General features: G+C 48.1%; 1 protein-coding gene across 2 annotated transcripts; it reads left to right on the top strand.

Annotated features, from left to right (window-relative positions):
• The first annotated feature begins 5,106 nt into the window (after positions 1-5,106).
• VANGL1 (VANGL planar cell polarity protein 1) lies at positions 5,107-51,776 on the top strand. 2 transcript variants are annotated; one of them, XM_076348720.1, is made up of 9 exons: positions 5,107-5,172; positions 13,266-13,552; positions 15,350-15,476; positions 18,298-18,905; positions 38,156-38,289; positions 41,650-41,782; positions 43,827-44,061; positions 45,349-45,621; positions 49,140-51,776. In XM_076348720.1, the coding sequence occupies exons 2-8, from the start codon at positions 13,470-13,472 to the stop codon at positions 45,607-45,609; spliced, it is 1,581 nt and encodes a 526-aa protein (XP_076204835.1). In that variant the 5' UTR covers positions 5,107-5,172; positions 13,266-13,469; the 3' UTR covers positions 45,610-45,621; positions 49,140-51,776. The 2 variants fall into 2 exon arrangements, with proteins under 2 accessions (XP_076204835.1, XP_076204828.1); XM_076348713.1 differs by having other exon boundaries at positions 45,349-51,776.
• The last annotated feature ends 6,851 nt before the right edge of the window (positions 51,777-58,627 follow it).

Here is a 58,627-nt window from a genome sequence, read left to right as displayed (position 1 = left end):
TAAATGTGTCATGCTGTTTCTTCAGCTGTGCAGTACTACGCATTTTCCCTTTCTAAATAGCAACCACCCCAAAAGGGAAGGAAGGTGTTCTTTTGTAGTCATGTCCCTCTGGCCTCTCTCTTCCTCTAAACAAGATTTTCTGCAGCAAAAGAGCTGAAATGTGGCTCCTTGTGCATATCTGTCATTGCATGTTTACTTAAACTTTAGATGTATGCTGCTAGATTGAGGTCAGCGGCACAGAGCAAGATCATGCACAGTTCAGACTGGCTATACAAGCAGTTTCATCAGGTGGGACCTATGAAGCGGCATCCAGTCTCAGTGAAGAACTTTCCTCTCCACCCCATGCTGGAGGCTCCAGCTGATGCCATGTAAGAATGGGCAGTAATTCAGAATGACATTTATACTTGTGCTGGCTCAGCTCGTGCTTATGTGTCTTACTTGACAAGGCACTGCCTCTGATTCTCAGAGCATTGTGCAGACTAATTCTGTCTTTGGTGAGGAATCTCTGTGGCCTGTAACTTAAGAATGACCTTTTCATTCTACTCAGGAAATAGTAAAAAAAAAAAAAAGGCGAAACCAATCAGGTTTTATGGACACGTGTAGATAGGCGATTTTGTCACTGAATTTTGTCACAAACAAAAATTATCTGGTTGTGTCACTGTGTGTTGGGGAAGGTGGAGTCTGGATTTTGGGGAAAGAAAGAGGAAGACTGGTTTCTAAGGTGATGGAGAAAATCTACAGCAAATTCAACCTCAGTATCTTAAAAATATTGTATGTATGTGTCTCCAATAAGGCAGAATCTGGCCCACAAAAATGATCAGTAGAAAAATACAAGGATGAGTAGATGGATTTATTTAAAAATAAGTGAATCTAATGGTCCTGGAGGAAAAAAGAAAGCAAACTTTTGAACAAAGAGATGACTTAAAAGTGTAACCTACATGTCAAGTTGTATGAAAACTCCCACAACTTAACAGTAGATGATCCTAGAAGAGAGAACATAGACGTTTATTTAGCTAATTTGACTGGATAGCAGGCTGATCATGCACTGTGATCAGCAAATCAAAATGTAAGACAATGATTCAAAACCCTAAGGGATTTGCTATGAGAAGGGATAAAGTCCACATTCAGGAAAGTGCCTCTTCTAGTAGATCCAAGATAACTTGTGTTCCACACAACTGTGACCGAAAATCCATGTTTCCCTGGTTTTCTGTCCAACTCATGCTTTTCAGAGTGAAAAATACAAACCTGAGGAATGCAGTAGCAGGATTAGTAGAATTACATATGAGTATTCCCTCTAAAAAGCAGATCTCTGTATCATTTTGAATTCCCTGCATGAGCGAGTCAGTGTATATTTTCCATGCTGGACTCTACCATCCACCCATCTTGGCCCTGGTCAGATGGTATTGCATTTGTGGGAAGACACCTAGAACCTTCTGAAAATGCGATGAGGATAAAAATTTTCTGGATCCTCATGTTTCAACCAGGAAGAGAATGTTCCTGCTTGCACTTTCTAGCATTTTACTGAGCATTTCTTCAAAGTTAAGGATAGAAACAATCCCCTCAAGGAGCTACATGAAATGAGAATGTTAGTCATGTTTCTGTTGAAAAAAACCAAGCCAAAGGAGAGTTAAGGGAAGCCAGAAGTTACTTGTAAGATCTGAAAATGTCTCAGTTTTTGCTAGCTTGAGCAGAAAAGAATTATTTTATTAACATATTTGTTGAAGTTAAGTGCAGGGCGTCTACTAGCCTTCCTCTGCTACTTCCAGTGAACTTGAGGTTGTAGCATCAGCATTCACATGATAAGGATTTTTTTTTTTTAATAGGAGAGAGACAAATTAGGAGCAAATCAAAGGTGTTTATGATCTCATGGAAGTCCGCTGCAGAAAGGGATGAAGAATCTGAGATCACATCCCTTTTCTGTGTGCCACATCATGAAACAGGCCAAGTTTGGGCCTGGCTTCGTGTGAGTCTCCTACCTCTTCATCTGCCTGCCTATTTGTGCATCAAAGAGCATGCCATGAAGCAGTGCTGGTCCATGTACTTGACCACTTACAGATCCTTCCTAAAACATCTCCTGGCCACTATGCCAGCAGGAATGGGAAAAGATCAAAACAGAAGGGAACTGCAGTGAAGGTGTTTCGCATTACATGCGGACAGAACGGATCTCAGATTCACAGGAGAATCGTTTAAGTTGGAATGGACTTCTGGAGGTCCAGTCCGGACCAGAGACCATCTTTGTTTGACATGGACATACTGGAGTGAGTCCAGCATAGGTCCACTAAAATGATTCAGGGATCTGACGTACTAGGAGGTGGGGAGAGCTGGGATTTTTTAGCCTTGAGAAGAGAGGTTTCAGAGTGGAATCAATGTGTACAAATGTGTGTCAACATGAATAAATAAATGGTGGAAGGGAGTAAAAAAATGGAGCCAGACTCTTCTCGGTGGTATCCAGTGAGAGGAAAAGAGGGAACAGGTACAAACTGAAATACATGAAATTCCGTTTAAACGTGAGAAAAAAACATTTTTACTATGCAGGTGCTAAACACTGGAACAGGTTGCCTAGGAAGGTTGTGGACTCTCTGTCTTTGGAGATGCTCAAAACCCGACTTGGCACAGCCCTGAGCAACCTGCTGTAGTTGACCCTGTTCTGAGTGGGGAGACTGAACATCCAGAAGTCCATTCCAACTTAAACGATTCTCCTGTGAATCTGAGATCCGTTCTGGGTACTTTAAAAAAAAATCCCAAACCAACTCTAATCTTACCTATTCAGTGGTGCACAGGAGCATAGGACTTCACAAATTTCTGAACTATGACCCTACCACACAAGTAGCTTGATTCATGCAAAATGTTTCCTCGTGTCTCAGTGGTTTAAACAGATGATGAGAGATAAGCACGTAACAGCGTCTCAGCATCTGTCCCTGAGCCCATCTTCACCGTATTCCTCCTTTGCCGGTATTCTGTGTAACAGCTTGACCTAGTTGGGTGCAAGTGGGCCTCACTGCCGGGTCTAACAGGTATCTACACCAGCTGGGTCTGGACAGGGCGTAGGTGCTGGTCCTCTCCAAGGTTTGTATACATCCCCAGCTCAGCTCTCTTAGCAATCTCCTTTCCGTGGAGTACTGCAACAAGTCCTGCTGCTCTAGACCATGAAAACAGTATTTAGAAATCCTCTAAATCTTCTTGAGCAGCTGCTGGGGCAGCATAGTAGGAGAAGAAATACGGACTTAGCAGAGTTTCTTGGTTGCTTTCAAAGAAGTCCGGTTAAAGACCTTTGAAAAAGGCCCCTTTCCCTCGTTGAAGTTTTCCCCTGAGTTTCCGTAGCCTTTCAGGCAGGGCAGCATCTCCCCTTGTCCTCTCCCCCCCTCGGCACAGGTAAAACCTTACTCCTTGCACCGAGTCTCTCCCCTGTGCCAGATGCATGGCCTGCATGAACTCTAGCCAGTTGCCTTTTGTCACATTTCCCCCACCTCTGAGCGGGGAGGAAGCAAGCCCTGTTGAGATAGTCGAGCCGTGGGGAGCCATTAGCAGCCAGCGAGGCTGAGAGGCAGGCTTTCAGCAGGGTGTTGGATGCTTTCCAGGGCAGGGCCATTGCCTGGAATGCAACAGAATCGGGCCGTGGGCAAGTTTAGACACATGTTGATGCATAATACAAGATGGAGCCTATCACTCGATATTGGCCTCTTCCAGTCAGTCACGGGGTTGGGTAAGCATGTACACCATGCAAAACAGGAGGTAACGTAGCTGCCAAATCAGAGTGATACGGAAACGTTTCTTTTAATTCGCAGTTGACTGTTCCATTGTGAAGCCATTCCATGTTGTACAGGTGTTGAGTAGGGGGCAAGCACCACAAATAAAACCGTGGCATTATTTTGGAAAAAGGGAGTGAGGGAAAATTGGAGTGGAAAAATGAAAGATGCAATCTACAGCAGCCGCAATAACACAATACAGAAACTAGCTGATAGGAATAACTTCAGTGTCTTCTGCATCTGATCCCTTTGTAGACTGGATTGTTCTTGAGTAGTTCAAAGCAGAGGACTGGAATCTAGGAGGTCTAGATTTTCTTCATGCGTTCCCAGCTGCAGGTTCATTGTACAGCTTGAAAACTTAACTATTTTTAAAGGGTAAGACAACCCAGAGGTGAAATGAAAAAGGAGCAACATTTGAATACAGAAAAGGTGACTTGCACGGCACGCAGAACTCTGCCTGTTTTCCTCCCCAGCTGCCCAGAGCAAGCGGTGTAAGGAATTTGGTGCCCAAGGCAGGCTTTCATGCAGCCTGTTAGCGGCTTCAGGCAAACCAGGCCCTTCTCCCTGGGTGGCAGGAGGTCCTTCCTCATTGCAGACCTCTTGTGACCAGGGGCAAAGTGTGCCGCAGCTGCAGGCTATGCGTGGAGGAACAGACCAAGCAGTCCTGAAGGCTAGGCATTACAGTGCCTAGGAATACATTTGGCCTTGGAGAAAACCCAAGAACATGGTTGTCCTGGATGGGAGAGCTCAAAGGGACTGGTCTTTCTGCTGGAGGAGAGTGTGACGGCGTAAGGACAGGTGAGGGGCAAGGCTGGGTGGAGGAGAGCTGTAGAGCAGGAAGAGCTCAGCCTTGGAGGGGCTGTGGGGCTCAGGAGGTAGGCACCTGGGAGCAGGAAGGGGGGCAATGGGTAGGTCTCAGAAAGAGGGGCAGCAGCAGGAGGTGTGAGAGCGTGTACGAGCTGAGATGCAGAGGAGGCAGAGCTACAGGGAGAGGTTCAAAGAGTGAAATCAGGCCTCGAAAGGGTGAGTAGCGGGTCCTGGCCGCGGAACCCCACCAGGTATGGTTGCAGCAAGGGCCGGCTGGGAGATGCCAGGGCCCGGATCTGGCGGGCGGGCAGCGTCGGGCTGCCGGCGGAGGCAGGTTGGGGAGCAGGGGGCTGGGGTGCCGGTGGGAGCCAGGGCGGCCGCTTCCCGGGGAGGGAAGACTCGCCCGAGGGGGGTGGGGGGGTGGCTCCGGCGGGGCGGGGGCGGGGCGGCTGCTGGCGGGGGAGGGACGGGGGTGCGGGGCGGGGCGGTGCCGGGCACAGGAAGCGGAAAGCGGCGGCAGTAGCGACGGCGGCCGCCGCCGGGGGAAGGCGGCGGGGCACGGCACGGCACGGCGGCGGGTCGGTGCCGGGAGCGGGCATGGGGCGACCGCGGGAGGGAGGTGAGTGCGTGAGTCCGTCCGTCCGTCCGTCCGTCCGTCCGTCCGTCCGTCCGTGTACGTGGGTGCGGTGTCGGGGGCGGCGGCGCTGTCCTCCACCGCGCCCTCCCGCCGCCGGGACCCCGCCGCCGTTCTGCACCGGGGTGCCCGGGCCGGGGCGGCGGGAGCAGCGGTGGGGCAGCCTCCTCGGCTCCCGCGCCTGGCGGCAGGGGTCCGTCTCCGGCCGGGGCGGGTGGGGGGGGCTAAGAGCTTGGGTGGGCTCCGGTGTTGCCGGCTGCGGGGGGGGCCCCGCTGTGTCCCCGCGCCCCCTGCCCGGCGCTTTCTGGGCGGGTGGGGGCGACCGCCGGGCCTCCCTCCTGCCGGCCGGGTCTCTGCCGGGCGGCCTCGGCGCTGCCCTCGCCCGCGGTGAGGCTGCTGGGGCGGCGGGTCCCGGCTCCGATGTCGCGGGCGGGGGAGATCTCAACTTCCCGGGGTAAAACCCTTGAATGCCGGCGAGCGCCGTAGGTGTAGCCCCTCACGGCGGGCAGCAGTTTCTCTGCCAAGCCTTGCCTTTGAAGGAAACCGTGTGCTGTTAAAGCACCGGCACGAGTGAATTCACGCCGGTGTGAAGGCTCTGCTAATGCCTCGTGTGCCCAGGCCGTGTAAAACAAGCTGCTTTATGTCTGGGCTCGCCCCGCTGGGTGGCACGGGGGTCGCTACCAGGGGCAGGGAGGACACAGTCGCGCTTCTCTGCTCGGAAGCTGGTTTGGTCGCTGAAGTGATGCCCGAAGTCACGGGCTCGCAGGACTGAACGGTTGTTTCCGTTCAGCAAGTTACGGCGTGGAGAAGCTCACATGGCTGGAGAGAAATCTGCTCCAATGACAGCCGCCGAGAGGAGAGTCTCCTTCTGCGCCTTGGCAGTGCTGGCCTGGGAGGCATACCTGAACGCTTCTGAGTGCGCCCAACAGAGGGCAAAGCTATTGCGTTAGCTGTTCAGTTTCAGCAATGGCACGCTTTGGAGAGCCGCTGTGAAACAACATTGTTTTCTTATTTAGAAGACTGTCAAGGTTATAAACTCTCTTATGCTAAGGGCCGAACTCTTTGACTGCAGGGTCTGTGGAAGCATAAATGACCTGATGGCAGGGTTTTTGGTCTGGGGAGGCACACTTAGCAATTCTGTGACTGTTTGAAGCAGTGGGGTTTTTTGGCCCTGGGTTTGTCAATAATGACTTGCCCACAAGATCTCTGCAGCTCTAAAGAGTTAAGCGATTAAGTCACACTGGCTGGAAGAGCAAATTAGGATGTTGCGGAGTATATTCTGTGGTAGTATTGCCTGTGAGCCCATCACCGGGGCATCCTGACTTTGAGGAGAAGAGAGCTTCAACAATGCTTTGCCATCTTTGAAGATCTTAATTTTGACCATGCTTGGCTCTTTTCCCCCTACTGGGGTTTGGCTATATAGCTGGCTGCAACTATGGGACCAGTGTTGGCTCTGTGATCATTTCACTTGTTAATTTTGAAAAATAAATGGTGAATAGAGTCTTACAGAAAGCCTCCCTTAAGAATGCTCCCTATGAACTGAAACTTTGGAAGGACTCCAGCCTGTGTCAGAACCACCCGACAAGTATGTAACTGCCCACGGTCATTGGCCAGCAGCAGCCACAGGGAGGCAAAACTTTTGGTTTTGGTTAGTAGTGGCAGTGTTCTTGGTGGCCCTTATCTTACGGATATGTGCACCTAGGGGAGGGCTTGCTGTCACTGGGAGACTGGGATACTGCACTAGGAAAATGCTACCAAGATGACTGCAGTTGTCCTAGCAAAACTGCATGTCGTACTGTCGTGGTAGCCTGCCTTCCTTCCACCCCCACCTCTGACAACCAAAGTGAAGAATGGTATCAGAAATGTGGCTTTGCTGCTATAAGGCGTGTTGTGCTGCGTAGGGAGCTGAGAGGCAGACCCGAGTGGAGAACTGTGATGTTCAGTTCTGCTGGTGGGAAACAGTAAAAGGCACAAGCAATGTCATGCTCTTCCGTATCTGGTACCATCACTGGGGAATTTGGCAGAAGGAGAAAACGAACCCTTGTGAAAACTATCTTATGACTTCTTTTAATTTCTCATTAGCCTTTACTTTGGAATTATCTGATTTGGGTCAAATTAAAAAACAGTGGTTATTTCCTCAGGAGTGGACACCCTTGCCCTTTCTCCTTGCAAGGTCGGAATGGCATTGGCTTTGTACAGGGTTGAGCAGGAGGAGGGAGACAGAGACTCCATACTCTGGGGTCCTGCTGTGTTGTGTACTGGTGATTTGATCAGGGTCTGTAGGCTGCTTTTTCTTTTTAAATTCAAATAGAAAGTGCAGAAAGACATGCAGCATCCTAAAGGAGAGGGTGCATTTTCAGTAGAGAAACCTTTTGTCATTTATAGCCTTTAATGCTATCTCAGTATCTAAGTGCTGTGGCTAAAAGTAAACTTTGAAAATAAGGTACAGGTATTGCCTGCTTGGATAGGCAGAGTCTGAAGAGTCTTGCAAGAGTCTTTCCCCTGTTTGTTTCAGTAAGGCTGTAGGGCTTTAAATGTCAGTATGGAAAACTCTGTTCCTATGCACGGTCCCAGGTGTTCTACTATCATGAGGGTGAGGCCACAGTACCTTCTACCATGTTGCATGACTCTGAGGTTAAGAGGAGCACTTGAAGGTCTAGCAACATGGGAGGCGTATGGGCGAGGAAGCGCAAGCTTTCACCAGTCTGACAGGATGGCAGCGAAGGTCTAATTTGCATGATAGACTCGAATGCTGGTTGTGCTTCGCAAACTTGGGCAGTGCAGATGTGGTTCCTGGAGTGGGCAAAGGACATCCCCCAGGGAGGTACTTCACCGATGGGTCCCATGCAGAGAACTTCCCAGCTTCCGGCTGTGTAACAGGGAGGCAAGAGGCTGGGGCTTACCACTTGGAAACACCGCTTGCTTGGGTGGTGGTTTTGGCCAGGCATTGCTGTTGTCAATTGAAATAGCCTCGCTATGTTTTCAGACCTGTGTTGTTGCATGTTCTGATTAAACATGCAGGTGGATTGCTTCAATAAACCAAGTGACTTTTCTTTTTGAAATATCCATGTCATGGACTAATGGTTTTCAGCCTAGGGGCTAGAAATTCGTGGGGGTCTATGAAATCTTTCTAAGAAGCCTCTGAGAAGCAAAAGAAAAGAGAACGTGTTGCTAGAGGGCTTGAATTTGCTGACTACTAAACACTTTTTTTTTTAGGATGAGGGGCTTGCAAATCAAGAGCCACCGCTGTAGAGTAAAAGCCCTGGTTTTTATATATATACACCTAAGGCCAAAATTAACCTTATTTAATGACATGCAAAAATAAATAAAGCTTTTGGAAAAAACCTTGTTTCCCAAAGCTCGTTGGCCATTAAAACTGACAGCCTTGGCTCTGTGAGTGTATCAGCATGGGTAAACTTCTGTGCTTACAGATCAAATGGCTGGATTGGGGCCTCCTCAGGAAATTAAAAAGCAAAAGGTTCCTGTGGCATTGCTCATAGGTCTTAACTATATATGCAGTTGAACACAGCAAGTTACGTAACTTCTCATTTTTCTGAAGTGAATAATAGGAGTATGCTGCAGCCATACCGTGCAGCCAAGTTAATGCCAGGGTTGGAAGGCTTCCTCACTGCCTAGCCATCTTTTAATTATTTTTACTCTTGAACCCTAACGCTATCCTATAGCTTAGCTCTTGGGGTTCTGTGAGTTTAATTTGTAAAGCTCTTCGTTTCACTAAACAAAGAAAAAAGATTTCTCAACGTGATAGCTCGTGGGCATCCATTACCCTATAGACAGCTGGTGCTGTTTAACAAGTGAGGCCAACAGTGTACGGAGCTGAATGTGTGCACATCCTTGCGGACACTTGTGGCTGCTTGTGCTCCAGATGGCACTTCCAAATATATGTAACTTCATGAACCAACTGGTAAATCAACTCTAATTGATGGCAAGCTTTAAACAGGGTAAGATTGAAACTATACAGACAAGGATTTCAAAGCTGAGCAGCTTTGGAGTTATTTGCCTCGACTTCACAGGGGAAAATCCATCGGGAAAGCATGGGATGTAAAAGAGCACTCTTGTTTGCGTTTGCCCTCTTTGATTTAAAGATGTAACTTGCTCTTTTAAATTTCCCTTGGGCTGGGAGCCAAATTGTGCTCCCTTGAAGACGATCACAAAGTGAACTTCATTGGAAATGGGATTGGGCTCCCAGCATGGAAAATAGCAATTCAAAAGACCTCTTTTTGGAGATTTATGAGCGTATGAAAAGAGGGAATTACAATGAATAGTGTAACTGCGTAGAAACTGTAATTACAGTGATCTCTGCAGTATTCAGGGGTAACTACATTTCTTCACTGTCATGCAGGATGCGGCCATCCTTCTTGCCAGAATAGAGCCCCAAAATTTCCTTTGGGGCGTCCTTAGCATTGTTTTCCATCTAGTACTTGGTATCCTTCTGTCATTGGAGAATAAGGGAAAGGCAAAGTGAGAGTGCCGGCCCTACTGGGAGCAAAGTGCTGGATGTGCAGCTACACAACCGTTGTGGTTGGAGCGGAGGAGGCATTCCCATCTCCCCTCTAGCTGTTGGCTTGCGCTGCTGTTCACCCTGGTGTTGGTTTTGCTGTTTGGGGCTGTGCTGTGAACTAGGTCACGGAAAGGATCCAAGACAAAAGCATGGCGAGGGGGAGAAAAGGGATTTTTTTGTTGTTGTTTTGTTGCCAGTGGTGCTGTTTGCTCGCTGAGAATTGTGTTGACACAACTGAGAGTGGTGAACCGTGGTGTGGAGGTGGAAGCTACTTACACCGGCTTTCTTGTCAATGCTGAAATACAGTGCAACTGTACCCTCAGGCTGAAGGAGCTTTCTTTCACGCAGGGCCAGAAGCTCTGCAAACAGCCATGCCTTCAGTGGCATCCTGCAAGATGTAATGATCTTTTGTGAAGCTGTTTCAATTGGCTAAATTGGGCTCTCGATTCACACTTGTTTGTGGAGGGATGAGGCCCCAATGATGGGGCTGCTTCTTTACCATCGCTTTTCTGAGGTAAGGCTGGTCCCCTTCCTGCTGTAAAATAGACCAGGAGGTAGGTAGCTTGCTTGGTTTGGCTATGAGGAGTGTGTGTTTGGACTGTGCTCCTCCCTCCTTGGTTTCTTCATATTATCCTGCTCAGATCGGGAGTGGTGACTAGCTAGCAGCTCAGGCTAGCCTTTGTTGGCCAAATCTAGGAAGCCTTGTTGAAGATCAGCCATAGTTGGGCACCAGACAAAGCCAGTGGTCTTCTGCTTTTTCCAGCTGAAGTTGGGCAGATATATTTTATTCCCGGCAGCCCTGTAACTGCCTTGGCAGGAAGATCTATTTAGCCACCAGTGTGTCCTGCAGCTGGGGCCCAGAGGTGGTGCAGAGTCGCCAGGTTCATTGTATTGCTTTTGACAACAGTCCAGGAGGCCTAACATTTTTGAGGGCCTTCTTGTTGACTTTTCACAGGGCTGTGTCAAAACTGTTGCTCTTGTTTACACAGAAAACGAAAGTTGGCATGATCCAGCCTGCCCCGATGTTCCTGTGTTGGTCTTTCCATGAGTCTGCTTTCTGTGCCTGGTGCCCAGCACTGCCTTGCTTCACCCACCGTCAAATGGGCACCGCTCGCTCATGGTTCCTGTCTAGGCAGCCTGTGCATTTCCACAGCAGCCTCTACCTGCTGAAATGTTCTCCGACGTCTCTAGGGAAGCGGGACCCTGTGCTGCTGAGGCTGAGAGGGGGCAGAAGAGGGGCTCTGCTCCCAGTCCCGGTCTCAGCTCTGATTCTTCAGTTTGGGAGTTGGGGGGAAAAAATTATGTTGTGTGGTTAGAGGAAAAGGCTGGGAGTTGTTACTTTCCCAGAGGCCAAGGAAAAATGTGTAACCCTTACTGATGTATGCCGGCAGCTCTCCTTGCTTTCCCTATTCCTGTAATGTGGTGGTATGTATTTGTGAAGACAGTGGTTGTTCTCAAAGGGACTCCAGTAACGTCACAAATAGTCAGTGGTTTAAGCCCATACTACTTGTTACCACCTTTTGTACAACTGAGGGTGTTCCTGGTTTGTAATGCCTAATGTTTCCAAGGTCCTGTGTAGCCATCTCCTCTGCGGGTATCATAGCGCTTTTTGAAGGCAGGGGGGTGGTGGCCTCACCCCCATTTATTGAAGGACAGACACAGAGGAAGGGTTTGTCCAAGGTTGCGTAGCAGGACAGAGGTAAAAATCAGGTTTAATGTGTCCCAGCCTATTGCTGGATCCTTAAGCTACAGGCTGTGTGCAAGTCTAGGGAGTTAATGAGTGTTACATCATGTGTCCCAGGCTGGGGAATTTTTATTCCTGTTACAGTAATGATGCCATATTCCAAACTGTGCCGTGCCTTGGCTTTATGTCTTGCTGTGTTTAAATTCATCCTCATTCCTCCCCTCCCAAAACCAGGCCTTGCGTTCCGATCCTTATTTATCCTTGCTAGATTCTGTGCTGCCTTTAAGGAGCTTTCTTGAGGCACGATATGCCCTTAGAGCTTGGGAATTCCTGTACACAAAAGGTCCTCCCCCCGCCTTCTCCTTTCCAAGAGCCCTGGCAAGCCCAAGTGTTGTGCAAATACCTGCAGCTCCCAATGCAGCGGGAATGCTTCTTTACTTCGTTGCAGATTGCACTGCCAGCCAAGGAACCCTGTGGGCAAGAGGCTTCGTTCTTTGGCATGGCTTGCATGTGGTAGAGCTCTCTGCTCGCTTACAAGCTTTTCTGGAGGTGTTAGTGGAGGAATCTTATGGCTGGAAAGAATAGTTGGCCAAGTATAAAGCCCGGTTTCTGTTGTTGTCCCTCGGTGTTTGGGGAGAGAGGGCAGTGGTTGACTGTTTTATTGCTAACAGCTTTGAAAACTGCTGTGAGCAGAAAATAACGGAGGGATCTAATTTAATTTTAAAGTGGTCTTTTGCCCGCTCTGAACGTACAGCATGGCTGTAGCCCTGTGTTGGCTGGAGGCAGCAGTCATCTGGGCAGGAGGCATGTGAGAGTGCTCCTTTGGGCCAAATGCTGGGCTGTGCCAAGGTACCTCCGTCCGTAGCTGCAACCCATCCATCTGCACCTCTTCACCATTTGCATGCGTTTCCCCAGACTGGTGACTAACTCCCCTCCTTTCCATTTCTCTTCTCACCTAATGCAGGATGTGGGTTTGGGAAGCGGGTTGGTGTCTACCCTTCTTCCCCACAGGGTTCAGGGTTTTTGACATGTTGCTGTTGGGAATTGTTCTGGTGTTGCCCTGCTCCTGTTCTGAAAACCATGACCCTCTTCTGCCCTTTACGGATGAGACTTAAGCTTCTGTTCCAAATGGAAGTACGTTGTAAGAAGTGTTGGCCTGTATAAGCTAGATGTGATCTCTAATCAATTCTCCCCAGTGTTATTAGTACATGTATATATAGATATGATTTTTAATAAAATTCAATTCTTCAAGGCCCAAATTAGGTTCTGGAGGCAAAGGTTGCAAAGAAAGGGAGGTGCTCATAGAGCCGTGGATTGTATAGTAACTAATGCTTGTAAAATGGGCGCACCTTGCAGTTGTGAAAACAAAGCAGGTTCGGACATGGTGGTCTGATCCTCTCCTGCATTTCTCCTACGAAAGTCAACCTCACACACACACACCCCCTCCCCGCTATATATAGGTTATAAAGCTGCTGTTCTGAATCTGGGGGTATTTGGGCTGTGCATTACACAGGTGAAGAGATGGGGGTGTGGAAGTCGAGCCCAGTACTTCTTCTGGGGGTGAATTTCTGTATCTAGGCTGCTCAGCCTTCTCCAAGTCACTATCTTTTCCAGGTGACTTATGCTGTTTCTTCCAGATTTTTAGATGAATGAGCTAGACTTTGCAAAACAGAGATACGTTATCAGTTTGTTTAAAGCTCTACAAATGCATATCTTTCATTAGGCCGAAAAGAGAGTTATCAGCCAGGACGAGCTTGCAAATTGGGCACAGTGTGATGAGTGGTGACATATGGCCAGAGTGAGGGAACTGCTGCAGTAGGAATGATGTCGTGATTTGCTTAGAGTGTCCTTCCATGACCATTTCTCTTTCCTTAGGTCGATCGTAAGAAGCTGAGCACCCTCCCTCCCCTCTGATCAGATTCCTTGTAAGTGAAGCTCGCCTGCTGTCTGAGGACCAGACCTTACTGATGACTGGGAAGCAAAGAGTACCCAGGAAAGCACTTTTACCACGGACTCCACCTCAGGAGCACCAGGAACTCGTCTTCTAAGTAAAATCTGTGCCCCTTCTGTGCAGACCCGATGTCTGCTGCAATGGATACAGAATCGACATATTCGGGATACTCCCACTACTCAGGTCACTCCAAAAAAGCCCACAGACAAGGGTAAGGAAATGCTTATTTTTAATTACTTACTGCTCTAAGCTAGGACATGTCCCATGGAAAAAAATTGTAAGCCAGGATGAAGTCAGTGGGGCCACAGCTCTGGAAGAGAACCATGTGGAGAGTCCTCATGAGGAACCCAGTGAGGAGACTGGAAGCAATAATGCTGCTAATTTAGTGATATTCAACCTGTTGGATGCACGCTGGGGTCATGTGTGGCCAGAAAGATTGGGATAGTGCCAGCACAAGGAAAAGATCACTTAACTCTGCTCTTAAAGTACAAGGGATGAGTAGAGTCTCTGGGGAGAAGACGTGTCAGACTTCCTAAACTGATAATTGCCAGTTGTCTTCTCTTCTGATGCCATTTCTTTATAGTGTAATAATAAGGTTTCCTATCTCTTCCCCACCATCCTCCTGGCTACTCCGTTGCTGGTGTGTTGGGTTTTTTTTAATAGAATATGAGTGGTACTTGAGTCCACAACAAGTCCTTTATCAGCATTGATTGGATTAGAAGTCAGGCTTTTCTGAACTTGAATAGCAAGTCCTCTCTGTGGTAGTTCAGCAGCCTCAAAAACCATCTTGCTCTGAAACTTCTGATTACTTGGAAACATTATCCTTTTTTTTCCTGCATCATCATTAGTTTTACATGCAAAACGTGTGCCACTTACAGTCTTTGTGACTTAGAACTGAGCTGGTCCAAAATAACTTTGCGTTTCAGAAGCAATTATCCTGTGTGGTTGGAAAAAAGAATTCTTCCATGAAATGAAGTCTCTTTGCTCGCAGTCCAGTTATTGAGTAAAACATCTCATTTGCCTTTTCTCCCTTCTTTAAGATCCCCACCCCCAATAAGGATTGCCCTTTGAAGCTTAGAATGTCATGTGGAAAGATTCAGAGTTCCCAGAACAACATAAAAATCCTAGATCATCTCACTGTGAACAGGAAAAAGTCTCATCCCATGAAACCTTTTGGGCTTTGGGTAATTCCAAGAGACATGCAATGGAGAGAGCATAGCTGGGACCCTGGTTGTTCCTGAGCTTTAAGCCAGTCCCTGAGCACAGTGAGGGTCTCCTGGTGCAAAGGCTGCTTTCCTGTCCGGGTAGCAAGCGGGAGGAAAATATTGGTGAGCGGATTGTCTCAAGATGAGTTAAGCCCCACCATTCTCAGATGAGAAGCTGTGAGGTCTACAGGGCTACTCTGGAAGTAAGCACTAGCCTGGTATGTTTGATGTTCTTGCTCTCTTTTGTAAGAGTTTAACTGGGGGTTATTAACCAGTGGAAATAAACTTCACCAATTGTTCTACAGTGTTAAGGTCCTAGTTGACAAGACTCTACATTGCAGGAACTAAAGCTGTCTTGATTAATTCCTTGTGTTAACTGTACACGTCCCTGTGAGACACTTTATTGCAGGTGGAGACCTGTGTAGACCAGTTAATCCCAAATGGAGTTGCCACTTGTTTGGAGAATGCAAGCTTCGCTTTCAAGCGCAGCACTGGCAGAAGCTGTTTTAAGAGAAGATGAGGTGGTGGGGATGTACCCCTGTCCCCTTTGCTCCCCTCTCCAATCACTGAGGGGGTAAACTGTCCCAGCCACCAGGCTGTAGGCTGCTCTGGGCAAGGTCCCTTTCTACCTCTTCCAAACCTTGTTTTGTCACAGATTGAGTCAATATTGATCAAGAGATGGGCATGCATGACTACAACCTAATGCTTAGGGCACCTGCTGCAGGTAGAGGTGTAGCAGATTCCAGGCCCTGCTCCAGAAACTATCTGGTAACGTTGTTCTCCTCTTGCTCTGTTTGGAAAAGGAGTCGCGACAGGCACAAATCGCCACGAAGCAAAGATGGCAGTCGGTCTGAGAAGTCCGTCACTATCCAGACACCTCCTGCAGAGCCACTGCTTGGGAACGATGCGTCTCGGGCGGAGGAGGGCCAGGTAAGGAGGGAGTGAAAGCAAACGTGGAGTGTGGTTTCTGGAACAGAGCATATGACTTACCGGCACATGAATAGGAAAAAAAGTGTTGCTCGCGTGCTGTTAGTAAAGAATCACGACTTATGGGTACCCTTTATTCATGCATAAAGTCAAGGTCTCGATCAGTTTTGTCTTTTTCCGAGAGCATTATTTTTGACAGCACCAGTGCTGATGTGACTACTCCTGGGGCACTAATTTGCCTCTGTCTCCAGAGCGTCATCTGCCAAGCTCTATAGAAACATCTGTTTCCATCATCTCACTGTGCATTATTCAGGTCAACCCTTTCACCTGTACGTGCACTTTTGTTTTTAAGCAGGACTTGCTCTAGGTAATCGTGTAAAGCACATTAGGACCAGGATCCCGGTAGGTAAAGGAGGCAAGAAATGTAGAACTAATGCAAAATAGCCGGGAAGGAGGGTGAACTCAGTGAAAGCTAGTACATTAACACTGGGTTAAGTAAAGAATGGAATAATGCTGGGTTTAGATTGCACCTAGAATGGATCCAGTACTCTCTGTGCTCTAGCAGCTGAGGTGAAGGTGCATATTCATTTTCAAAGAATGGCTGATGCTGCAAGACATAGAATGCAGGATGTTCCAGTGCCTCCTGGGCTGGATTTGGGGTGTATTAATCCTTGGCTGTGGGGCTCCACCTCTGCCTGTTAAAAAAAAAAAAAAAAAAAAAAAAAAATTGATGCCCAGTGTCCACCCAAACTGTGTATGGTAGTACTTGTTACAGTATTCATGTAGCTACAGGTGGGCTCACTTCATGTACTGCCATTTGGTATTTTGTAATTGGATGCTTGTTTTCATGAGTCCTAGCTATTACTTCAAATAGATCTAAAGGTGCTGGTGAATTCTTAAGCCCTTGTTTTCATGCAGACCTCCTCAGTGTGGATTAAAGCCAAAGCAAAGTAAGTTGATGGACGAGCAAGACTTCTCTCCTAGGGAGCAGGGTGCCCTGGGTTGGGTCCAACAACTTTGTACCACTAGAGATTTAGACTCATATTTCCATATAACTGCACGTTTTTTGCTTGTGCCACTTAAAGTGGGAAGAGCTGTTGTAAGAGGTAGACTGAGACTAGGGTTGCCTGTTGTCTTGTGGGCTGTAGCCTTAAGCTGCTGTGGTGTTTCTGTCCCTCCTCTCTTCTGCACAGTTTCTCAGTTCATCAAATGGAGGAAACTATGCAGAGCTATTCCATGCATAAACATAAAATAGTTGAAATGCTTAGATTGCTTTACTGGAGACACTGACAAAGAGGGAAATGTGATAGGATTATGCTGCCTTTCAGGACATACTACAGTGCAGGTATCTCTTCTGGGTCCTCTGTTTTGGTGAGAAATTACTCAAAAACCCCTCATTAATTCAAGATGCTGACTGTTTGTGGTTGCTCTGTCTCAAAACCCTACTGCTTTAGGCATGGGAGGTATTCATGTCTTGGAGTGCATTAGAAGTTAAATCCTTGGAGTTGTTCAAAGTAGTTGCGCTGCCTCTGTCTACTCCTTTCCCAAAGATTCTTGAAGACTTTCCTCTAACTCTTATAAGGAAGTGAATAAAGGTTTAAAATGATGCCTGCTTCTTTAAAACAAAATGCTTTGATCAGCATGCGTAGCTGCAGAAGTCTGGGGGAAGGTGTAAATCCTATTAATGACACAGGCTGCAGGAAGATACACTCAGGAGGGTAGGAGGAAGAGCAAAAACGTGCACTTCTGAATGAGCATTGCAGCTACAAAGGTGTCAGGTGCCAAGCAACAAAGCGCATGCATTGCTACTGTTTGTGTATTTGTGGGAAGTATCAGGAGTCTTCATGTGCATGAGTCACTCCAGCAGCAGCTGTGAGTCAAATCCATACATGTCAGTGTAACTCTTTGGCTGTGCCAGCACCAGGAAGGAGCAATTGGAGGCATCGTGGGATGGGAGAACTAGCTTGCAGAAGTCCTCTGATGTTAGCTAGGGAAGAAATGAGACTTTCAGAAAATGTAATGTAATCTGAAGTTTGACTATATGGCGACTGTATTTCAGGTAAGCTTCTTTGTGGCTGAGTGGCTTCTGACAATGTCCTGGACTCTAAATACCAGAGCTACTTGGTAGTCTAGGATCCTCTAAACTTAAAGCCCCATACCTGAAAATATCCTCTGTGACCACCTGTGATTTGTTGATTTAACTAAACTTTTATTAGAATGTCAGCTATTGAGGGCAGTGCTACTGTAGAGGAGAATAAAAGAAACCAAAGTGGAAGCACTTGCTGGAAGTGCAGTTGCTTCTGTTATGGATGGAAAAATAATGCGTGAACACGTTTTTGATTGTGTAACAACAACAACAACAGGCTTGAAACACTGAAAGGAAAATTTCCCTTCCAGGTGCTTCTGTGGTGCACTTGCACCGCAGAATTTGTGGGCTGGAAGAGTGCTAGTCCTTGCCCTGCACATGAGAACTGATAATTACTGCAGTTTCCAGGAGTTATGTGATATTACTCGTTAAGTGTGCTGGAAGAGGAACCTCTGGGGTACAGTGAGTGGCATAGCAAGCTGAGCTACCTGCTCTACAGTTACAGGTTTTTAACACCTAACGTTTACAGTCACTGGTTTGGACAAGTTGCTGTTGTTTCCAAACCTTTGCTAATTTTCAGGGTTGATTATTCAATATATTAAAGGTGTTGCTTTTGCTGTATTTTTTTTTCTGGGACTTAAGTCTGTTGTTGCAATCTTTTTCCGGGCAAGAAAAATAGAAGACCTGGAAGGAATAACCTGATTGTTTCAATATTATTTTTGTTTATCTCTTCCTCAGGATGACAACTGGGGTGAGACCACGACAGCAATCACAGGCACCTCTGAGCACAGTATTTCCCAGGAGGACATTGCCCGGATCAGTAAGGATCTGGAGGACAGCGTTGGGTTGGACTGCAAACGTTACCTGGGCTTAACAGTGGCAGCTGTTCTTGGACTCCTCGTCTTCCTTACCCCCATCGCCTTCATTCTGTTACCCCAGATCCTGTGGCGGGATGATCTGGAGCCGTGTGGTACTGTCTGTGAGGGACTGTTCATCTCTGTGGCATTTAAACTCCTCATTCTTCTGATTGGGACCTGGGCTCTGTTCTTCCGCCAGCCCAAGGCAGATATACCAAGGGTTTTTGTGTTTCGGGCCCTTCTGTTGGTCCTCATATTCCTGTTTGTGTTTTCCTACTGGCTGTTTTATGGTGTTCGCATCTTGGACTCAAAGGACACCAACTACCAAGGAATAGTGCAGTACGCAGTGTCTCTGGTGGATGCTCTGCTCTTCATTCACTACCTGGCCATTGTGCTGCTGGAGCTACGGCAGCTGCAGCCCGTGTTCACTGTCAAGGTCGTCCGGTCAACGGACGGAGAGTCGCGATACTATAGCTTGGGGCACTTGAGGTAGGTACAAGTTCTTGAAGTCCAGTGGTGTAGATAAGTGTGGCTATGCTGTAGCATGAAGCATCAACTGCTTTTGTACATGTGATATTGCTGGTTTCTGAATATTCCCCCAGAGGAGTCCTAGAGTCGCTCCAAAGTTACCAAACTGAACTTCTCTTCCCCTCTGCAAGTGTGGGAGAGGTGGTCCCTGCTTCAGAGGAGTCCTGTAAATGAAATAAATTCTGCAAATGAAAAGAGCTGATGGCACAACTTTAGGCTGGTCATTGGGCTAAGCCTGATGAGATCTTTGAGATCCTTCTCTGGGCTTCTTGCCCTGTCTCCTTACTGGAGGAAAGGGGAGAGGCCTCCTTGTGTAGCCAGGGCTGGCTTGTGCTCTTTGGCTGTATGGGCCAGGCACCACTTTGAGAGCAGCCCTTCAGGCTGTGCAGAGCATCGCTCCCTGGAGCCTCCTGACAGCAGGCTAGTCCATGTGGCAGGGGCTGAAGGAAGAAGTAAGTGGCCCTGTGTGAGAAAGCATTCAGCAACCTAACGTGCTGTTGAAAATGTCCATTTGTCCTCATTGCCCTGTGCAGCCAAGAGTTGTGCGAGGAGCCTGAATAAAAGTCCCTCGGGTCGGATCGACCACTGTCGTTTGGATCCTGTGTGTGCCTTTTGCGGCCAACACGAAATGTTCGTGTTCAGGTGTTTGTGCTCTGAAGCCTGTTACTGTGACAGGCTGGGGCTACCTTGAAGGACTTAGCCAGATAGCTACACTGTGGGATCTGAAGGCTGCTTCCAGTGACTGGGGACTCGGCAGTTTTCTGCAGTTTTGTGTTGGCTTGAGGGAAATTGTGTTTAGTCCTGCTGAAGCAGTTGCCTTGATGCAGCCAAAATCTCCCAACAGTTCAGGCATTTAGGAATAGTATTTTTAATGAGTACTGGGGCACGTGTAGGTGTGTTTTGGCAGTGCTATGCTGCTCCTGGTTTGGTTTTGTAGCATGATGCTCTTTTTGTCATAGGTGTGGATCACTTTGCTGGGTCAGATGTATCTGGGAGTGTTTGAGAGCTGTGCAATATCCATAGGTATGACGCATGCCTGCTTGCTTCCACCTTCCTGCTGGGGTTAATGCTTCCCTCAGCAAAGGTACAAGAAAGGACAGATGTCTCAATCTCCTTAGTTCCCGTGTCCTGTGAAGGTCTCTAGAAATCTCTTAGTTCCTGTGCCCTGTGAAGCTAGCAGCTGAGCTCTGAAGATGATTCCCCAGACTGTATGTGCACTTAAACATCTGTTCTGCTTATCCTGTCCAGACCCCTATGGCATGCGTATCTATTGCAGATGGAGAGATTAGTGTCTGCTGGTTTAAGTGGATGTAGGAAGAGTCTCCTGCAGCCATTAGCTTAGCAATGGAATTGCTTTGAAGCAGATTTAGTGGTTGAAGCTCAAGTCTGGGAGTTGAATCCTGGATGTTGTTTCTGGCTTAATGGAAGAACTCAAGGCCTTTTGGGTGAACTAGGTCTGGACTCTGCAGTATTTTCCTTCTCTGTAAAATGTGAAGGAGAGCCCCTCTTCTGTAATGGAAGTGCTCCCATTGACTTAATGAAAGGTCACCTTCAGGGTTTAAAAAATGAACTAATCTCTGTTGGTTTTCGTGTGAAACCAATTTTTTTTTTTTTAAACTTAAAAATTCCTCTGTGGTAAGTGACAGATCCAGCATAGCCTTTAAGACTAGGGGGATGAAGAGATGACTACCAAAGAGTTCCCCTGTGCCACAGCTTTATGCCTTGAGGTGTGCCGGGGCAGTTCTCTCATAATTCTGCACAGAAAGTTCAGTACATGTATGTTTGTATATACCTATATATACACACACAGTGTGCAGGTTTGGTTTGAGAGAGTTTGCTGGTTGCTTGGTGGTAGATTGTGGGTTTGCATTCAGAGGAATTAAGATCCTATGCCTGCCAAAGTCTGCATGCCTGGCTTTAACCATGTAAGTAGTCTTGCCATCAGAGGCAAAGAATTTGCTCGAGAGTCAAGGCCTAAATATTTAATAGCACGTGTTAGAAACAGTGTTCTCTCCAATTCTCTCTTTGCAGCAAGGTTTTGAAATGCCTTGGGTGATGCAAGGGCAGCAAAGAGTTGTAAAACCTAGGGTGAAATCTGAGATGTATGAAAATTAATAACTTCTCATTTGTTGGCAAGCTGATTGCAATTTTGTTTGGCGTATTGAATCCAAACCATGCAGCATGTAGATGCTTCAGTGTCTTGTGTTACAGGAGAGTCTCGTCAAGCGTGTCTAATAATGGTAAACTAGTGTTGCTTTTTCCTTAGTTTCTGACAGATGAGCATAATGTGTATTGACATGTGTTTTGAAGCCTGTGTGTCTTTCCATCTTTACTAATGTAAAGGTAAAACTGTGTAGGTTTGATCAGTGGCCAAGTGTCTCCCAACTAAGGGAGAGTTCATTCTCTCTCCTTCTCTCACTACAAGCAACAGGGAGAGTTACTTTCGCGTAAATGGTAAGAGCTGCTGGTCTTGATACAGTGTGGCCCCAATGTGACAAACACTGGAAGAAGTGAATGTAGTTGGTATCTCCTTCACCTTCTAAAGGCTTAGGATCGTGAGATGTTTATGTAAAACATGAGAAATGTGGGAATTTTTGAACATCTTTGCAGCATAATTTTGCAAAGTTTCCGTAAAGGTCTTGACATGCTTGTCGGTGAAATGTCAGTCAGGGTCACAAGGGGCTGCCCTTCTGCCTCTGGTTGGCTCTGGCTCTGGCTGGCTCTCTAGCTGAGGCATGGGGCTGGAATGGGAAAATGTGGAGACATGCAAGGACAGTTTGGGTTATTCAGGAAGACTGAAGAAGCAGCCTTGTGGGTGTGCTGGGGAGGTGGTTGTAGCTATGATGGAGTATGCATATACTACTTGTTGCTGCGTCTGGGCTCTCCGTTTGCCACCATGCATGTTTGCCTCACCCAGCGCTTTTAAAGGGGTCTTAGGCTGTGGGCTGCCACCTGGAAGGAGGAAGCATGCTTTAACAGGTATAGCAATCTGACTGCCTCCTGAAATCAAAACCTTGCTGCATCAGTCCAGTCTTTTGTCCTCTTCATGCTCTCAAATATCTTAAATGTTTTGCTCCCTGGCTGTCCATGGAGTCTGTCTTCCTCAACAGTCCAGTGTGCTCCGGAGAAGCTGATGGTGAGAAGGCTCTTGAGACATCTTATCATAGAATCATAGAATAGTCTGGGTTGGAAAGGATCTTTAAAGGTCATCTAGTCCAACCCCCCTGCCGTGGGCAGGGACATCTTCAACTAGATCAGGTTGCTCAGAGCCCCGTCCAACCTGACCTTGAATGTTTCCAGGGATGGGGCATCCACCACCTCTCTGGGCAACCTGTTCCTGTCTTGTTCAGTGTTGCTTCTTGGAGTAGCTCTGGATTTTCCACAGGAAAATTGTTGATATCAACCTTTTTAATCCAAGGTGGAAGCTTTCAAATTCTAGGTCTTTTCTGATGAGGCAAAGGGAGCTGCTATGTAAGTGTGAGGAAAACAGGCTTTCTGGGGGAGAAGGGAAGAAAACAACAGCTCAGTCACCCTTCTGGAAAACCGTGTTTTTGCCAGGCAGGGTACAGACAGGATTTTCCACCCTCCCTGGCTCCAAACGCAGCAAAGAAGCTGAAAGTGCTGAGTTAGGTATTCCATTCCACCCCTGAGGGCCCTAGGTCCAGGAGGGTAAGCATATTTGGGATTAGTTCCCCAAATTCATATTATAATCAACCTATTAATAGGCTGGCTTGGTCCCACCCCCAGCACTTTGGCTGTAACTTTTCTTCTGGGAGACTTGACTGCCAAAGCGAGCGTTCCCTTTGGCATCGATTCAGGAGCTTGGGGAGGAGATAAAAATTAAGCTGGCGTCCCAATGAATGTGGTGCCAAGTCTCAGCTCACTGACTGCTCTGCTGCTCCTGGTAGGAAGGGTTGCCACACAGGGGGAATGCTTTATGGTGGTACGTATGGATAAAGAGCAAGGAATAGAGTAGATGCAAGAAAGGTGAAGCCTGGGAAAATGTGAGAGCTTGGGTGGGGATGCTGGCGAGACTTTGAAAGCAACAACAAAGGGAAACAAAGGTGGGGGAGAGCGACAGTAGGTAACTTTTCAGTTGAAAGGCTGATAGTTTTGTGAGCTGAGGCTTGGATTTGCAGCTGAGGCTCTGGTTTGTCCCTACCGATAAGGACACTGATGGCACCTGTCATCCACAGTTCAGTACCTTCTGGATGGCTCAGAAACTATGTAGGAAGGATCTTGCTGGAGAAAACCCTCCTTTTCTGTAGTTAGGGTGCTAAACATATTCCCTCCCTCTCCAGTGAATACTCTTTTTCCCACCCTAGAGCTTTGCTAGTCTAGACAGCTCAAGAAAATGAATGGCTTCAAACACGTGTGGTAATTACTGATCTTACACATAGGCTGAATGTTGGGCTCCGGTATAGTCTTGGTTTTCTGAGGTTAGAAATGTCTGAGAGTAGTCTTTCTCCTCCCTTTTGCTCATCCTTGCAGTAGGGATATGAGGAGCAGGGCCATGATAGTTTGTCATGTGTCGAGTTGTATGAAGTACTGAGAGCTTCAGTCTGCTTTTCTGTCCTTCCTGGCATGTGCTTGCCTTTATGAACCAGCTGGCTGGGAAGCTAGTGGGGAGGCCTCCGTATACCCTTGGAATCAGGGTACAGCTTTTGCAGATGGCTGTGAGCTGGTTGATGTTCTCTGTCCATCTAATCAAGAGAAGCTTAGTACTCAGCAATAGCAGCTCTGTATGGAAAAAGTTTGTTAGAGCACTGCCTGTACCTGTGTTACCCATCTCCATTTGGATGGATGTTTGCTGAACTGTGGTTTAAAAATCCAGGAAGGAAGCAGCTGCTCCCTCAAAACAGGTGCCTGCCTCTGAAGAGCCTGTACCTTCTCTGCAGGAACTGTCAATATCTTATTGAGAAATCTCATGGCTTGCACATGCTCACAAAACAAAGTAGATGCATGCATGTTTTGTGGAAGGGGAAAACATTCAGCCTGTCTCCCAGCTGAACTGGAGGCAGCAGAGTGCCTGTTTCTTAGGTGGTGCGTGAGCCCTTACCTTTAACACAAACCAGAGCTGAAACAGAATTGCATGATGGAAGTTGATGCCACTTTTGACCCTGCTGCTTTGGGTTGGCAGTCTTGTATCTATTGAACCTGTTGCTTATAAAACTGATCTCTAGGCTATCAGTATTTACTGATCTAACCTTATGAGTGTTGTCTTGTCTGTGTCTCTTGGTGCCACTGGGGCCGTGTTCCCTAGTGAGGGAGTGCATAGAGGGCTAGGGAGTGGGAATAAGCTTCTTCATACTCCAGCCTGCATTTGTAAGCCTTACACATCTGATCTTTCAACAGCGAGGTGTTGCTCAAATATGCCTCCCCTTATCAAGGGTGAAATTTTCCTAATGAAGAACACCTGGTCAATATTTGGACTGTACAGAGTGCTCTTGCCTGGAGTTGTGTCAACACTTCTGTAGGTTATGCTGTCCTGAAATCTCCCTACCCCCCCAAAAGGAAAGCCTCCATGGCATATAGACACCTTTGTTTCTGTTTCTAGCATGGTGAAATGTATCAGCTTAACCATGGGTTTAGGAAGCTGGATCTCTTGCCTGAGGCAAGAGCTGCTGAAATCTTGCTGTTTTCTGGTGAAGGAACTTCATAATGTGTGTCTAATTGCATTGGTCGTTCCTAGTGTGACTGATCCCTTACACTTGTGGGCTATTTCTGTTTCCAGCCGGGTGGTCAGAATTGGGACTGCAGAACAAGCATTGGTGCACATTGGTGCAATGCTGTACCTGCCCAGCTAAATCCTGTTGGAGGCACTCTGGGCTTGTGCGCTCTTCCTTCTACCCTGTGTGCAGTTTGCTTGGTCTGCGTTCCCAGGGACTAGAGGAATTACACTCACCCTCCTTTCTCCTTGGGGTTTCTTCAACCCTCACCATCTTCCATAGTGATAAATGCTGTGATGAAGGAGATTGAGCTGATGAGGTTTTTATCTTGTTCTGTAGCAAAACATCTTATTAACTGTCCTGCTGCCTTGATTACAGGAGCTTCCTAGAACAGCATGTTCCACAGACTAGCGACTTTGCAGAGCAGCTCTGTCGCCAGAGCCTCGAGCCTGTGTGAAATTAGCCTCGTTCCTGAATGCATTTTTTCTGTCCTGAAATCTGTACAAGGCACCTTGATGAGCATTTGTGTGACTGTCCCTCCCCCCTGCCCATCACCAAACCTGATGAGCACCAGCATTAAATAGTCTCTTCTCCCAAGAAGTTCTGGGATAGCCGGCTAAATGGGTGTTGATTGCATCTGCAAGTGTGAATCTCCTGAAGAAGCTGAGCTGTCTGCTCCAGGCAACTTCTTTAGCACTAACTGAGAGGTGTCAGACTTGTGACCTCCAAGGCAATGCCTTTCCAGCAGCACTTCACATAACTGGGTGTTTACAACCACCTTTTTGCGTCATCTCCGCAGCTGGGCTGCTTCTCCATGCTCCCGTTCCTGAGCTTGCAGAACTCTCTGTCCACAGTTGTGTGGCACCGGCAGTTGAGTATTAACACCCTTCAAACACCCCATGCCGTGGAATAGCCATGGAGTAGGAAAGGAAGCTCTGACTTGGGGCTGAACTAATAATGACTTAATGGGAAAAGACTTCCAACCGCATTCTTAGTCATTCTTAGTCACAGACCTTACCTTTCCCCCTCCCGCCTGTGTCTGCTGCCTCGCCTCCCAGAGGATGGTGCCGCAGAGAGCGGTTCACCTGATTGCTCTTGCTGTGAGGGTACCTGTGGAATTGCAGAAGGGAATTTTCCAGTAGCCTTTGAAAAAAATGTGTGCTATTGCCTGCTGAGCAGGGAGCAGTCTCCTTTGATGCTCCAGATGAGTTATGGGAACAGTGCCTTGTTCTGTTTTATGAGGGTTTGTCTGATGGTGCATGGGGTGTGTTGTCAGCAAAGACCAGGTAGGACATCTTACTTGGGTCAGAGCAACACCTCATTAAGAGGATGTTTGTGGCAGTAGTGAACAGCAGACTCCAGGAGTGCCAGGTGCTTCTCATTAGAGGGGAGGGGAAAGAATAGGTTGGACTGTCAGTATCTGACTGCACACACAACTCATCTGGGAGTTTCTGATGTGGTGAAGAGTGTCTCCAAAGCCTGGGGGGGGCTCTGCTTTTCTGAAAGGAGCATGTTTTCCTAGCCTTTTGCCTTTCCGCATACGCTTTTCTTGATCCTCGATCACCCCCACTGCCCCTTGTGCACACACCACCTCTTCTCTCCTTTTCTCAAGAGTGAGCATGGAGTTGAGTGTACTAGACCACAGCCCAGGTACCAGTCGTATTGTGCTCCAGTGAATGCACCAGGCAGCAGTGACGAGTGGTGCAGGGTGATTGTTACACCCTGGAGCGGTCTCACATTTTTGGAATACTTAATACTTTAAAAGTTTACAAGCCTACTTCTAAGTGCAGGGCCCGCTGTCAATTATTAATCCCCCAGCTAGTATGGTATTACTTGCTCCCTGACGGGGAGCTGCTAGGCTTCGTCCTTCTGAAAGAGATGGTGTGGAGGAAATGCCATTGGTTTCATCTGCAGGGATTTCCCTTCTTGTTGGTTTGTCTTTCAAAATCAACACTGCCCAGAAGTACAAGAACAGCATGTACTCCAGCTTACCCTGTACTTAAGGGGTTTGTCATGTAATTTCTTTTCCCCTGCTGTCCGTGCCCTCCAAATCGCCTGTGTGTACCACCCACGGAGACAGATGGTCTCCCTAAGCTGCTGAACAAATTTTGTGGCTGTGAAGATACTTTTATCTTCAAATGCTGCAAAAAAAATCTGCCCCTTCAGCCTTTGACATCCGCTTCTTGTGGTGAATGATGAAATACAAATATTCTGCAAAGGAGTGAGCTGTGTGCCCTTTAGGGAAAAGGAGGCGGCTCACTCTTTGTTAAAAGTGCAAGAAATTGTGAATTTACAGTTCTCGTACAGCACAATCAAGTAATATGTCCAAGAAAACCGGAAGCTAATTCCTGACCCTACCCTGAAGGAATAAAGGAAGAGTTAATAGGGAGCTGGGTGGTAGTAAAAGAATTTTTTTTTTCCTCTGCCACAAAACCGAGGACAATATTTTCGCTTATAACTTGATTCCCCTTCCAGCACTCGCTCCCCTTAAATGAACCTCTGTGCTTAAGTTCCCCTCGTGCAGTTTAGGTCAAGCGGGGACCTCAGCTGGCAGTTTGGGGAGAGCTATTCCCCAGCCGACAGCAAAATAGGCTCCCAGCACAGCAGTAAGGACCTTAGCTGCGGTTTGGGGGCTGATGACTCTGGCTTGTGCTCCTGAAGTCCTGGCAGAGGGTCATCTGCATCCTTGTTGGGGCTGGATTTTTGATGCTCAGCTTGGAACCACGAACCATGTCCCTGCAGCCCCAGCGTTGTTTGTAGGGTCGCTGGGTGCTGGCTTTAAAATGAGGCGGTTCTTGCTCTCGCAAAGCCTGCTGGGGTGGAGCTGGGTGGGGGATACCCTGTGGTGGAGGGATGCTGTGCAGGGAGGGCTGGGCTGTAGTTTGAGAGCTGATATTCCTCTGTGTGCAAGGATCTGCTAGTGGGTAGCATCGATGCTGCCTCTTCAGGCCTGTCCACGTAGGCTTGCAGGCAAATAATGCTCCGAGGTGTTGTGAAAGAAATCCTAGAAGAAGTTGAAGCTGTAGTATTGACTCAAATGGCAAACTTCATTCAAAGTCTGGCCACGTTAATCCTGTCCCCTGCTGGGAGTCACGTAAGAGGTGTCCTCTTTCCTGAGAGAGGACCCTACCAGGCTGCCATTGGAACAGGAGCTGAATACTGCTGTTTCATGACAGCAGCATCTACATGTGAAGTCCTATTACAGCACTGAAGGTTCGCTGCCAGTAGAAGCTTTCAACGCTTCCTTTCTGTTCTTTCCTTGGAATTAAAGTTGCATTTCTTAGCCTTCACTTAAAACCCTCATCCCGCCCTTAGTTACTTCGTAACTATTAATGTAACTTGAAGAATTCCTTGTCTAAAGACTCTGGCCTTACTTGATACATGGTCAGGCTTTAAATTATCTTTTGAAAATGTAGACTCTTACAAACTTCTTGCCATACCTGCCAGTTCCTGCATATTTTTATTTTTTTTTCTTTTGAGGCTCAGACTAATCAGATGCATAGCATACATGTATGCTGGGAAGAGGAAATGCATTGCTGTCATGGATTATGCTACTCCCAGGGACTGGAAGTGGTAATCCGGGGTACCGTGTATTGCTGGCTGCTGCAAGGTTGCTAGGCGCTTGAGCGGGGCACAGGCTTGAGTTGGAGGCTAATGGGTGCCCTTGAGCTCAGGGCTTGGGGGAGTCTGGTATTTCATCCCTTACGTGTCTGCACTAAGTGCCTGTTTCACTCTTGCATGCAGGGTAAGCTCTTGGTCTTGCTCCCAACTCCTGTGTTCAGAAGGTAAAGCACACCTTGGTGTCGTCCTGTCCCCCCTGACTTGTTTGAAACTCCTTAAATCCTAAATATAACCTCAAGTGTGTAGAAACTTTTGAGAGGTTAAGCCTCCCTCATAAATACTCGGTACACCCCTCAGTTACATAAATGTTTGATCATAGTTTCACATCACTACTTAAACTAATGCTGCTGCAAAAAAATCCTGTCAACTGTCTGATCCTTCCTCACCCCTCCCAAAGAAATCTTGTCTGGTTGCACAGGGATCTGAATGGTGGAACTGGTAATTTATATCTCTCTATCTATCATGTTGGACATGAGGAAAAATTTCTTTACTGAAAGAGTGGTTAAACATTGGAACAGGCTGCCCAGGGAAATGGTTGAGTCACCATCCCTGGAGGTATTTAAAAGATGTGTAGATGAGGTGCTTTGGGACATGGTTTAGTGGGCATGGTGGTGTTGGGTTGACGGTTGGACTCGATGATCTTAGAGGTCTTTTCCAACCTTAATGATTCTATGATTCTATGTAGCTTTGTAGTTTGTGTGTGTGTGTTTCTTCCCGGATTATTTAGCCCAGCTCAATTTCTGCAGTCTTTTTAACTGCCCTTCTGGTGCTTAAGGGTTACAAAGGCTTGTCGGGGCAGAAGAAAGGTGTGATGGGGCAGAGGGAAAGAGGCAGGACAGCATCCTCTCGTGGCGGTGATGGTTTCATTGAAAGTGGTCCTGCTGCTGCCTGCATGGGGAGATAGGTTGTGCACATGCGTTGCTACAGTCTGCCTGCAGAGCAGGAGCAGTCCTTGGTGGTGTGTGGCTCTGTCTGCAAAGGTGCGCTCGTCTGCTGAGCTTGGGGAAAGGAGAGCACCAAGTCCTTGCTTCTCCTCCCCTACCCAGCAGGCCTACAGGGGACCAGCTGTGGCCCAAACGTGAGGGACAGGTCTCATGTCCCACGCCACACCCCTTAAGGTGCAGAGCTGGACACGGTGTACCCCGTGGCAAATTATTGTTGTGGGCTTGATGTAGAGTCAGATCGCCAGCTGTGAGACGGGACTCTCTAAATTATTATCGAGTCATGCGGGTCTCCTTCCACAGGGCTCATTTGGCCTCCATAGTCTGCTCAGTTATGGAGATGTTAACCGTAAGATCGACTTCAGCAGTGTCCCTGATTCTCTCAAATCAGTCATGGGTCTGTGTCAAGTTGGGTGCAGACAAGTGGAGCCTGCTTGGGCTGCTGGTGGCTGGGTGCAACACTAGCAGGTGCCTGGGGAAGCCAGCTTGCCCCTTCTCTGTCGGCAGCTGTGTCTGTCTGGTGTGCCTGTATCTGCCATTCTGTGCAGGCTCGTGGGGATGGCTTGGCAGCAGCTTCCTCCCATCATCTTTTCACTTAAGTTGTCCCCTTTGTGCTCTTCTCTTGCTGTCCTTCCCAACCTGCCAATTTGCTCAATAGATAAAGGAAGCCTTTCACAGCTTTGGTTTTGCTTCAGTGTGAGCAGACGGTAGGGGTTTTGGGGGGGGTTTTGTTGGGGTTTTTTTTTCCCCTCCTAAATAAGCAAGTTAGTATTCTCACTAGCTCCCTTGAGGATACCCCACCACTTTGCAAAACCGTGGCATGGAGGCAGACTGCTTGGTGTGCTGGCAGTGTGCTTGGAAAACTCATTTCTGAGCTCTAGCACGTGGATCCAGTAGCTGCTGCTCTCCAGATTCGATTCAACTACTACTGGCTCCTGAGGGTACTGGGTTGAGCTTGTAGTGTGGATGTCTGGCCAGGCGTTGGTTCGGTTCACTGTGGGTGTCTGGGACATGGCGGATTCATGGCTGGGCATGGGCAGTTCCTTTGCTCTCATCTTTTTTCTCTGTGTTGCAGCAGACCCTGGCACAATGAGGTGCTGGTAGCAAGGGCTCGCTCTCTGCTTGATGAGAAGGTAGTGCCTCGCCTGTTTGAATGTGTTATATATGATCAAAGGGAAGTGGATGTCTCTAGTTTGAGAGCTGTTGGGGCATCTGCTTGTGGTTATTGGTGTCTGAGGAACTGGTTGAAATCCAGCCCAAGCTGTTAGTGCCTGAAAGCTGCTGTTGTCCACTGGCTAATCCGTGAGCTATACCGTTTGGATTTAGTGGTTCTGCTAGGTATCTGCACGGTGAGTAAGTGCTTGAAAACAACCCCCCACACACACTTGTGTGTGTTCATCTTGGAGAAGCAGTCCTGGCGTAGGAGGATGCGAGTGGTTTTCCTTTGGAGCCTGCTCTCCCGGCAGTTGGCTTCTTCAGCCTTCTGGGGGAGAGGTTTGTCGCGCCGTGTGCTCAGGCTTTCACAAGCTGCTCTTTCAGATGCAGCCCCTGAAGCTGCTCTTGTTGTACACTCACGTACCCGTCCCAGTGGATGGGCTGAGGTAATTGGTGCAACGTACCTTTGCCACATGCTAACAAACTCCCCTTTGCTATTCTGTGAGGGGGCTGGAAGACAGCCTTTCTGGTTACCTAGGCTGACCCCTTGCAATAAGGCATCCTAGAATTGCATACAGTGAACCTGGGAAGAAGCTTAGGCTCAGCAAGGGCTTAAGTCTTTCCTTTCTTGTGAAAAGACTCCCCTGCCTCCCATAGGAAGCTCTTCTGGTGCTCTGGGACCTCCATTGTTTCTAAAACTCATGTTAGGCTTTTGCAGCTTATTTCTTATTTCATTTTTCTATCTATTGAATATGATGTCGGAGGTAACAAGTGTCCCTATGATCTTTGCCTCCCATGGCACTGTATACCATGAAATGAAGCGTTCACTGTGTTGCTGAGGAAGAGAAGTGTGGTGCTGTCACAGTATCTGACCTCAACACAGTGACTTGTCTTTTCCTGGTAAATCATATTATTGGACCTTTTGGACCACTCTCTGAGTGAGAGGATTGTGCTTTCCTCCTCTTCCTCACTACATGTTACCACTAGTGTCTTGGGTTTTTGTCCTAGCTAATTATACTAGCTGCCACCTCCAGCTGTTGGAAGTGGAAGTGAGGGCAGTGCAGCTGTTGGGAAAGCATTCATAGAAATCTGAAGTTCTACCAATAAAGGTGACTGGGAAAAACATTCAGCCCATGTGCTGGTACCCTGAAGACCAGTTAACTTCCTGAAGAATCAGCCTGGAAAGTTTCTCAGAAGGAGAATTGCAGTGGGAGCATGCCTGTGGGTTTACTGGGGTTTTATAGCTGCTTGCTAGAACTTAGCACTCTGTACTTCTGTAGCAGCATCTTCTTAGTACTGGCCTGGGAATACTTTTATAGGGTTCTTCAGGGAGGCTTAAATAAGTAGCTTGTTTGGGTCATATGACATAAAGGAGCGGATTTTTTTTTTCCCCCCAAGTTTGGTCATAACCCTTCTATAAATCTTCTATTTTAAAAGCTCTCGTTTCCATACTCACAGCTTCTTTTCCAAATAAAAAGATTAGAACATAACAGTAATGTTAAGTAGTAGACTTGCAGGGTCCTTTCCTTTTTTGTCCATACTGGAGGGTTTTGGCTAGGCTGCTATTGAGGAAAACAAACAAAAAAAACCCAACCTGAAAACGAATCCTACTCTCCCCTTCTCATTCAGAAAATCTGTACACTGAAATCCCTTCTGCATCAGCAGCGAACTACTGTACTGCTCAGCTGGTGTGTTGATTCTGGTTTTTTGTCTCAGGAAACATGAGACTTGGCATAGAGTGTATGTGTGTGTGTGTGTTGGAGAGCACTGTGTCTTGGACCATGCAGGGCAGAAAAGGGGAGATCTGCGGCTAGAAACCAGGCTGGTGCTCTCCTTAAACTTACAACATTCATGTGACAGTTGTTCAGATGTCCAGTGTTGGGGGGTATGGACACACACTTAAATTCCGGTTCTTTTATTTTTTTTTAAAAAGGCTGGGAGGGGAGAGAACAGATGGGGACTGGTTGCTGCAAAACCGTGGGACAAACCCTGTGTGTGGGCTCCATATAAATTGCACCATTCATGGATGGATGTTCACTTCCTTGGGGGCAGCAGCTGTGCTGCTATCACAGTGACAACCTGTTACTGCACTGAGGTTTCCTTCCCTTCCCCGATAAAGGCTTGACTTTGCAAATTTTCTTCCCTGCCTGACCAAATGCCAGAAGTTGGGTATCTAAAACAAACTCGCTGTGTCTCGGTTGCCCGGTGCTGTTTCCAGAGAGGGCAAGGATTGCTCTTGTCTGCCTTAGCTGAGTGGAGATTTCAGTTGTGGTTGTCTGACAAGAAAATGTGGTTTTCATGTTCCTACGGGCTGTGGTCTTGTTCTCTTGACTCTACCAGACTGAAATGCTGTTGTAGTTACGACGATCAAAAGGCATTTTTCTGCTCTGCTTGTTTGGCCACAGCTGCAGAAGGAGTTCCTTGCCTTGGCATCTCTGCTGAGATCTGACTCTGGCTCTGTTTACTGGAGAGGACAAAACTGTAGCTAAGGCACTGGTGCTACTGCCGGCACTGCGAAGCGCTTCTGCATGACCTCGGTCCTCTCGGGAGCCTTGCTTCAAGGTGCTGCTTGGGAAGGACAGCAAGTATCACATCCCTCGTGGTCTGCCAGCTCACAGGAGGTGGCCCCTGGTGTGGCAGTGCTGCCCGGGGAGCATCTGTCTGGGCAGCCCACGCTGACCTCACCCCTATCTATGGTAGGCAGAGCAGGCTAGCAAGTCTGTGTAGAGGATGGTGGAAATACCTTCTGTAACCGTTTTCAGCAGGGATGTTGGTGTGGGAAGCATTTTAATTTCAATTGTCTATTTCCAGTTTTATTTCTAAGGCTTTGGTCCTGGTGACTTTGCTTTGGAAGAGCAGTCAAGCGTGGTGAAGGACCAGGAACTCAAGCCCCTGCTCTGCGCCTAGCAAAAGAGTATGTGAAGGAAAGGGGTTTTCTGGGAGGGAGATGAGATTGTAGGGTGCTTCTGAGAAGGCACAGAAGTTTTCTGAGCCTGTTGGGTATGAGCTGACAGCACTGCTAGAGAGTATGAAGTGCTGTGGATAAGTAGCTCAGCACTTCAGGAGACCTCAGCATCTCTTGCAGTAGATAAGCTTGATGCAGTTGTAGGCTGGAGACAGCCAGTAAGACAAAGCTGGCTCTGCGTGGAAGGTTGCTTTGTGCAATCCTTGCTCAGCTTCTCTTTGAGGTGCCAAAGCTTCCCAACCAGCTGTGGCATGTATTTCGTGTGCCCAGAGACCTTGGCTTGTTTTGATGCTGTGTCTGTTTTGGAGAACACAAAAAAAATGTTGATTGGAGGAGAGGAGTCTGTATTGGGAACCATTTGATTAAATAACCCTAGGCTTCCTCAACCCTCAATTAGCACAGCAGTGATCAGGCCTCTCTGAGTATCCCTATGGATTTTAGGTGTGTGGCTCAACCTAAACTCTGATGCTACAGGGTTTGCATCCATAGCAAGGTAAGGAAGTGGGTGCTCTGGTAGCAAGCAGCTCTTTCTGGATGTGTATTTATATCTATATCTGCAAAAGCGTGAGGCATTCCCCCGCCTGCGATGATTAGCAGTGTCTAGCTGATGGTTGGTATAGTACCATGACAGGCTACATTTCTAGCTTAGCAGGAAAGCACGAAACTGCTAAAACCATGTGAATGATGGCTGCTGCAGCCTGCTGGGTTTGACCCTAGTGTGTCCAATGGCAACTTTGAGCATAGGGGTGTGGTTTAAATATTTTTTTTTTCTCATTTTCTTTTTTGCTAACCCTTTTCCACCACTTCAGAAGACTCAAAACCATTTTTCTAGAAACTGGCGGGGTCCAAAGCCAGTATTTTGATTATATAAACAGGCTTCTTTCCTTGTGCTTTGCTTCACTGTAGCACTGGCTTGTTTTCCTGGATATCCTCTAAGAAAGCTAATTTCGGTATTGGTGTAGCTATGTCACAGAAGGCAAATACAAAGCCAAAATGGCCTCTGAGCTACAGAGTATGGCAAGACCTCAAATATAAAAATCCCATGTAGTAGCAGGTATTCAGGCAAAACTGTTCCTGACTTACCTTTCGAGAGAAAAATTGGCGATAGTTGCTGTCTTTGTATCACAGTCCCCTCCTCCACTTCCTTGGATGCCCTGTAAAAGTTAATTCATTACTGTTTGTAAAGGACTGTGTTTCTCTACTGCCAAATGCCACTGAGGTAACCTGTGCTTCTGTTGGATCTGCTTGTTTGCTTTCCTTGTTGGCAGCGTGCTGTGACATGGCCTTCTTCAGGGTAGTAGTAATAATGGAAAAAAAAACCAAACCAACAAAGAAAGCAACCCTTCAACCACACAAAATGCAAAGCAACAAAATATAAAGCCTTACCAATGTTGCCTACAAGGAAAACTGGGTTTCCAGTAGGTCACTGGCCTGTGCAAGAGTTGGTTGATTTTTTTGTTTGTTTTTTTTTTCTCATGTCATAGGTTTTCTGAGTCTGAACTGTTGCACAAAAATGCTTTTCACATTCTGATACACTTTTCTGTGTTCTGGTAGTTTGTTACAATGCCTGGAATATATTGGGCTGCCAGATCTGCTTTGTAAGACATGAGGAGGATCTTCACTCTGACCCTCTCCAAACAGGCAATTAAGTATTGAAACTTTCTGTTCATTTTCTTCCTGCCCCTCCCCATTCTTTTAAAATCACAAACGCAAGGAAAGCCTCAGTTTGCTGAAGTGTGGGGTGAATGAATGCAGTGACCGACATGGTGCTGAACCCCTCCTGAGACTTCTGCAAGGAAACAGCCTCCGAACGCGGGCTCTGGGAAGGCTGCCAGTTTCCATTCCCATCGGAGCTGGCGTGTGGGTGGAGAGGAGGCTTGCTGCAGCCACTTCACCTTGCTTGCAAGGCAGCAGAGGGTCTGGCCTGCAGTGGAAAGTCCCGAAAAACTGAATTTCTGTTGGGAGACAGCAGACTTCCTTAGCGTTTTGCTTTGCTCCTACTCGCTCCTCAGGGCTGCTCTGGATGCGTATTTGCTTGCAGTTACCCTCCTCCTTGCGCGTTGTGTTGCACAAGTGCGTTGGGTCCCTTTCTGCTGGGCTTGTGACGACTGTGTCTGTTCGGGGTGTTCTTGTTGCTTTGCAGCTCCCGCCTGGGGCAGGGCTGGCTGTCCTGCGCTGTGCAGGGTGAGGCTTCCCCTTGATGTGGGTGAAGAGGTTGAGCAACCCAGCCCAGAAGGCTCTGATTCAGCCTTCTCCTTGCTTTTGCTAATTATTGTCACCCTTCTAATTTTCTTGTCCACTCTTTAATTCCAACCCCCTTAAAATAGAATTTGAAGAGTTGCAGTCCAGCTGTCTTAGCTGCCATGCGTAGGATGGACTACATGGGAGGCAGAAATGGGCTGGTAGAAATTTAGGAAATTGATGTTTAATTAAGTTCTCTCCCTAGAGAGCAGACCCTCTGTGTGATTGGGGTATCTCATACATGGGACTGAGCCTGTACTGGATTTGCATCAGCAAAATATAGCTGGGCTTTAATTTTCAGGGCAATGATGGTTGCTTATTGCAACGTAAAAGCTTTATTGTGTTTGGATTTTGGGTGCGTGTGCCAATGAATTGGTGGGGTGGGTTATTTAGTGAGGGGATGGAAGGGGTAGTGGGTGGGGAAAGCTGGCATCCTGATCATTGCATTCTCTGCGGGGTCCAGGGAAAATGTGTATGTATTAAAAGAAATTATTCTCTCCTGTGATGCGTTGTGCTTTGTCCTAATAGAGCTAGTTGGTCAATGGAGCACCTCCCAAACATTTCCCACTGCTGGGATGGAAATCCCAACACTACCTGAAATGAGCGCAGTGTATTAGCAGAGTATAACTCTGTTCATTTTTATCTTCTTGTTTTTAGTTGATCCTAGTTTTCCAAATGTTGCACTTTGAGGTGAAACTCTATGGAGTTTTACCTTCCTGGGAAGCAGATATGGAAAAACTCGGTCATGTTTGAATGCAGTCAGAAGGGGGAATATGTGCTGCCACCGCATGACTTCTTTTATGAAATTTTGTTTTTAAGCTGCAGCAAATTCACAGTAGAAATCAGAAGTTTGGCAGGGAGAAATAAACCGGCTTTCACTTGTTCTGTGTCAGCGCCTACATGTGTGTGGCAGTGGGTCAGTCTGTACTACTTCATTAAAGGAAGATTATTTCCTTGATTAAATAGTAGCTTTTTATACCGTATCAGTGTCTGAGTGCTTAAATGGAGTTGCTTTTAACAAACCTGATATGAGGAAATATGAAGGACCGGCACCTGAAAAATAAAGCTGCTTTAAGATGCTCTAGCTGGATGCAGAAGACCCCACCGAACAGTCCTAAAGATGGAATTTCCTTCAAAAAGGGTACACAGCTAATGAAATATATGGCACTGTACCATAACACTGACTGATGAAGGTACACAGTGAACAAGTCTGGGTTTGTTGCTCTTTCTCAGAATCTCATGAATGGGCTGGCATCTACATTTAATTCACTGGCCTGTGCGGGGGGGACAGCTGGAGAATGAGGATGGCAGAGGGTGTGTGTGCGCGTATGTTTAAATTACTGGGGTGTGATGCACAAGTTTAATGTTAGCACAAGGCACAGGGAAATTTAAATTGCTCCTCTGGGAGCATGCGTTGGATTGGTGGTAGTGCTGAGAATTGAATTTAGGTTTTAATGTGTTCATGTCTTATTTTCCCACATTACCATCCTTGTAATGTTTTCTTCCTATGTTGTAACATGTGTGAGAATACTTAGTTGCTTTCCTTAGGAGAGGCTTTGTTGGTAAGTGTGAACTTTACAATTAACTGGCAACAAATGTGTTGGCAGTTCCCTTATAATTTTTGTGGCTTCAAAACAAAATTAAGTGTGGGTTCTTGGCAAACTCCAGCTGGCTGAATCGGTGATCTAGGTGATTTGCTGAGAATACTACCACCAGCCGGACACCATGCTGGGGCCTGGAGCCAGAGCAACGGGGAGGGAGCTACGGCCTAGATCCTGTGTGTGTTGGATTTTTTTAAACACCATAGCGCTTGCTTGTTTTGAAATACTGTCCTATTTGTTAGTAGCAGTGCCTACAGGCATCTCTCTCCGTTGTCGAAATGACTGCAAAGAAAGATACCTCTGGGTTGAGCCTTTCCTGCTGCTGGTGCATGTGCTGTTTTGCTCCCGTGTGTCATCACTTTATGTAGAGGCATCCCTTCAAAGGGAGGGAGGGAATGTCACTGCTCCTTATTCTGTCCCTTGCCTGGGATTTAACAAGCAATACTGAGGTAATCCCTTCTCCGGCAGCCGTACTCCTCAGGCAGCGATCTTATCTTGCTGTGAAAGCTGAAGAGATGGGGCTCTTGTCAGTGCTGGGATGGAAGAGATCTGAGGAGCTGCGAGGTGCGGCTGAAAATGACTCAAAGGGAAAAGCATCCATCCTGAGCTGGTCCCTCCATCTAGTCCAGCCAGCTACAGCAAAACCAGTGCGGTGCTCTGATCTTCAGCCTGGGCAAGGTCCCTGTCACAGCTGTCCTGCTGCTGTGGTGGGCTAAGCTCTTGTTCCGTATTTTCCCATACTGCAGGCAGTCTAGTGCTTCAGTTTATGTGCTGCCCTTGTTTAGGGATTTCCTGTCATCCTCCTATTGAGGTGAGGGCAGAGACATTTATCTTGCATTTCAAATGAAATTTCAGGTCCTAGAGAGAGTATTCTGTGTATTGCACAATTCTGTGGGCGTGACAACCCTGTTCCAAATAATGTGGCTATTTCTTTTTTTATTATTATTTTTATTTTAAGGAAACAAAAGAACTTGTTGCATTTTGGGGTGTTTTGTCTTGTGTGTCTGTTTTTCCCTAGCATCCAGCGAGCTGCACTGGTGGTTCTGGAAAATTACTACAAAGATTTCACAGTCTACAACCCAGCCTTGCTAACAGCCTCCAAATCCCGTGCAGCCAAGCACATGGCTGGCCTGAAAGTCTACAATGTTGATGGTAGGTGAGGTGAGATGTAGTCTCTGAGACTGGGTGGGATGGGGAAGGGCTGGGTTGGCTTTATGCTTTGTTATGCACACATTCTCACCTTTTTGCTTTGCCAAATCCTTGTCTCTTGCTGGAAATCTTCCTAACAGTGCTGAGTTTGCCGGTTCCAGATGACTTTACAGATGCGTTTAGCCCACAATAAGGCTTTTGTCTTTGCCAGGTGAAGTGGACAAGTTTTCGGTCAGGCTTAATTATCTTGTGGCTTGACAAGCGCTTTTCGGCACTACTGCTTGTTTTAGGCAGCTTCTGCTTTTTGACACCCTTGGGACATCTCCTTGGTTGTGCTAGTACAATAAACACAACTTTTAACTTAAATGAGTTCCTCAGTCGTTTACCATGCCACTCCTGACGGCTGCCCATAGCTGCCTGTGGAAAAGTGAAGGAGGTAGATACCAACGTGGGAAGAAGCAGCAGCCTTAGCAGTAAATTAGCTATGCCTGGCTTATGCGTGGCTGTGCTCCCAAGTCATCGTGATGCTAAGCAGGTCATGGAAATTCAGAGACAGATAACTATCCCTCTTGAGCTTTGCCATTCTACAAACCTGTTTCAAACTTTTGGGCTTTAAAGAGGCCTGTGGGAGGATGGATGGATGGATGGATCCCTGTGGACACTCAAAGCCGTGAAAACTGGACTTAATCATTTGGCACTCTTAAACCCTATCAGTGAAAGCTAGGCTTGATAAGCAGGGTGTGCCCAGCCATCACAGCCTTTATAAAAGTGCGCATTCCTTTGATGAAAGAGCTGAAGTTGTGTAGGGAAGCTTTTATGGTGAAGGACGGATGAAGTCCTGTGACAAGATGTGGTAAGGCACATCCTGCCCGGGAATTTGTTAGTACTGAAAGGCTTTGAGAGCTGGAAAGGAGAAGGGACCGAAGGGACTTAGCTGGGCAAGGTGGCTCTGCATGCAGGGTGTGGAGACCAAAATATGAAGAATATCTGTCACATGGGAAAACATGAGACATGATTGTTTTACCTTCAACAAAGCTTCAATGCCTTATGTTTTTTTTAATTTTTTTTTTTTTTTTCATTTTTGGTGACTTCAGAAGTTTCAAAGACCTTATTCTATTGTTGTTTCCCCAAACCTGATGCAGCACTCCTGAGTCCGTAAAATTAATTGGAGGTTTAGATCCTTACAGTGAGATGTCCCCATCCTGATAGAGGAAGAGTGAAGGGAAGCAGCGGGGGAGGGAGAAGGGCAGGCTTGCTCATCGTGTGTCCCCTGCTGCCTGGAGTGAAGAAGCTCTCAGGTGGGAGAGAACAAGTTGAGTTGGAGACATGAAGCAAACAGACTTGCTCTGCGCTTTTCTAGAGGTGAAATCTTTCATTCCAGCTGTTCACTCTCAATGAGGCCTGGTGTGTGGAAAGTGAGGGCTTCCCGATCCCACAGGTGCCTGCACGCCATTCAAACCGAACGGCCCGCCAGGCTGGCTGCATACTGCCATTCTGGTTACTAGCTGGCTTGTCTTTTCCTGCGCTGCAGCATCTCTTCAGGAGGTGGCAGGGTCTCTGTTCCTGCAGCATCTGCTGGGACGTTGGGACTCCCAAGCTTGGAGGAAAAGCTGCCAGTCTGGTAGGGTTAGTAGCTTAGGAGCTGCAAGCTCACAAAACTTTGTTGAAAGAGAAGGAACCAGGAGCAAGCTCCAGATGTGGCTGGCAGGCCTTTCCAAGTGTCAAGCTCACAAGTCTGCCAGGGCCTGAAAACTCTTGCCATCCCTTCTGGGGCAGTACCGGTTCCCTGGGCTGTTCTTGTGCAGTGCCGCTGCCTTTGCGGATGTGGGGATCTCGGGCGTAGAGGCATGTCCTTAAGAAGATTCCCATCCATTTTACGAAGCAGAGTGTAGTTCTGGCTGCAGCTTACCTTGGCATCCTGACAGTCTCTTACACCCTCCATGTGAAAAGACAGTAATGCTATTAAGGCAGCCTAATTTGTTGGCAGCTTTTGTATTTGATACTGGAGCAGCTAGGAAGGAGAAACATCTTGCTGTAATCTCTCTTATACAGAGTGGGCAGGCTCACCTTCAACACCAGGATTTTCATCACCAGGCATAGTCAATGAGGCAAATTACAGTTCTAACCCAAATTTGGGAGCTAGTGTCTCCCTTGAGTCATATCCTCCATTTCAGGGCTGTCAAACAAAGTCTGAAGTGTTCAGACTCTTAAGAAGCCGTCTGTGTGAATGCTTGTCCTTCCCGCTGCTGAGCTTCAAGCTTCTATCTTGGAATCTCGTTTGTGCTTTTTAGGAAAAAATTAAAAAGTTGCCCTTGCATGAGCAGAAAATTTTAAGCATGTCTGTGCAATTGATTGGCCTTAACCACTGCCAGTTGAAAGTGTGGGCTTTCAGAGCAGTTAGTCAGAAAAGCAGCTCTTGGTGGTTTGGAAACTGTCCTAGATTTCTCCTCTTTCCCTCTGGGTAGACCCACCTCTATCCTCTTTCTAGATAAAAGGGTTGGTAGACTCTTCTGGGGCAACAATTTTTTTCCCCCTCTCTGCCCAAACAGCCAGAGCTGTGAGCTTCATGGGGGAACTGCAGAACCTACTACTGCATTTTAAGGTCGCTAGTTAAGATCCTGTAGTAAACAGCTCTGTCACTCATCCGGGTGTTAGAGCAGACTGCAGCTTCCCTGTTCCTGTAGCTGTGTAGGATCTGTTAGCAGCAACAGAAGCACTAATGGCAGGTGCTGCTCTGAGAGCCTTGAGGAGCTACTGTGCATATAGACCCCAGCCTACCCTATTGCAGGACTGCTGCTCTGACAGCATCTGCCCTTCTGGAAAACCCTATTGCTTTGTCTAGAGGTGACCCTGCTGCCTCTGCATCCTGTTTATCCTCCCTGCGTGTAACTGTCTGAAGTTTGGCTTTCGTTCATTCATCTCCATGTCTCTTGATGTTCTTGTTTGTCTTTCTCCTCTTTGCAACTCCCCACTTCATGGTGCTCTCACACTGTCTTGTTGCTGAAATGTGGTGTGTTCCAGCTGCCCTTGCCTTCAAACTGAAAACCTATATAATGGGTGGTAAGTTGCATCCTTGGCATGTGCACCTCACCTCTGCCTTTGTGTATGTTGCGTGAGATCCTTCATCCCAACTAACTTCCCTCGTCCACAAGTCAAAGCCCCTTCTGCAAGCCTGTGCTGTCTAGCAGGGTTTCTGTCGGAGCCTCTGAGGACCAGGGAAGGGTTTATAGCCTCGGATGTGAAGGCTGGAGCCACAGAGCACTTGTGACAGATGCTGTGGGGTGCTGGTCTGTCCCAGCCCCAGTCCTGTGGCAGTAACGCCACCTTTCTTGTCTCCTTTTTGCTCGTCCTCGCCTCCTGAAGGCCCAGGTAACAATGCCTCGGGGCAGTCCCGTGCCATGATTGCAGCTGCGGCCCGTCGCAGGGACTCCAGTCACAACGAGCTCTACTATGAAGAGGCCGACCACGAGCGCCGAGTGAAAAAACGCCGTGCAAGGTAAAGCTGTCCCTTCCTGGGTGCCACCTCTCGGCGCTGCAAGGCTCAGTCGCATGGGGCTTGCTGCACCTGACGAGGGGGGGACCCGTGATTAAGGGCTGGGGGTTGGCTGTAAATCTGTCACAGCAAAGAAGCATATGAAACCCAGATGCACAAGGGATGGTGACAGGTTGCGACTGGAATTACCTGAAGAGCATGCATAAAGCAAAGCTCCTGTTTGTTATGCTAGATAAACTAATGCAATGTCACGGATTAGGGAACAGTCCAGTGCTTGACAAATCTGTAGTTACTTGCTGTAGGAAATCCCATTATTTCCCCCATGCCCAGGCTTGTCGTCTCAGCTCAAGTAATCCAGGGACACGATCAGTGGAGCACTTGGTGTTGCCTGTTCATGGGCAAGGAGAATATTTGTGTTTGCAGACTACTAAAAGGGGCGGTTTGGCCTTTTCAGTGAGTTGGGGAGGAAACCAGTGACCAGAACTGGTTGCATTTTATTTTGAAACGTAGGTATGTTTTCTGCCAGTCACACTTAGGCTGCAGAGTTGATGCTTTGTTGAGGTGACCCGAGGTAGTGCCTCTATTTGCTCTGGAGCCTAATTACAGTTTGTAGTTAACATACCTAACAGTTTGAGGCAAGTTGCTTACGGACAGGCACCCCTGAACTGAACTGTGTTTGGAAGGAATGTGCCGTAACCGGAAGGAGCTGGTTTGTTTTGTGTTTTCTTTTGGCAGTTTATATTTCATTGGGAAAGTGCTGGCACAGTGTCCCCCCCAGCCTGCTTTGGTCTGACCTGTGCTCCATAGCCGCTGTCTTTTGGGCTCTCTTCCAGCCTTGGAGCAATAGGAACTTAAGCTTTCCTTTCCGTGCAGTGTAGCATCCTAACTTGGGCGCATCTCCCTCACTTGCTGAGTTTGGTTAGAACAGCTGCTTAGTCAGGAGAAAACCATCAGTCACTAGAAGATCAGGCCAGATGTTTCAAAGGAGGAAGGTCAGAGCTGCAACAAAAAGATATATGAGGAGATTAGAAACCGATTTCCACTCCCCATCTCCCCCAAGTCAAATTAAACAAAATGGGTGGGGGTCAGGGCTTCTCATGCTGATCCTCGTATATAGTCTGAATGCAGTATGCTATACCTCTGCTCGCCGTGAGGCAGCTTCCCCTGGCTTTAAGATGCTTTAGGTATTGAGGGCAGTGTGGACAGTAGTAGGTGACTTGAGTGGAAATCTAGTGTGAAACAAGTCCTGTCTGGAGGGGCAAAAGAGTTTTGTTGGGTGACTCTTCCTTTATCGTTACTTTTTCCTCGCTAGCTGCAGTGTAGCCCCTCACTTGTAACTTAGTACTGGGCTAACTTGGAAGTGTCGTATGGCATTGGCTTGCCTTTTTATGGTGTGGTCTTGGTGTTTGCTCACCTGTGCCAACACAGGAATGGTTTGCAGAGGATGTCTCTAGCTGCAGTGTTAGGCGTGAAGACGGGAGCGCCGTCACTGTTCAGTGGAGGGGTGCAGAACAATCATTTGGCAGCACAAGGTCTGTACCTACTTGATATAAATCGGAGCAGACTGCAGCTTGTGAGCACAGAGAGTCACGGAGCAGTCTGTGTCCTGGGTCATGCTAGTTTATAGCCAGCCCCTTCCTGACTGCTTGCCCGTCCTTATGCTTCACGCTGCGGTACTGTGTGCTGGAACCATTGTTTTCAAAGACATGCATTAAATGCAAGGGCAGCTGTGTCTTGTTTGAGTCATGTAGCTGAAGTTTATGCTGTGTTGGCAGAACCAAGTATGACACTCAGGCTTTTAAAGTCTTAATCCTGGTTTATGACCCTCAGTTGCTGGATGGCTTGGGCAAGGAAAGAAAAGCTGCTGTGTACCCCTCAGACTGTCAGGAGGGAAGATTTTATGTAAATTGTCTGATGGCAGGCAGTGAGCCAGTGGCAGAGATGGGAATAGGAGCTTGTAAATCCTGACTCCCAGGCTCTGCCTTAACCACAGATCCATCCTACCTCTCTTGCTGTGACTCTTACTGTCCTGATTTTCCTTCTGCAGGCTTGTGGTTGCAGTAGAGGAGGCTTTCACTCACATCAAACGCCTCCAGGCAGAGGAACAGCAGAAAGCTCCCGGAGAGATGATGGATCCCCGAGAAGCAGCCCAGGCAATCTTCCCCTCCATGGCAAGAGCTCTGCAGAAGTACCTTCGCACCACCCGCCAGCAACAGTACCACAGCATGGAGAGCATCTTGCAACACTTGTCCTTCTGCATCACCAATAACATGACACCAAAGGTAATGCTTTCTCTAACGTTGGTGCAGGAAGGAGGGAGAAAGGGATGGCACATCTGTGTGTGCATGCAGAACAGAAAATTGTCAGGGGAGGTGAGTGGAGGTTTTCATAGTTGCTGCCTGTGATATGATCAGCGCATTGTAGGTTGCATCAGGTCTTAAAGGGAAGTAATGTTTCCTCTACAGCATCATCTGTCTCTTTTTTTTTTTTTCACCTGAAAGTGCCTATGAGATAATTGTTCTCATATCCAGTTCAGCAAAGGGAGTACCAAAGACGTCTGAGACGGTGGCCTTGAGTCACAGCATATTCTCCCAGCTGGCTCGTGGTAGCAGCATGATGCAGGTGGCAACCTGCAAAGGACTATTTTTTTTAATTATTTTTTTAATTTTTTTTTTCTTGTCCCCTCTGCAGTGCTGCATTTTGGACTGCTTCTAATTATTGCCTAAATCCTTGTCTGTCTGACAGTGTTTCTAATTTGTGGGCCACTTGATTAAATGTCAGTTTGCTGCTTCATGCCCTGACTGGGACTGTTGACTTGCAGACACAGGGAGGGACTGAATGATGAGGGAAACAAGTCACATGATCCCCCCTCCACGCTCCACCTTCCCCTCTGAAAACACCCCACAATCTTAGAGAAGGGTTAGAAATGCGAGAATTTACTCGGGGGCATTTACCCAGGACTCACTACGCTAAGAACAGAAATGCTGTCAAGAGATGGGGCTTAGCACCCTCTCAGTGGGATCCACCTGGGACCTCGCCCAGGTATGTAAGGGGGAGTTCTACTGCCATTGAGGTTGCAAAGGAGACTAAAACACAAGTGACATCAAACGGCGTTCCCTGTCCTGCTTTTAGTTTTGCAGCCTCAGTAAGGCTGCAAACATGGAAACCTCTGCTTTCCACGTTAGCTTGGTCTGAAGAAGGGAGGGCCAGCTATCCCATCTGCCTGTCTGGGACTGCAATTTTGGGATGGGTTATGGGGCTGGTAGGGAAGAAATGACCTACTCTGCTGAACCGCTGCTGGACGGCAGTGCTGACAGCAGAAGTTGGGGCTATGACTTTGCAAGCTTGCTGGGATGGACTGAAAGAGGATCTCCTGGTGGTTGTGCCTGCTCCTGGGGTCTGAAAAGCTGGGAGGGACTGGGGAGAGGATGTCTTCTGAAGCGCGGAAGCCGAAACCTTTTGCAGCACAGCATGCCTGTGCTCGCAGAGCTGTAGCTGGGGATGGGAAGAGAGCATCGACACAGAGCAAGTTGCGGGGCTGGTGCTAACGCATGTCCCTCTCTTGGCAGGCATTCCTGGAGCGTTACCTCAACCCGGGCCCAACCCTCCAGTACGACAGGGATCGCTGGTTCTCCAAGCAGTGGACGCTTGTCAGTGAGGAAGCAGTCACAAGCGGGTTACAAGACGGCATTGTTTTTGTTCTCAAGTGCTTGGACTTCAGCCTTGTTGTTAATGTGAAGAAAATCCCCTTCATCAAACTCTCGGAAGAGTTCATAGACCCTAAATCTCATAAATTTGTCCTCCGCTTACAGTCTGAGACTTCAGTCTAAGGGATTTTGAGGGTGGGTTGTTTGGGGATTTTTTTTTTTTCAATATTGTGCTTTTGGGTTTAATTTCCCCAATGCTGACTGAAACTGGCAGATGATGGACCAGTAATATTTGACCATCTGCACTTTATTTGGAAAGGGGAGGGGGGAGTTGGGATATCTTATCTAGAAAGAAATATCTTAAGAGGTGACAGGGTGACTTGGCTCGGTTAGCTCAGCCTTGGAGACAGAACAGATTTCCCCCCCCCGCCCCTTTCCAGGCATACTGTAAATCTCACGCTCTCTCTTTCTCCGCACGATTGCAATGTCGGTATTTTTGTTGGAGTGCTGCCTTACGCCGTGCGTGCGCCTGCGCTTTTGTGTCTCTGCCTTTGCTACCTGTAGCTGTTTCTGAGAGCACGTTGCTCACCTCTCTACTATAGAAACCTGCTTGCACGGGGAGGGTTGCAGTCCCTGTTCACTCAGGGAGGAGAGGGTATCAAAGGGTGGGTGTGAGGGGGCTGTTTCTGTGAGCCACCTAATCTGGAGACTGAAGACTTATTCTTTTCCTCCTCTCCATGTGCTCTCTTCTGTCAGTGCTGGACCTGTACGAGTATAGTGGGATGGTTTTGCTCTCTGTGTCTCTGAAGTTGCTTGTCTTGAACTGGATCAGCCCATCTTGCAGCTCTTCAATTTACTTTTTTTTTTTTTTTTTACCAGTGCTTGTTAGTGAAACTGTTCTGTGTGACACAGCTCCCTGTTATCTCTCACCTGCTTCACTCTCTCCTGCTTGCCTGCATCTGTGTCGGGCACTCCCAAGGCTCCCCGTTTCTGTCCCCTTCTGTCTGGCTTTCCGAATGTGTTTCTCCAGCCACGGTCCCCTCAGGGTCTGTCTTACCGCCGCTTCCTTTTGCACCTGCAAGGGCTGCATATTTGCACTGGGACAGGGTAGGTAAGTAGCTGGCTCCTCCTCAGATAAATCACAGACCCTCCCTATGTCTGACAGCCTCTTTGAGGGGAAGGGGGGTGCAGACAGGAATGTGCCCCTCCTTCTCCAGCCGGCTTCGAGTGCATCTGGAGGAAAGATGGGCAAAAGCACTTCCCTCCTTGAGGAGAGGAGCCAGGGAAGGGCTGACCTCTGCCACGTGCACTTGCTTTGGAGAACTGCTGTGCTCTGGAAACACTGCAGTGTGTCCTTCCCCACCGTATGCCTTCAGCTATAGCTAAGAAATACCAAACTATGTCTGAATGCTGAAAATCTGCCTGCCTTTCTTGGCCTTTCTGTACTGCAGGAGTTTCTTCTCAATGTCGGGATCTGCTCCCACAAGAGATGCGTAGCTCTTACAAACCAAACTGCAATTTAAGGCTGCCTTTGCCCATCAGTGCAGCTTTCGTGTGTGACTTTTGTCATCTGAGGTTTGCGGAGTTTTGAAAGGTTTGCTTTTAACGATGAGCCTAAACTGGTGTCTGAAGTCTGATTGCCGGCACAGGGCATCGCGTGACTCTGGAGCCAGCTCGGAGGCTGGCAGTGACCTGTCTTCAGTCAGGTCCCTCTGAGACCCCCCCCCCAGCTCTGTGGTGGTGGATTTGTGTGTGTGAACGCAAACGCTTGATTCATTCTGCCCAGTCTTTTGCCATGCAAATATCTCTATCAGGCAGGAGCTGACCTGCCCTCCATACAGATGTCTTAACACAGAGGGCCCTAGTTCAGCAAGGTACGTAAGCCAGTACCTTTCGCTGCCAGGGTGCATCGTCTTCCAAGGGGGCCTGTGACAGCCCTTCCTGTCCCCTTTGGCCTTCCCCAGGCCTTCCCTGGGCTCCTTCACCAGCTCATGGGGCTGCCCCCCACTCCCACCAGTGCAAAGTGGCCCGGCTAAGGCCAGGGAGTGGGTCTTTGCCAGGCCTGCATGGCATGGCTGGTGTGGGTTGGCCAGTGCCCACCACAAGCTGGTGGGAGGGAGCAGCCGCCTTAAGCAGGGGGGTCCAGCCTCTTCCAACTTCAGCAGCAATGGAGCTACGTGTTCAACAGCACCTGTGGATGTTCCTCTTGGGATCAAGGGAACACCCTGGTGAGCGAGGGTCCAAAGTGGTGATTCCCCATCCAAGTGACACCTGCAGTCTCCTGCACCTTTCTTACAAGTGCATGGTAGTCACCTGGATCCTGTCTTCTCCATGTAATACGCCAGACATGGTTGTGAAGAACTAGATGGTGCAGTACATGACAGGACCAGGCCCACATCCCTTAAAGGATGGGAAGTACGTAGAGTTTTCCCTTCTCTAAACTTAGTGTTTGGGTTTCTTTCTAGGTCAGGCTTTCTGGTAGTCTGTACGGGGACTCCTTTATTGACTGTGGCCTTCGCAGTATTTTATTTTGAAAAAATAGATTATTTTATTCCCTCCTTAAAGAAAAGGAAGGGGAGCATATAATATCTCACACCTGGCTCTCCTAAAGATGCATGTATCTGGCTTTTATGATGTGCGTAACCAGCAAGGTGGGAGAGACTGGGAGTAGCTTGGGAGACTGTGGAGCACTTACGCCTGTGTGGAGGCTACTGCCTGTGGCTGAATTGGCTCATTTCTGTGAAGCCAGAACAAGAACCACCTTGCCGGGGGCTTGGGTATGCCATGTGCATGGGAGCACCTTGTCTCAGGCACCTCTGCAAAACTTTCTTACGTTCCCAGGATTTCCCTCCCCTTTCCTTTTCCCTCCCCCACAAGGGGGGTTGTCTGACAGTATCTGCTCAGGAAACTCATGTCTTAATTGTGTTAAATCCTTGAACACATGGAGAACCAGACGGAAGCGGCATGAGCTCGCTCCGAGTCTGTTTCCTCATCTGTGTCCTGTGGTTCAGTGCTGCCTTTTCTGCCTGCTGCCGAAAAGGACACTGTCAACGGGGGCCATAACTCCTACATTAAACATTCTTCCCTGTGTCAGCAGCGTGTGAGTGCTTTGCCCGATGAAATCTGAAAGAGAGGACTTGGCCTCTCAGACAGTCTCTTTAGAGATGCAACCTGCTTAGGGGTGAGGACAGACTAAAAGGGGAATCGTGACTCCTGAGTATTCTCTGTTGGTTTTTTTTTTTTTTTAAATGACATTTTATTTTTCAGGATCTCTCTTGTTTCCCCGCTCTGTGCAAAATCAGGGGACCACTGTCATACCTACCTCGCTGGCTTGTTGTGAGGCTAAACTCAACTAGTCATCAAGTGCTTTGAGACCCACAGATGGATCTGTGGCATCTATAGGAATTCAGACTCTTTATAAAAATACTGAGTGGTGAGAGCAGACTGTTTTGTTTAACTCTGTTTATAGCCAGCTAATGAGTAAGAATCGAGTCACAGGGAAATGAAGCTCTGATCCAGATCCTGTAGTCCTTACTTCTGCAGAGCTTGCCAAGAGCTGAGCATAAATAAGGCTTGAAGGGTTTGTCAGCCAAGCGCAGGCTGTTTTCCTCTGAATGCCTCTCCTATCCTGCATTGTCTTCTTGCACATATTCTCCTCTCCTGGATGCTTGTACCTGGCTGGGAATTGTTTTTTTTTTTTTCTTTTTTTTTAGAATTCAAGCGGTTTATAAGACAACCCTGTTTGTGGTCAAGTGGACAATGTTCCTTTTGCTGGACATCCTTCACTAAAGGCTGAACCATTCAACAGGGTGCCACGTTGCCTAGCCAGGAGCAATGTTGCCCCTGGTTAACTCCTCTTTTCCATGTTGGTGTTTTTCCTGTGACTCAGGTATGCTGCTTGGATACTTTAAAGGCTTTGGATTTTTGCTCTCAGATTTGTTACAGCCTAAATCCAAAGCCATGCTGAGATCTTCCAAAACCAGATGCAGCTAGGACTTTCAGCTGTTCCAGAGCAGATGGAAATGGCTGTGGGTTTCCATGAAGGCTGGAAGGCTTTCTCTTTCATGGTTAAATAATGAAAGATTTGGATTTATTGCAGCTTCTAGGAGCGTAGGGGCAGATACTAGACCCTTAATACCTTGCCTGTATACCTAGTCCTGTAACTAGGCTTGGGCAAAGGTGGTTAGCACATCTGTTCGCCTCTCATTGCCATGTGGCTGCAGCCGTCCTTGTGTAGGCTCTGGGGGGCTGCCCCAGGTCTCAGACTCCTTTCCTGCTCACGGGAGAAGAGCAGGCAGCGCTCTCAGAAGTGCAAGCATTTCAGCGCTCCCCTCCATACTGTACCAGTCCCTGACCAAGCCCCTGTGGTCAGCTTGGGGAGGTGGGGCGGCTGCTTGCAACTACCAGTTTTCACCCTGCGGAAGGAAGACGTTGCCCCCCACGCGGCCCTGTAGGCAGCAGCGTAGCTGAGGTGGGATGCACCATGTGTCAAAGGGTGGTGTGATGCAGCTTGCTCACAGAGCAAGGTCAGCTCCTGCTTCTGGGGTTGTCCTGGGTGCCTTCAAGAGCAATCCCACCCCAAAGGGGGATATTGCAGAGGAAGGCAGATCTGATTTCAGCCTCTGCCAGCTATTCCTCTGACTTCTGCCTCTAAAAATTTTCCTGCCAGCAACTTCAGTCACTGCAGCTCCCATCCTCCCCTCCTTGTGTTTTTCCCAAAGTTCCCTAGTGAGGCAGAACAAGTATCCACTGGGATCGGAGGTGCTGGGGCTACAGTTTGGAGCTTGGGGGCCACTCATGATAAGGCACAAGTTTGGGGGAGGTCTGAACAAATCCCAGCCATCACAGAGCCTCTTAGCCTTTTCCTTTGGGATGAGGATCTCCATGCAAAGCCTCGGGAATCAGCTGTTGCCAAGTATGCCAAAAGCTGCGGGGAAGCAGTTTCTGAAGCTGGCCTTGCAGAAGTAGCTTTTAAAAGTCTTGATGTGCTTGTTTCCAGCACTTGCTGCTGAAGAAACTGGAAAGATCCATACTGTGCTGAACATGGAAACCTATTCAAGCCAATTTCATCTTGCTTACCAAAACTTGTAAATCTGCCCTTTCCAAAGGTAAAACTAAAGTCTTGCAGTCTTTTGCAGAAATGCTGTAGTCTGGTCCCAGACTCTGCTCTTCGGTTGCGCTCGGTTCTGCCCTGCTGTATGAGAGCTGTTCACGAGATGTGTGAGCAGATGTCTGTTTTCTCATTCAGCTTGTGTGACTGTGTGCTTTTTCCCTTATAGGTGTGTGCACTATACAAGTCTAAAGCCTCAAGCTAGGCTCGGTGGTTCAGTGTTTAAACTGTGTTAAGAAGGAAGCGCTCTTGGGATCGAGCGCTTTGGGGGTTTGGGGGATTTTTTGGTTTGTTTTTTTTTGTTTGTTTGTTTTTTTAAACTAAAACCCCCCAAAACCGCCAAATTTCTGTTCTCCTAAAAGAGATGGCTTTGGGCCATGAAGTCTCCTACAGGAATATGCATCCTCCTGCGTTCAGGCTGCTGCCTCTGATAAATGACCAAAAGTTGCCGTTTCCGACAACTGCTCTGTGACCGGTGTGGGTGGCTTTGGGATACTCCTGAGCTGGGTCCCCACCACACCAGCAGTACAGCTGGTGTTATCCGCCCCTCTGAATCCCTCCAAGAGACTGCGTTTTTATCCCTGCAACATACTGAAGCCCTGCGAGCAGCAGGCAGCCAGCCCTGCCCTACGTGTGCTCTGCCGAGAGAAGGAATCCTTCCCTCTGGCTGCTTCCCGGGCACCTCTCACCAGCGCTAACGATGCTTGGGGGTATCTCCTGCGTGCACGGGGGGATGCTGTGGCTCGCTACCTGCACAGATGTAACTGTGAAGGAATCTTACACTCTTCTGTGCCTGTTTCTTTGATTCAGCATTATCGTGTCTTGGGGAAGGGGGTGGGAGCGAACGCCCTTCCCTCACCCTCTTTTGATCACTGTGTAATACTCTTTTTCTACACAAACTGTGTATAGTAAGATGGGTTTTGCCAAGGTTTTCTAATTAATAGACACTAACCAGCATTTATTTCTTTTTTTTTCCTTCTCTTTGCACATGTAACTTTAACTGCAATGGTACATGGTCTTTCTGTTCTTTTCTAATTGTGAACTTAAGTGAGCAAATTCCTGGTGTCTGTGACATTAATGCACTGTGGGTCTAGCCTAGTAAATTGTTCTGTTCCAAGCTGGGTTCTCTTAAGTTATAGCTGGATGGGTTTTTGTTGTTTTTAAACTGAAACATAAAACCGTTTTACACTTTGCATATTTTGTACAGTAAAATTCTGGAAATAAACTGAAACCAGATTCGATTGTCCCACTCCTTCCTCTTATCCTTTCAGACAAAAAAAAAAAAAGAAAGCTTTTCTGGCCTTCAAGCATTCCTTGGCTGTGGCTGGGAGGGGCCCTGCAAACGTGTGGTTTAACCTTTTTGAGGCCGTCTTTTTGTCACTCTTGTTCTAGACCTTTCTGATCCGCCCTGCCACAGTAAAATGCAAACTCATTTATCACTCCGGAAGAAAGACTGGTAGGTGACTGCTTTGAACACCTGAAATCTCAAATGATGGGGAGCAAATGCAGCTGGGGGGGGGCATGACTGGAGTGGGAACAGGTTTTTCTGCCTCCTGTCTTCTCTCCTAGTTTGCACACGAATTATGAAGTGCAGGACTCATTGCCGAGTTCCTTATTTGGACCTGGTGGGGAGGAGGAGTGTTGAGAGGAGGAAAAGCCAGTGCTCCTTGTTTGTGTGGATGCGAGCTTGTGCTCTGCTGAAACAATGTGTGGGGATCTCGCCTCAACAGCACCTGTGGGTGCGGCTCTCCCCACCTCCAGTTTCCATCACCAGCATGCCGAGAGCTCGGAAAGACCGAGTGGCCATGCCCGAGGAAACGTGGGCGCAGCCTTCTTACCTAGACAGTCTTTGGTACCTGCTCTTCCGGAAAGCCCCTTTTAACGGGGAGTACCTGGCCTCACAGCTGCGCCCTGCCCAGCAGATCTCTTTAGTGGCTTCGACTGCTGGAAAAATCCACAGGATGCTGCTGTGCAGTGAAAAAACAGAATGCAACAGTTGTGGAGATAAGCAGCACATGTATAAACACTGGTGGAGAGAAACATCCAAATGGGTGATTCTCTGCTTGGGGGGAGATGGATGTATTTAGGCTACAAAGCGCTGAACTAAAGCCCAGGAGGAAGCAGGAAGGGTGGGATGGGGCTGTGCTGGGTCCTGCCTCCTGCCCTCCCTTAGATCTCTCTGCTTTTGATCTGTCCCCCTCATCCTGCTGGTGCTTTGTCAGTGCCCAGCCCTGGGCTGTTGGCAGTACAGCTCCTGGAGGTGGGCAGGGAAAGGAAATAACGCTGCTACCGCCCTACAGAGCCTGTGATGGGTGTGCAGCCATTGCTGGTCCCTTCCTGCCCCTCAGAGGAAGACCTTACTTGATGGACTGGAGCTGTGTAGGTAAATACACTGTGGGAGCTGGCCGCAGGTGTGCTGTGGGAAGGTGTAAGAAGCAGGAATTTGGCACAAACAAGATAATCTGCTCATCAGCCTCGTCCTAGGCTCTTAGCCTTGAGAGTTGCGTCTTTACATACGAGTTCAGCATGCTCTGTTTCATTTGTGGCTTAGTGCTGATACCGAATCAACACCCGATCGCTGCTGGTCGTGGCACTTCCTCTCCCTCTGTGGGTTGTGGAAGCTGATGGAAGGAACAGGCTTTGCTAGAGGGACCAGTTCCCTTGGCCTTCGCCCAGAGCTCAGCTATCTGAATCATAAGGGGCTGTGGTGCATAGCTCAGCAGAAATTGGAGCTGAGGGTGCTGTTCTGGTTTGGCCAAGTCTTACACTGAAGTTGCAGGGGTCTTTGAGGTGCGAGGGAGCCTCAGGTGCAACGCTGGGTTAAGTATTACTGACCTGAACCTCTAGACAGAAAGGGGATGGAGGCTTTCACTGGCAAGCAACACTTGGAGGGACCTGGCGTGCTGAACAAGAGGTAAGCACCTTCTGCCTGAGGGAGATACCAGACTGGGGTCACTTGGGAAGGAGATGACTGTCCTGCAGTGCTCTTCCCAGCTGTGAGGGCATAAGGCTGTGGCTACCGTGAGACAGCACAGCAACAACCACTGGAGTAGAGTGTTTGGTGGCTGAAGTGTGGCTTAATACGTAAGAAGGTTGGTTGACCCCAGTAGGTGATGAGACCAGGCCTCACGGTTATGGATGGTCAGAAAACATCAGCTTTGGGGAATTCAGTGGGGAGGTATGGGGCAAAGGGGCCGCACGCAGTCAGGGTATAACAAATGGGTTAAGAAAAGGATTTGTCACCTTAGGCAACTGGCTCCAGAGCCTTGCGTGAAGCACTAGCAACACCTCACCGTACAACATTGTTAGCTAAATTAATAGCTCAGTGAAACATCTGGTTGTAGAGGTGGGCAGGGCTTCAAACCCCAGAACAGCTTCTCCGGTGCTACATACTGGCTGCTGTTCCAGCCCCAGATCTGAACTCCTGGGAGTTACAGGGAGGCATTGAACTTGAGGTCTTCCAGGGAAAGTGTGTGCAGCAAGCCAAGGGGGCCCTGGAGCTCGGGGCAGGTGGGGTGGGTCCGAGGGGAAGGGGATCTCTCAGCAGGACGTGGTGTCTCACAACAGCGGGCAGGAAGGGAAGGCGCGCTGGGAGTTGGCCAAGTGGAGCGCTTTGATTTGTCTTTCAACACCACTCCTGAGTTTATGTTGGACTGGGAAGGTGATGGGTTTAGGTTACAGTCCTTTCCGGTACTGACAGATAATCCACTGGGACAGGGGTGTCCATTCCCTTTTCATGTGTGCGTCCATGCACTGCCGGGTCAGGAGGTGCTGAGAGAAGAGAGAGCACTGAGCATAGCATGTCTGCAGATGTAGGTAGGGATGGTGTAGTGGGGTGATTGCATATGCATAAATCACTATCTATGAACAAGGTTACCCGAGTTGCTTTGAAATGCTGTAACAGGTTTTACAGCCCTGCCTTGAGCATGTGTGTTGGTTTATGCTAACACGTTGCTAGTAAAATGGAGAGTACCTCAAGGGGGAAGAAAGCTGTTTTCCTATTTCTCTCCATCTCCCTGTCCCCTTCCATAATGAACTTGGAAAAGGTTTGGGTTTGTTTTTTTTTCCCCTGGCTACTGCTTGTACAGTAGTCTGTGAGCAGGTTGGGGGCCACTGCAAGACTGCCAGCCTACTCCAAAGCCCTGAGCTGACCTTCCTTCCCCCAAAATCTGGGGACCTGAATGCGATGAAGGTGGCCACTTCTGTATGTGACCTGGGGCTTGCTCTGGTTCCAGCTCAACTAATGCAAATAACCTGGGGATCCCAAGAGCCCTCACGCAGCAATATTGCTGCTTGCCAGCCTCCCAAAGCCCATGGGTCCTGCCCACGGCAGGAGCAGAACAGTTGTTTTCTGGTGGGGCCACGGCCAAGATGAAGGGAACGAGCAGTCTTTGGGCTCTGTGTGGGTAGCACTAAATACAATTTAGAAGAGGAGGAAGGAAGATAACTTTTACCTTGTGGATGTTCATTTGGGATAGCTCAGTGTGTCCACCTTGCTTATGTATCACAATACGGAGGAAGTAGCAAAACCTCGAGAGAGACAGTAAGACAAGGAGAAGGCAATGTGAAGTCAGTGGAAGAGACCTTGGAGAATAGGGTGTGGGTTTTCCCTCCAGCATCCTTAGAAACATGAAGGTACAAAGATTTTAAAAACAGAGACACCACAAATTGCTCTAGGCATGAAGCTACTCTGTAAATTGAAACATTTTAAGTCTTTTCCAAAGGCAAAAATCAGGCTTCCAAATGCTTAGACATCTACACTCTTGGTTGTCTTTTTTCTTTTTTTTTTTTTCCTTACTACTTGAATAGGTAGCATGAATGAAAAGTGGATGCATGGAGAGAAGGGAGTTCTTGATAAAACACGTTTGATTCAGCCTCTCTGGAAGTTTTGAGACACTCAGAACTTTCTAGCTCTTTGGACCTCTCTTCAGCGCAAGTCAGATGCTGTGGGCATGCTTTAAAAGAGGGAACGAGAAGGAGCTGATTATATCTGGGCCACAGATGTGAAACAGATCTGCAAACCTTTTAGCTTCTATTTTGTAAAAGCTCATTCTTGACTACTCATAATACCAGATCCTACAGTTGATTATAATTTTGCTTTCTAAGTGGTAGGGAGAAACTGGTTTAGTAATTCAGTAACTAGACTGTGGGAAGCTGTGTAAATTCCTTCAGCAATTTCATTTTGCGGGGACTAAAATGTTCTTCAAACATTGTTACTTTTGTCATTCAATAGCCTCTTTCTTTGTCGCTAGCAGGAGCAGGGCTTTGACATGTTGGATTGAATTTTAACACAAAAAAATCTAACACCAGCCAAATTTCAGGGCTGCTCTCTGGTTGAACATCATTTTATTTTTACCTGTGTTACTGGGGGAGGGACCTGATTCAGGCTGGGCTTCCTCCAAATCCAAAAGCAGAGAATGAGGTTGCCTGTGGCTATTTAAGTCATTTGCCACCCACGACTGAAGGAGGACTCAGTCAAGGACAACTACTGGTCTTCTCCAGCAGGTAATTGGCTTTCTGGCTGCTGTTGAAGTATGGGATAACCCCTCCAGCAAACTCAGTTCATTTAACCCTTGAGCCTTGTTTCTCATGTGTGAAGTTGTGCCACTTGTCCTCTGCTCAGGCAGTGTAGTGGTGTGATTGCCAGTGGTCTCTTCCCGCAGCGGAAGCCAAGATGGCCCAACCTCTCCCCGTGCAGTTGGGGCCTGGTCGAAGGGTGATGGTTCCTCATCTGGATTTTGGGACAATGGGAAAAAGTACCCACCCCCCAAAAATCCTAGTATTTCCACAGTGCCCAGGCTGGTGAGACAGCTTTGCCTTGAGCGTGTCCCACCTGTGCCCCTCCAAAAGGAAAGCCAGTCTCAGCCTTGTCTGGTTGACTTTCTCCTCGGAAAGGAAATGTTGTCCCTCCCTGTGTTCACAGCCACGGCTCATGGCATGGGGGGGTCCACCATGGCCGGTTCCTGGCAGTGGCGTGAGGGAGGCTGCTGTCTCCCTGGGCTGGGGATGAGCTCAAGCAGCAGGGGCAGGGGAGGGCCTTGTCCTTAAGCGGCTCTTTATACCATATGCTGTGGGGGTGGGTTGAGGAGAAGAGGAAGACAGGCTTAGATAGAAATGGAGAGAGCAAAAAAATTAGGGGAGTCAGTGAAGACCAAAAGATTAGTAAGTCAAGAGGGATGAAAAGAAGGGGAAAAAGCTGTTTTCTTCTTGCTGTCCATTTCACTAGGGACAATACCAGAAGTCCTTTGAGTGCTTTGCTGATGTCCTTCATCACAGGGGCTCATCAAGAGAAGGTGGGGGGGTGTGAGGCACCAGAAGCATCTTTGCTTCCATCCCAAAAGCTGCTTGTACTCTGACTTCAGAAACGGATCTTCAAGCTGCAAGGAAGCTCTGTAGCTTCCCCCCGTGCCCTCCCCCTTTAAATAGTTTAGCACCTTTTAAACCTGGCAGGGAGCGTTCTGGGAGCAGGGCCAAGAGGGCTGGCTCTGCTCTGGATCCTGCCCCATGGTCCACATCATCATTAGAGATCATCTTCTGCCAAACAGGTGTGAGAGCCATCCCACCGCTGGCCCCAAGGGGTATTGACTATTGGAGGGCTGTTTTGCCCAGATGTTGGTGGTACGAGGGAACAGGGCAAAGGCAGGGGATGCTGCAGCGCAGTGGGGTGCTGCACAGAGTCTTGGGTCTCAGGTAGGACACAGTCCTGCTGGCGCAGTCTCATTACCGAGGTTAATTACCCTCCTGCTGTGCTCTTCAGTTTCTAGCAGATGGCATTGCACTGCCCAGCGTAGACATACCTGGTGTGTAAAAGTAGCCAGGAGGCAGTTTGCTTTGCCCTGGAGGGCCTTAGTGCTTGTCGCCTGTTGAGCCGTTCTCGCTCTTCAGCCCCTCAAGTCCAAGCATCAGTGTGCATCTGGCTCTGTGTGGGGTTTCCTCAAAGCCAAAGCTTTGTTGGGGCAGAGAGGAATCCAGATGCAATCCTGGCCTGTTTTCACAGTGCTGCAAGTCAGCGGCAGCTGGGAAGTGATATGTTAGTGTCTAATTAATTATTTCTCTGGGAATAAAAGGCGATGTTTTTTTGTTTGGTCTCAGTAATGAATCAATCATTTCTGAGGTATGATGTGTGGACAGACACGGAGAAGCAGCCGGTGTCCTCGGCTGTGCGTGCATGTTGGCATCTGGCTGAGCAGCTCTGTTCTGGGATGGGAAGCAGGCAAGATCTCTGGTTTCACTAAGGGGCCATTCCTCTCCCAAGGGCAGCACAGAGACTCTCACCACTCCTCAGAAACATCACGGAAACTGCTGACCCTGAAAATATGGAGTAATCTGTCACTTCCAGCATGCCTCCCTTGTCCTCCCCTTCTGGAGCTGTTTCCCAAAGGGTTGATGTTAGCTCAGAGCAGTTTCTGGTTCACAGAGCCTCTCCATCAGTGTCTTTGGGTCCCCTGCAAAGGTAGAAGCTTTCTCCTCCGTGCTTCTGTATGGCAGCTGTAGTATACGGCTATTGATGGGTTTCCCTCTCCCTTGACCGTTGCCCGTGAGCAGCATAGGGTGGCCTGTGGTACAGCACACCAAACACACCCCTCTTCTGTGGCCCCGGCCCAGTGTCTGGGGACTGGGAGGAGGTGGCATATGAATTTGTGTTCTTGCCATGTATCGCTTGCGAGGGGGGTCCTCACCATTGTTGGGGCTGGTAAGGCTAGGTTTTTTGGGTACTTTGAAGTGACTGATCAGCTTGAAGCACTTGCAGTTGGATGAGGGCAAAGTATGATTCCTTGTCTGTCTTTATGTGTATTAAGACCCATTTAATATGAACGTCTCAGTAACACTTTGGCGAAAAAGATCTATTTGCTAAGAGAGGGACAGTCTTAACAGACTTGCATGCAGACACACTCAGTGCTGCCCACACGCACTTTTTTTTTTTTAAATAAAGAATTTTTTTGCTGGTTCCTTATCCAAACATACTGACCGTTTGCTTTTGAGTTAGGCTGACTTTGCTCCTCAGGGTCGCCTGTGCCTTTCACGTGCCAGTTGTGGCTACTTCTGACAGAGGAGCCCAGGAGCACCTGTGCGTGGGGTCCTGCATGTGAC

The sequence above is a fragment of the Aptenodytes patagonicus genome, chromosome 1 (assembly GCF_965638725.1).
Source record: "Aptenodytes patagonicus chromosome 1, bAptPat1.pri.cur, whole genome shotgun sequence".
Taxonomy (NCBI): domain Eukaryota; kingdom Metazoa; phylum Chordata; class Aves; order Sphenisciformes; family Spheniscidae; genus Aptenodytes; species Aptenodytes patagonicus.
The sequence above is the reverse complement of the archived record's forward strand: the minus strand, read 5'-3'. Positions and strand labels throughout refer to the sequence as shown.

Bases quoted from the DNA above. Each gene is read 5' to 3' on its own strand.
- VANGL1 (XM_076348720.1), top strand. From the start codon at position 13,470: ATGTCTGCTGCAATGGATACAGAATCGACATATTCGGGATACTCCCAC. The intron at 18,906-38,155 runs GTAGGTACAAGT...GTTTTTCCCTAG, and splicing joins TATAGCTTGGGGCACTTGAG to CATCCAGCGAGCTGCACTGG. The intron at 38,290-41,649 runs GTAGGTGAGGTG...CGCCTCCTGAAG, and splicing joins GAAAGTCTACAATGTTGATG to GCCCAGGTAACAATGCCTCG.